This window comes from Eretmochelys imbricata, chromosome 2, assembly GCF_965152235.1.
Source record: "Eretmochelys imbricata isolate rEreImb1 chromosome 2, rEreImb1.hap1, whole genome shotgun sequence".
NCBI lineage: Eukaryota > Metazoa > Chordata > Testudines > Cheloniidae > Eretmochelys > Eretmochelys imbricata.
In genome coordinates this window covers 76,907,924-76,980,012 of record NC_135573.1, presented here as the reverse complement: position 1 = coordinate 76,980,012, position 72,089 = coordinate 76,907,924, and positions in this window count along the sequence as shown.

Sequence of the window (72,089 nt, the reverse complement as noted above, 5' to 3'; positions counted from 1 at the left end):
TCTGAAATGAAGTAAAAGTAGTTTGAAAGGGAGCAACTGAAGGTGTTTTGAATGGCATGAAAATGGGAGAGATCTGTGTGCAGTAGGATGTGGGGAGTGAAGGAGATATTGCCAAGTGGTGTCTCTTGCGGGTTAAGAAGCACAGTTGAAGTCAACAGAAGGTAGAGGATGAGACAGGTCCAACAATTTTGAAATCAAAATTCTGAAATTTTGCTTCTGAAACAGAGTCATGCTATTTGTTACTCCGGGTGGTACATAATCCTAATTGTAAATGATATGATATAACCTAAAAAAAAAAAAAGTGCGACATGCCATTCATTTCACTGACCTTTGTGCATGTGCCACAAAATACTGAAATTATTTATTTCTACTTTTTTCTTTTGGAGTCTATGGTCTATCTAGACTTATTTTTATAAAATGTACCATTGTTACCATCATTGGTTCAGCTTCATTGGTAAAAGTCTAGTGTAGACAAGTGGCATTCAGCATATTAATCATGTTGTCTAGACCAGGTGAAGCAACACCGTGTTAAAAATACAAATGACTGCGTGGTGTCCTGTCTATAATGGTATCTTCACCGTTACTTCTTTATGTGGAGTTGGAATGATGGTAGCAAAGGTGGGAAATGATTTGCAAAAATAAATGTAGATATTACTTCAAGGTCAGATCCTACTCTTAAATTATAGCCGTGTAAGTGTGGAATAGCTCCATTGATTTCAGTGGAGTGGCTGAAAGCAGAATCTGTCTATTTGTTTCTGTTGAAAAACATGTTGATGGTGGGTCCATGGCATGGGGAATATTCCCCATCCTGACTCTCATATAGCCTGAGAGGCCAATTAACTGAACTGGCTGCACCTGATGCAGAAGCCCATCTTTCTAAGTTTTGGGGGAAGGGGTTAAGAGATTAACATTTTAAAATCTACTATTTTAGAGCAGATTTAATTTGACGAAATGCAGTAATCTCGGTCAAAATACTGTGTTTTGTTCTGAAAGAAATATTTTAAAAGTGATCTCGTTCTCTCTGATTTATCAAGAATTAATGTTTTCTGCATGGGAGTGATAAAGAAATGTACAAGTGCTACTTCCAAATTAAGTCCTTTTAGGCTCTCTTTAGAATATTATTTATATTTGGATTCATCTCAATTCACTGTGGTCAGTGAAGAGAAAAAAGGATTAAAATGTTAGAGGGCTTGTTTCATTTTAAACAAAAGGAACTGCTCATCTTGGTTGGTTTAGGAAAAACACACAGTTGATGTATCTTCTTTTAAGCACCTAATCCTGGCTCAAAGCAGCTCTCTACTACTGAGATCTCGTGACCACTCAGCTCCGGAGCCAGGAGTTAACATGAAATTTTAAGGTCCTTTCAGTGTATATCTATCTAGCTACATACATGGCTCCCAACACTGTAGTATCTGGGGTTTTCCTCCCACGCAACAGTGGTTGCATTGTGCTTACACTGATGACCAATGCTTATTCCTCATAGGGATGGAGTCTGTGAATCTAAACCTCTCCAGTCCAAATGCCAAATACAACAGCTGGAGTACCAGTCCAATCACACCGCAGTGCTCACCAGGCCAGCTGTGATCTGGATCAGTACCAGGTAAGTTTACACATACTTTACATTCGAAGCCAGAGTATGTCCTCACTGACACCTGTGCAATCGTATCCTTTCAATAAGATTGAATGAGGACTGAATTTGAGGTCTGAATTTGACCTTAGTTGCTATGTAAGCTGTCTCTATCTGTTACCCATATTGGTTACATAGTGGAACAGAAATTTTGGCTTTAATAGTCCAACACACTGTTTTAAAAAAAAGTGGTTTCATGTCTAGGGTTAAGAATGTCCATTGTGAGCTGTTTCTGTTATGATTCGTATGGGAGATTGCCATCCCCTAATACAGGGGTGGGCAAAATACGGCCCGTGGGCCAGATCCGGCCCATCTAACATTTCTGTCCAGCCCACCAGGCTCTTTGGCTGCCGCCTCATGATCTCTGGGCCGCTAAAAGTCCCGCAGTGCAGCAGGGCGCTTGCGCAGGCTGCCTGCATGCCATGGCCCCATGCCACTCCCGGAAGTGGCCAGCTGCTGCTGGCATGTCTCTGCACACACTTGGTGTGGGTGGGAGGTGGCTCCGTGTGGTGCCCCCACCCCCAACACTGTCCTTACAGCTCCCATTGGCTGGAAACTGCCCAATGGGAGCTGCAGGGGTGGTGCTTATGGGCGCGGGCAGCGCACGGAGACCCGCTGCTCCCCTCCCCCCAAGGGGCACAAAGAGACATACCAGCAGCAGCCGGCCGCTTCCAGGAGTGGTGTGGGGCCACGGCAGACAGCCTGCCTGAGCGCCTTGCTGTGCCGCTGGCCGGGAGGCTCCTGGCCAGAGCCTGCACCTCACACCCCCCTGTGGTAAGCGCCTTCTGGCCAAAGCCTGCCCCTCACACCTGCTCCCTTACTCCAACCCCCTGCCCCAGGTCAGAACCCCCTCCTGCACCCAAACTCCCTCCCAGAGCCCACACCTCTCAATTAATGTAATAGAAATGTGCAACCCATGACGATTTACCAAAATGGGTAGAGTGGCCCCCCTGCGAAAATTATTGAGCACCGCTGCCCCAATAGCTAGGCAGATGCCTACTAAAGACTTTTGATTATCTTTTCTTAACTAATACCTGATGATTGATTGATATGATTTTTTTGAAAAATAAATTTATATGAATCATCTAGCTGTGCACATAGTTGGCCACTGAGAATTCATATTCTTAATATTATTTCCCTTTTCTGCCCTCCTCCATTCCTTCCAACTGTTACTTACACTCTTATGTTGCATCTTGTCTTAAATTCCAGAAGACTGGAAGAGTGCTAATGTTATGCCAATATTCAAAATGGGCAAGTGGCATGACCAAGATAACTGTAGGCTAGTTAGCCTGACATCAATCCCAAACAAATAGTGGAAAAGGTGATACAGTAATTAATTGATAAAGAATATGAAAATAATGCCAGTCAATTTGGTTTTATGGACTACAGATTTTGTCAAATGAACCTGATTTAATTCTTTGAGTTTGGTTGATAAAGGTAACTGTAGATGTACTATTCTAAGACTTTTGTGAGTTGTGTGACAATTAGGGCAAAATATTCAAACTCAGCTGCCTAAAATTGGGAATCTAAATCCATATTTAGGCACCTATATAAGGGGTCTGATTTTTCTCAGGTGTTAAGGACCCACAGTTCCTATTGATGTCATCTTCAATCTCAATTGAAGCTCATGAGAATTTGTTTAATAAAAAACAAGTCATTATCACAGAAATATAGACTTGGTTGTGTTGCTTATTCCATCACACAAGCATAGAATCCTGGGCTCTCAAAATTTAACTGGTTCTGCAACACTGCAAAAGTCTTTATTTACAGGTGTTATTCGGAGCCAGGACATCTGCAACAGCCAGGAGAAATTTAAAGACTCCATGAGTGACCAACAGAAATTAACAAATGAAGAAATATTTGTATGTTTAATCACTTCATTGGTCTGATTCTAATTTTTTAAGAAAAGGTGGTCCTCCCATCCTTTTATTAATGTCATCGTAAACAGTTTATAGTCATAGATATCCTATTTCCTGTTCTAGTGGATTTCTTTCTTGTCATTTACCTTTACAAGCCTTTCAGAGATAGGTGTGGTTGTGAATTCATTTTATAACTAACTCCCTTGCCATGTTCATTAAGTTTATTCAGTTCATAAGCAAAGACATGTTTATGCATGCACATTAGTTTCAGCACATTTTTAACTTTTATTATTTAGATGTTTTCTGAGATTGTCATGGAAGATGTTTGTATTGCTGAAATACTTTTTAATCTAGTGAATCTATACCCTTTTTCATAAACAGTTCTTCTTCATGTATCTCTCTTTTCACTAACATTATTTTAAAATTGTAAAAAACAGGGTGTGGATTTCCTACTGTATTGTAGTGTTTTAAAGTGGATGATATTAAAAAATATTTATCATTTCTACATTATTATGGTGTTGCACAATGTTGAAGAAAAGTTACCAAAATGACCGCCTCATTAAAATCGTGCTTAAACTTCAGCAAATTATATACAGACATAACACATTTGAATGTTCATTACATAAAGCATAAGAATATTACCTTCTGATTGTAATATAAGATGCATCATTGGCCATATCATAGCTCCTTTACAGTTAAAGTGCAGCTTGCAGAGCCCCCAATACTCCTGCGCTCCGCAATCTCCGCCTACCAGACTGGGCAGGGGAGCTCGGGGTTTCTGCCCTGTAGCGGGGGGTGGGGCTAAGGGCTTCTGCCCAGTGGGGATAGGTGTCTTGGGGCTTCAGCCCCACAGAAGGTGCATGCCAAGGCTCGGGGCTTTAGCCCCGTGGTAGGCACCTGCCAGGGCTTGGCACTTCAGCCCCATGGGGCGCACCTGCCAGGAAACCCCCTTCCCTTTAGGGCAGAAGCCCCGAGCCCTGGCAGGTGCCTACCACGGGGCTGCAGCCCCCCAAAAATCCCTCCCCGCAGGACAGAACCCCCATGACCCATCACGCTGCCACAAGGCTGAAGCCCTGAGCCCCGGCAGGTGCACCCAGCTCTTTAACTTTGGAAGATTATCGTATGTGGCTCAGAGGGTTGGTACATTTGGCCATCTCTCAGGTGGAAGTTGTTATCCAAATGGCTTTGAAAGCAACAGAGGGTGGATTACTAAATGGAGCAGCATCAGGAATGGAACTTAGAGGAGGGCACATTTATCCTGGCTTTCAGTTGAGCATGAGGGACCACTGTGACAATGTGCTAATGACAGGGCAATCAGAGATACAAAGAAAGTTAGCTTTGACTACATAGCCAATCTATTGTATAGACTGCAGTTGGCTACCTGAAACCATTTCTTTATCATAACAGGAAAACAAAGAGAAACTTAAAGAACACATTAGGAAAACATTTTACAATATTGGCACAGTTTGTGACTTACAACTCTGTAATTAGAGGTTCCTGAAGTACAAAGGTGAAGCAGCAGGGCTAGTACTAGTGTATGGTACAGCTCAGGTATGTTACATCATCTTCCCTCCCACAATGTGTTCTAACTCTCTGGAGTGGGGAGTTTCTAAATTATGCAGTTAAATGGAAGATCTTCCCTTTTCAATTAAGCTTGTTTGAACTGACAGGGCAAAATTACTGCAGCATTGATTGTACTGTATGTAGCCTAACTGGCTAGTTTACTTTATTGTTGTACGCTTTTATTTGAAAGTAGCGTTCAAGTCAGTTCTGTGGAGACAGATGTATAGAATAGAAATGGAAACATAGTTGCTAATACCCATAAAAGGAGAAGTAATTCTTGCTAGCATCTCAGTCAAATTAATTCATAAATATTTGAAAATGTTATTAGGTATTTTTAAACTTGCATTCTTAGTAGAATTTATAATGTTAATTTAGTGAAATGCTATGAAAATGAAACAATGGGGTTAGACCAATTTATACCAGCTGAGGATCTGGCCAAATACTTTAATATTGATTTTAGTAAGGCTTTTAACACAGTTTCACATGAGAGTCTCATAAGCAAACTAGGGAAAGGTGGTCTAGATGAAATTACCATAAGATAGGTGTGCAACTGGTTGAAAGACCACACACAGATGGTTTGCTGTCAAACTGGGAGGATGTATCCCGTGAGGTCATAAGAACATAGAATGGCCATACTGGGTCAGACCAAAGGTCCATCTAGCCCAGTATCCTGTCTTCTGACAGTGGCCAATTGCCAGGTGCCCCAAAGGAAATGAACAGAACAGGTAATCATCAAGTGATCCATTCCCTGTCACTCATGCCCAGCTTCTGGCAAACTGAGGCTAGGGACACCATCTCTGCTCATCCTGGCTAATAGCCACTGATGGACCTATCCTCCATGAATTTATCTAGTTTCTGCAGGGCTCAGTCTTATATCCGGTACTATTTAATATTTTCATTAATGGTTTGGGAAATGGACTAAGAGCATGCATATAAAATTTGTGGATGACTCCAAGCTGGGAGGAATTGCAAGTACTTTGGAGGATAGGATCAGAAATCAAAATAACCTTGACAGATTGGAGAACTGATCTAAAATCAACAAGATTAAATTCAATAGAGATGAGAAACTAGACTTCGGAAGAAAGGAATCAAATGCCCAAATACAAAATGGGGAATAACTGGCTAGGTGTTAGTACTGCTGAAAAGGATCTGGGGGTGGATCACAGATTGACGATAAATCAACAATGTGATCCAACTGGAAAAAAGGCTAATATCATTCTAGGGTGTATTAATAGGAGTGTCATATGTAAGACACAGGAGGTAATTGTCCTGCTCTACTCGGCACTGGTGAGGCCTCATCTGAAGTACTGTGTCCAATTCTGAGCACCACACTTTAGGAAAGATGTGAACAAATTGCAGTGAGTCCATGGGAGAGCAACAATAATGATCAAAAGTTTAGAAAACCTAACTTATAAGGAAAAGTTTAAAAAATGACCATGACCATCTTGAGAAAAGAAGATTGAGGGAAGACCTAATAGCAGTTTTCACATATTTTAAGGGCTCTTAAAGAAGACTGTGATCAGTTGTTCTCCATGTCCTCTGAAATAATGAGCTTAATGTGCAGCAAAGGAGATTTAGGTTAGATATTAGGCAAAACTTTGTAACTAATAAAAAAGAAAAGGAGGCCATGTGGCACCTTAGAGACTAACAAATTTATTTGAGCATAAGCTTTCGTGAGCTACAGCTCACTTCATCGGATGCACTGGATGTAACTAATATTAGGGTAGTTAAGCTCTGGGATAGGTTTCTAAGGGAGGATGTGGAATTCCCATAATCAGAGGCTTTTAAGAACAGGTTGGACAAACAACAGTTAGGGATGGTCTAGGTTTAAACATTATCAACTTTATTTGATTGTTGATGTCAATTCATGCTCCTCACATTGCTTATCCACATCTAGCAATATCTTTACATGTATGGTCCTCACATTTTCCTGTCCTCCCATGTGCTTCATCCAATGGCTTTAGGAAGATCTTCTGCCATGTTTACAGCATTTAGAGACGCACCATTCCATCAAGCCTCTCATCATAGAGATAGATGGTATACTGTGGGAAAAAAACATAAAACCATCAGTAATAAAGTTTGCAGATGACACAAGAATTGGTGGAGTGCTAACTAATGAGGAGGGCAGGTCACTGATACAGAGCAATCTGGATCGTTTGGTGAACTGAGCATAAATCAAACAATATATGTCTGAGCAGGGATAAATGTAAATGTGTACGCCTAGGAACAAAGAATGTATGTCATACTTACACAATGGGGAACTTTGTTCTGGAAAGCAGTGACTCTGAATAATCATGCATAATCAGTGGAACATGACCTGCCAGTGCAGCAGGGTGGCCGAAAGGGCTAATGAAATCCTGGAATACATAAACAGGAGGCTCTTGAGTAGAAATATAGAGGAATGTATTTTACCTCTGTATTTGGCACTGGTGTGATTACTGCTAGAATGCTGTGTCCAGTTCTAGTGTCCACAATTCAAGAAGGATGCTGATAAATTGCTGAGGGTTTGGCAAAAGCCACAAGAATGATTAAAAGATTAGAAAACATGCCTTATAGTGATAGACTGGAACTCAATTTATTTAGCTTAACAAAGAGAAGATTAAGGTTTGACTTGATTATTTAATAATGGGCTATTCAATCTAGCAGAGAAAGCTATAACTCGTTCCAATAGCTAGAATCTGAAGTTAGACAAATTCAAACTGAAAATAAGGCATACATTTTTAACAGTGAAAGTAGTAATTAGCCATTGGAACAACTTACCAACAATCATGGTGGATTCTCCATTACTGATTTTTTTAAAATCAAGATTGCATGTTTTTCCTAAAATAAATGCTCTAGGAATACTTTTGACTAAATGGTCACACTGGTCCCTTCTGTCCTTCAAATCTGTGAATCTATGAACATAGTGAGTCAAAATATGCTTGTGGGCCTTGCAAGGATAGCATTTCCCATAGGAAAACTGGAAAAGAGATTTAAAGTGAAGATGAAAGGTAAAATGGAGAGTAGAAGAGCAGGCTGGGCCTGCTCTGTGTTTGTGCTGTTCTGTGCCTACTCAGGATCTATTGTTCCCTTAGCTGGGAGTGTTTGGATGACTGAGTGCTCAGCCCCTGGGGAGAAGGGAGTGCCGGCACTTAATCCAATAGCTAACATCTCCTGCCAGTTAAGGAGTGGTATTAACAGTCGCTAAAGAGAAGCCATCCAGTCCATCTTCTTTGGAAGGGTTCTGACATCAAAATGGCATCCTGAGGGTGGAGGGTGGGTGCTTATAAAGCTATGAGGAAGGCATCTTTATGGTAAGAATGGAAAGGGTGTTTCTTACCTATACCAGATAGAAGAGAAAAAAGGAAATCAGAGTTATTTCTGGTTTCAGAGTAACAGCCGTGTTAGTCTGTATTCGCAAAAAGAAAAGGAGTACTTGTGGCACCTTCGAGACTAACCAATTTATTTGAGCATAAGCTTTTGTGAGCCACAGCTCACTTCATCAGATGCATACTGTGGAAGTCTACTTGTGGCACCTTAGAGACTAACCAATTTATTTGAGCATAAGCTTCTAAGGTGCCACAAGTACTCCTTTTCTTTTTTTCAGAGTTATTTCTGACATTGCTGAAAAGACTTATTTTAATATCTTCCTCAGGGCCTGCCTAACAAATCTCAGATGGAGTCACAAGGCTTGATTCTCTTCTCACTTACACTGGTTTTACACAGGTGCCAATCTATTGAGTTCAGTGGAGCAGCTCCTGTTTTACACCAATACAAGTGACAGGAGGATCTAGCCTGTGGATTCCACATTTGGGTAGCAGGCAGGGTTAAAGTACCACATAAGCATTATTCAGCAACCCCATAGGGCAGATTCAGCAATCCACTCCTAATTCAGTTGGGCCTCAGCAGCTGCAGAGCTGGGAGCTGCTCAGGGAGGTTTGCTGGCTTTTGCCACAGAAGACAAATCAAAGTGTATGTGCCCTAGATCTGGTGTGAGCAGAACTTTTTGTAGAGCCAGACTGGAAAAACAAACTTGGAAACTATGTTATAAAACTGAAGATTTTCTGATAACTTTGATTGGGGTTCACATAAAGATTTTCAGGTGCATGAGCGACCCAAACTCCAAATGAACCTAAGGGATATGGACCCTGGTGAATAATCTGATAGATTGTGCAAAGCTATAATGGTGGGTCACACAACCCTACTATTGTTAAAACTAAGCGTATGTTTATACTGCACATGCCTTACAGTGGCACATAGAGTACATACACTGCACACACACCCAGCACAGGTATAAATAGCAGTGTAAACAGTGAGAGACTGCTTAAATGAGGAGAGTAAAGACGTGTCTGAACCCTTAAGTTATGGACCCTACATGGCTCTCTACACACTGAAGCAGTGCCTCCCCTGTCTACACTGCTATTTTTAGCAATGTAGTGTCCCACTGCCTCCTCACTTCTGGAACCATATAGCTACACACCACATTGTGAATGCAATCTGCTTTTCACTGTGGCGTGTCGCTACACATACCCTACATGCCACCACCAGTAGCTTCCAATGTAGATGTGGCCTACAAGTGCTAAAACTAAATGTTTCTTTTTTAAATATCTAATTCCTTGAAACATTTAGATATGCTTATGTTACCTTGTAAACTTCTGTATTTTCTGGATGCAAATATATCCCACTGGTGTAAAGATGTAGTGTACCAGCTGTAAGAATGTTGCACTCAGGGGTATAGTTTATGATGAGTTCAGCACAGCAAGCTAGGTCATGCCACTTTGGTGAGAAAGCTGAACCTCATCCAGTGGTGAGCTTTCTCACTGAAAACTTAAAGTATCCAAAACAATTATGTTTGAACGTAGGCAACAATTTTAACTAAAACAGCAAAATATTTTGGTTAGCTGAAAAAAAGCCTAAGTGAAGTTATTTTTAAAGAGAGTGATTACATTGTTAATTTTTTAAATAGGGAAATTGTGACCAGTCCCTAAATGGGTGTGCATGGGGGAACAAAGGCTGCACATGCACGGAAGGATCATATTTATACTGGCATTCTGTAAGTAAGTAAATCCATGTATTCATGTCTGAATATTGATGACATCATAGAAGAATTTTCAGAAACCTTCCCAATGCATCACTAACTTGAAGCACTCTGCAGCTGACCTTCCATCCATCCAGCTCCTTGTTGGTCATCCTGTACAAGGATGACCATTCACCATTCCTTCCATAACAACTTTCTCAAGATTATTTCCATCTCTACACCTAATATGACCGAAGTACAGAAGTTTGCATCTGTTGATTTCCAACATCAGAGTCTGCTTCTCTCTAATAATATTTCTAACATAGGCATTTGTCTTTTTTTCCATCCAGGAGATACACAAAAGTCTTCACCAGCACCATATTTCAAAAGCTTCAATTTCTTTCTTATCAGTGGCATTAATTTCCCACAATTCACATCCATAAATTGACATAGGAAAAATTAGGCTTTTCACCAGTTGCACATTAATATATTTCAAGATGCCATGGTTTTTCCACCATGGAAAGTCAGGTCAGGTTTGGAAACTGCTAACACAGTGGCTGTAGACGGTAGCACCTGGCCAACTCCAGGTGCTGAGCAGTAGTTAAGTACAGTAGAACCTCAGAGTTACGAACCCCAGAGTTACGAACTCACCTCACACCTCATTTGGAACCGGAAATATGCAATCAGACAGAAGCAGAGACCAAAAAAAGCAAATACAGTACAGTACTGTGTTAAATAAAAACTACTATAAATATAAAGGGAAAGTTTAAAAAAGAGATTTGACAAGGTAAGGAAACTGTTTCTGTGCTTGTTTCATTTAAATTACGATGGTCAAAAGCAGCATTTTTCTTCAGCATAGTAAAGTTTTAAAGCTGTACTGAGTCAATGTTCAGTTGTATACTTCTGAAATAATTGGTTCAGAGTTATAAACATCTCAGAATTACGAACAACCTCCATTTCCAAGGTGTTCTTAACTCTAAGGTTCTACTGTAACTGGCAAACTTCAAGAAGTGCCACTGTTTTTGGATAGATGAGGAGGGTAGTAGGACCCTTGATGGAGAAAACGCCATTGAAAGACGGAAGAGTTAAATCATGACTTAACCAACAACAACCGCAAACCAGAGGGAAGGCAACAGGAAACCACCCTTTGTACTTTCACTCATGAGAACTATTATGGCAGAACAAAGGGAGGGTGCAAGTGCACATCACAATGAACAGACATGCGCTGAACATACAAATGGGAAGAACCTGGCTATGTCAACCAGGCTCGCTGTAGAGGCAGTAGATGAATTTAATTATCTGACATCATATATATCCAGCCAAGGAACCTGTTCCAAAGACATTGGAAGAGGTCTGGGGATAACTTGCTTAGCTATGGCCACCCTTTAGAAAGTGCAGGGAAACCATGGAAAAACTGGCAATAGCCTCTTTAGAAAGGGCAAAGAGGTCCAGCTGATCAAAGATTATATCTCCTCCTCAGATGTAGTGCAGCAACCACACTCCCGGCCTCGAAGATATCCCGCTGGAACATAAAATTGATTAAGAACTTAAAAGTGACTCTGCCACACTTCTAGGTATGCAGCGTAAGGAACATGGAGGCAGTGTAAAACTCATGATTCCTCAGATGAGTGCAGAAATGGGCTGTGGTATTAAGAATAAGCTGTAAACAATGAAGAAGCCCTGTTCTAAACACTAGGAAGAAGGAATATTAGTAATCCAGCCTCATGTGTTCATGAGAGTTTGTGGTACCACTGTGAAGTAATTACAGGATAAATAGGGACATTGTATTTTTCCCAGCTGTGCAATGTGCACAGGCTTTCATAGTGTCCAACACATGGCTGTTCATATGTAGGGTCTGGTCAGAAGTGTTGACAGGATTCTCAGACTGACTCACTGTCTACAGATGAATCCCTTAGCTTGTAGGGAAATGAGAGGAAGGCAAGCCCTTTCCATTAGTGGGCTGATCCAAAGTTCTTTGCAGTCAATGGCACTTTGCAATCCAAAGCACTTTGCAACTTTCCATTGCCTTCAACGTGCTTTGGATCAGGAACTTAGATGGCCTATACACAGAAGCAAGACTTCTGTTTTCCCAAGGCTGAAGAAAAGGCAGTTCTGATTAAGTCAGCTGGTAATGCATTGAAGCGATCCTCCAGGAGAGAGACCAAACATCTAGGGTCGCCCAGGCAAGAAATACACAATATATCTCCATATCATCCACATCAGAAGTGCCAATTAGAAGGGCCTGGTCATTGCACTTGCTAAGCTGCGCATATGCATGGCTGTGCAGGGTACCTACCATGCATCTCATGTGTCTGGGAGCATGGCTAGCACCTGGGTCCTCAACCTGCCAGGAACCCACGGCAGTTCCTCTTGCTGCTGGGGACTGCCTGGAAGTTGCCAGTTAGCCAGTAGGGTGAAGCAGTAAAGAGCAGGGCAAGGGGAGGCAGGGGCTCCTTGTAGGGATTGCGGCTGGCATGCGAGTCCCACTTTCCTGCCAGGAACCCCCAACAGCTGCTCTTGGTGTTGTGGGAAGCCTAGACCCAGCAAGGAGGGGTAAGGAGTCGGGTGGGGGAGAAAGGGAGCTGTGGCTCAGGGGACTGGGGTGCAGGGAACCTGTGCTGCCCAGTCTATGTACTCCTGCCCATTCCAGGCTATGATGGCAACTACTTCCTGGGATGGATGTTGCGGGGAGCAGGGCTGGCCTAAAATCCGTTCCCCAAAGAAGCCTTGAGCTAGAAGGGAGGGGTAAAGAGCAGGGTGTGGAGAGGCATGGCCTCCTGGGAGGGGACAGTAATGGGGATCCCTCAAAGGCTGAGACTCCTGGGGAGGGGTGGGTATAGGGACTCGTGGAGGTGGGGGGAAAGGCAGGGACTCCTCCTTCCCTGGATTTCTAGCTTTGTGTGATTTTTAGCTCCAAAATTCTTAAAAGTTAATAGGTACTCAAACCACCGCGATGTATGCTTGTGTGTCCCATCTATATGTGAATTACTGAAATCTCAGTTGAAAGATATCTTACACTCTTCAATGCAATATAGTGTAAGAAAAGAAAAGAAGAGAAAAGTGTAAGCTTGCCCAAGGACAGAAATATAGTTCTCAGTGACATTTGTAGCCCACTTGTTTGATAGAATTATTTTATGTAAGCTAGCTAGTTTGAACTACTGTGTAGAAATAAATAAAAAAATATCCATCATGTTGTTTTTTATTGTGTATTTAAACTCTGATCTGAAAAATATGCCACCCTCAAGAAATATCTGACTTGGCACCACTGATCAGCATATTGATGATACTCTGCACAGTACTTACAAATGACCTCCCTAAAAGACTTCATGTAAACACTGAACAACATGGTGTGGACAGATTCCATTTGATGGCTGCTACATTTCAAATCCTTTAGTGAAATTATACAATTACCTACCTCTATCAATTAACTCCTATCTTCTAGCTGCAATTTGAATCACCCATAGGAAGTTCCAGACACTAGCAATGTACTCGTCATTGCTGAAGCAACAATCCATAGTCTAGCATATGAAAAAGAAATCATTTATGACTTTGACTGGCATGGTTTCAACTTCAAAGGGAGGAAAGAACTGGAACATGTCCACAATGGACTTGATCCAAATCCCTTATAATTTAATGAAAAGACATCTTGACTTATATGGGTTTTAGATTAGTCCACTGTCCTTCATGTCAAGAGTCCAAGATCCAAGTACATCCTGATACTTCTATCTGAAAATTTTAGCAATGCCCTTCAAAAGAACAAATAAACTCATCATGTTTGTGATAAGAAATAAGCAGAGATATTCAACAAAACTCTAAGAAGATAATGGCCTGGCTAAGACTATGTATTTGCTGTATGCAATGTTATTGAAGCCATGTTGGTCAGAGGATATTATAGACACAAGGTGGGTGAGGCAATATCTTTTATTGGACCAACTTCTGTTAGTGAGAGAGGCAAGCTTTCAAGCTTATACAAAACCTGTCACTGATAGAAGTTGGTTTAATAAAAAATATAATCTCACCCACCTTGTCTCTCCATGGATTTGCCAAACACTCAAGCTACATTTCAAAGTTGCTATATGATTCTGTTGAACAGTGCACTACACTAGTGTCATCAACTCTGATGACTGTATCACAATTCTCATGATATTTGGTGTTTTTCTTAAAACCCCAACTTCTGGAGTCAAGTGATTATGTGAGAATCACAGCTTTCATTTAAAAACATAGATATTCCTATCTCTCGTGGCTGCAGAGAAAAGCATGAAAATGTGAACCCTAAAGCTCAAAAACCAGAAGACAAATAGAAAACCTCAAAATTTATTATTTTGAAAAAATGATTTTAAAATAATTTCATAATTTTAGAATGCTGGGGGTTAACAATACCATGACACACTGGTAAGTATTGGTATCAAATTAAGACATGGTGTACCTGTGGGTAGATTCTTTATTTTTCCATAGATACTAAGGGTATCTACTCCACTGAGAAGGAATCCAGTTTTCTCTTCCACATATATATTCTTAAGATCAATCCATAGTTAAAGTTAAGTATAGAAAGAGAAATACTTAAAATCAATGACAGTATTGGGAAATAAAGTAAGACCATTTGTTTATGTTCGCAGCAGATGTCAGATACCACTAGCACCCGTTACTCTTCAAACACTTTTTAACCTTCCTCTTAACTTTCCAACTCTTGTTCCTCATAATATTCCAAAAAAAGTACAGCTGCACATACAAATACAAAGAAACTGATTATTTAAAACAAGCTCGCTGTTAAAAGATCATATCAATATTGTATATGTGGCAAAAAAGTAATTTTGCAGGAAATATGTTTAATTCACTGCAATAGCTGCTTAACCTTTACTTCAAAAACAAAGGCCGGAGAGGAAGCTCAGTCTATTATTATTATCATTATTATTTATTATTTGAATATAAAATTTATAAAATATTTTATTAAATATTTGTATTTTGATAGATCCTATTGTGTTAAATTCTTTACAAAATACAGAAGTCCCTGTGCTGAGGAGCTTAAAATATAAGCAAAAGAGCAATATTAGAAAGATGAGGGAGAAGAAGATTAGGAAATGTATAGTTTTAAAGATGTGTAGAGATGTGTAATGATGGAAATAAATATTTACTTTCTCCAACTACCCCACATGTGCCTGCCACAGCTACCCCTCAGACTCCCCACTGATTGTAGATGTCATAGCAGAGTTGTGTCCTGAAAGGAATTTGTAGGAATAAAGGGCTGTAGCTTTATGGATCCCCCTTGTTAAGGCATTCTGTGTATAATGTGGTGAATTTGGGGGAACAGTATGACCATACAGAAGGACAATATGAGTTCTTTATATCTCACCTTCTTTCAAAACAAAATGCTAAATTTGTAAAATTCATAGATACTAAGGTCAGAAGGGACCATTATGATCATGTAGTCTGACCTCGTGCACAACGCAGGCCACAGAATCTCACCCACCCACTCCTGCGAAAAACCTCCCCTATGTCTGAGCTATTGAAGTCCTCAGATCATGGTTTAAAGACTTCAAGGAGCAGAGAATCCTCCAGCAAGTGGCCCATGCCCCATGCTACAGAGGAAGGTGAAAAACCTCCAGAGCCTCTTCCAATCTGCCCTAGAGGAAGATTCCTTCCCGACCCCAAATATGGCGATCAGCTAAACCCTGAGCATATGGGCAAGATTCACCAGCCAGATACTACAGAAAATTCTTTCCTGGGTAACTCAGATCCCACCCCATCTAACATCCCATCACAGGCCATTAGGCCTATTTACCATGAATATTTAAAAATCAATTAATTACAAAAATCATGTTATCCCATCATACCATCTCCTCCATAAACTTATCAAGTTTAATCTTAAAGCCAGATAGATCTTTTGCCCCCACTGCTTCCCTTGGAAGGCTATTCCAAAACTTCTCTCCTCTGATGGTTAGAAACTGTCGTCTAATTTCAAGACTAAACTTCCTGGTGGCCAGTTTATATTCATTTGTTCTTGTGTCCACATTGGTACTGAGTTTAAATAATTCCTCTCCCTCTCCAGTATTTACCCCTCTGATATATTTATAGAGAGCAATCATATCTCCCCTCAACCTTCTTTTAGTTAGGCTAAACAAGCCAAACTCTTGAGTCTCCTTTCATAAGACAGGTTTTCCATTCCTCTGATCATCCTAGTAGCCCTTCTCTGTACCTGTTCCAGTTTGAATTCATCCTTCTTAAACATGGGAGACCAGAACTGCACACTGTATTCCAGGTGAGGTCTCACCAGTGCCTTGTACAATGGTACTAAAACCTCCTTATCTCTACTGGAAATACCTCTCCTGATGCATCCCAAGACCGCAATAGCTTTTTTCACAGCCATATCACATTGGCGGCTCATAGTCATCCTATGATCAACCAATATTCCAAGGTCCTTCTACTCCTCTGTTACTTCTAATTGATGCGTCCCCAGCTTATAACTAAAATTCTTGTTATTAATCCCTAAATGCATAACCTTACACTTCTCACTGTTAAATTTCATCCTATTACTATTACTCCAGTTTACAAGGTCATCCAGATCCTCCTGTATGATATCCCGGTCCTTCTCTAAATTGGCAATACCTCCCAGCTTTGTATCATCCGCAAACTTTATTAGCACACTCCCACTTTTTGTGCCGAGGTCAGTAATAAAAAGATTAAATAAGATTGGTCCCAAAACTGATCCTTGAGGAACTCCACTGGTAACTTCCCTCCACCTGACAGTTCACCTTTCAGTAGGACCCATTGTAGTCTCCCCTTTAACCAATTTCTTATCCACCTTTCAATGTTCATATTGATCCCCATCTTTTCCAATTTAACTAATAATTCCCCATGTGGCATGGTGTCAAACGCCTTACTGAAATCTAGTTAAATTAGATCCACTGCGTTTCCTTTGTCTAAAAAATCTTTTACTTTCTCAAAGAAGGAGATCAGGTTGGTTTGGCACAATCTACCTTTTGTAAAACCATGTTGTATTTTGTCCCATTTACCATTGACTTCGATGTCCTTAACTACTTTCTCCTTCAAAATTTTTTCCAAGACCTTGCATACTACAGATGTCAAACTAACAGGCCTGTAGTTACCCGGATCACTTTTTTTCCCTTTCTTAAAAATAGGAACTATGTTAGCAATACTCCAATCATACGGTAAAACTCCTGAGTTTACAGATTCATTAAAAATTCTTGCTAATGGGCTTGCAATTTCGGGTGCCAATTCCTTTAATATTCTTGGATGAAGATTATCTGGGCCCCCCCGATTTAGTCCCATTAAGCTGTTTGAGTTTCGCTTCTACCTCAGATATGGTAATATCTACCTCCATATCCTCATTCCCATTTGTCATGCTACCATTATCCCTAAGATCCTCTTTAGCCTTATTAAAGACTGAGGCAAAGTATTTGTTTAGATATTGGGCCATGCCTAGATTATCCTTAACCTCCACTCCATCCTCAGTGTTTAGCAGTCCCACTTCTTCCTTCTTTCTTTTCTTCTTATTTATATGGCTATAGAACCTTTTTACTACTGGTTTTAATTCCCTTTGCAAGGTCCAACTCTACTTGACTTTTAGCCTGTCTCACTTTATCCCTACATGTTCTGACCTCAATAAGGTAGCTTTCCTTGCTGATCCCTCCCATCTTCCACTCCCTGTATGCTTTCTGCTTTTTCTTAATCACCTCTCTGAGACGCTTGCTCATCCAGCTTGGTCTACAACTCCTGCCTATGAATTTTTTCCCCTTTCTTGGGATGCAGGCTTCCGATAGCTTCTGCAGCTTTGATTTAAAGTAATCCCAGGCCTCCTCTGCCTTTCGATCCATAAGTTCTTCAGTCCAATCCACTTCCCTAACTAATTTCCTTAATTTTTGAAAATCAGCCCTTTTGAAATCAAAAACCCTAGTTGCAGATTTATTTCTGTTAATCCTTCGGTTCAGTTTGAACTGAATTAGCTCATGATCACTTGAACCAAGATTATTCTCTACAACCATTTCTTCTATGCGGTCCTCACTACTCACCAAAACCAAATCTAAAATGGCATCCCCTCTAGTTGGTTCAGCAACTACTTGATGAAGGAATCCATCAGCTGTCGCATCTAGGAAAATCTGAGCCCTATTATTATTACTAGCACTCGTCCTCCAGTCTATATCTGGGAAGTTAAAGTCTCCCATGATCACGCAGTTTCCATTAGTATTTACTTTATTAAAAACATTAAAAAGGGTTCTATCCATATCCAAATTAGATGCCAGCGGTCTATAGCACACCCCAAGCACTATCCCAGTGGAGGCTCTAATAGTTTTCTTCCCCAATGTAATTTTTGCTGAGACGGACTCTGTCTTATCCATTCCATCGCTTCTTATTTCTTTACATTCTACCTCATCATTGATATACAATGCTACTCCACCTCCTTTACCTTTATTTCAGTCTTTCCTAAACAGCACATACCCTTCAATACCTGGAGTCCAGTCATGACTACTATTCCACCATGTTTCTGTTATCCCTATAATATCTGGTTTCACTTCCTGCACCAGTAGCTCTAGTTCCTCCATTTTGTTACCTAGGCTCCTCGCATTGGTGTACAAACATCTTAATTTTTGCTGTTTGGCCTCGCTCACATTCTGTACCCTATTAGGCACGGTCATTCTACAGCCAGTATAACCTATTAGACTGGTATCCACACTGCCCTTCCTCCTTATATACATTCTCCTACCCACGGCTGTATCCTTTCTTACTTTGTTTTCTTCCTTCTCAATGCTAAAATCTGGCATGGAGATTACCTGGACATCTCCCAACTATCTCCCCCAAATTCCTAGTTTAAAGGTCTCTTAATCAGTTGTGCCAGCCTCCATCCTAGAAGTCTATTTCCTTCCCTACTCAGATGAAGTCCATCCCGAGAGAACTGACCTCTGTCCATGAATGCCTCCCAGTGGCCATACATCCCAAAGCCCTCCTTATAGCACCACTGCCTAAGCCATCTGTTGATAGTCATAATCTTGTCACACCTTTGTTGCACTTCTCTAGGAACAATTAGACATTAGGGCAGTGGTTCTCAACCTATTTCCCATTGTGGGCCACATATGCCGCTCTCTCTGTGTTATGTGGGCTGCAGCCACACAATATATATACAATACCGGTATGGCCCTGAGGATGTCACATGGGCCACAGCTGAGTGCTCATTGGGCCGCAAGTGGGCCACAGGCTGAGAACCATTGCATTAGGGCATCTATTCAAAACTCTCATGATAAGACACAGCTCATGTTGTTGACTATGGCTAAAATTTTCCAAAGCCCCATTTTTCAAATTGCCTTAGTACTTTAACTATTACAGTTAAATGTCTCTGAATTTGCAGAACTGGATAACTTGCACCCACTAGTGCACCCAAAATTAAAAAGGGTTTGGTGAGGAGCTCTCTGAACCATTTATGTAGGTTTTTTTAACAAGACTTAGAACACTGGGGAAGTTCTAAAGAACTGGGGAAAAGCTAATGTAAGGCCAATATTTAAAAACGTTTAAATGAATGATCCAGGTAACTATGAGCTGGTAAGCCTGATGTTGATCCTGGGCAAAATCACAGAAATACTGATATGGGAGGCAATCAGTAAAAAATTAAAGGGTAGTAGCATAATTAATGCCAATGAATATGTTTTTATGGACAATAGGTCATGCCAAACAATCTTTAAATGAGATCATAAGTTTGGTAAATAAAGGTAACTATGCTAATATAATAGATTTCTATAACATATTTTACTTAGTCCTGTGTGACATTCTGGTTTTTAAAAATGCACTAAATAAAATCAATGTAGTCCATGTTACATGGATCAAAAACCAGTTAACTGATAGATCTCAAAAAGTCAAGAACTATCAACCAGTGGGAGTGTTTCTATTGGGGTTCTGCAGGAATTTGTTCTTGTTCCAGTGCTCAAAATTTGTATAAATGAAAAATATAAAATCATTGCTGGTAAAATTTACAGATAACGCACAAATTAATGGAGTCATAAATAATGATTGAGACAAGTCATCTACACAGATTGCCTGGATGAGCTCACTTGAACAAGATGTGTTTTAATACAACCAAATACAAAGTCATACATTTAGAAACAGAGAATGTCCTGGAATGCAGTGACACTGAAAAGGACCTAGGAATGCAGTAGAGCAAAAAGGCCACATGCTGAAATATGTGCTATCACAATGTCCTGTCTCAGTATGTCCTGATCCCCAAAAGAGAACTACCATTGAAATTAGAGCCCAGTTCTGTAGCTCTATCTTTCTTTGGATTGGTTTATTTATTATTATGACTGATATCTACTGAGAGTGTATGTGAGGAAGAATATGGGTCTTTGCCTTCTAGAGCCACTTATAAATTAGTCAGCACATGAAAAAAGTGGCTAGCCTTAACAGAGTTTTAATTTAAAAAAATTGAAGACAGAGGTTACACTTGCAGTGTTATAATGATAATAAGAGGGGTACATAATTAATAATCTACTCTCTTGATGGATAAATAAGAAGTTTCTCACAGTCCCCCCGATTTAGTGTCCTCTCTTGCAAGGTGTTGTGAACAGTGCAGATGTTTTTCCTGTGAATGAAAACAGATGCTTGGAGGTTTCACATACAGAGCTATACATAGAACCTTTATTGAATAATAAGGCAGTGTGGATATGGCCCAGATAAATGAAGCATGGTGAAACATTTATCCACCAGAAGTAGAGCAACTAGACATGTAACATGTGCTTCTATTTTCTTTTTGTGGTAAAGGGGGGAAATAATCAGTTTCTACAATTAATAATCCAAATCCTTGGCATTGTACTTGGTTACAGTGTTGATGATTCTGGGTCAAAGGCAACATTGTTGCTTTGTTCCTTTCTTACTAATTTCACGTTACCCACCTTGGCTCCTTTTACATGACTGTTGTGCGCTGCAAGGCACTAATCAATTATTTTACTACTACATTGAAAATGAACTGTGGCCCTTTTGTAAAAGGGTGTGATAAATGCAAAAGTAAAGTGTATATATATGGTAGACCATAAAGCTCTTGGGAAATACATTTAAGTACCATGGTCAAATTTTCCACACTTAGATGCATCAAATTAGAAACCTAACTTCAGGCACCTGTAACTGCCCTTGATGTTAATGAAAGCTGCTGGTACTCATTTTAAGATTAAAGATCAATGGCGATTTTCACAGGATTAGGGGTGTTAACCCCATCCTCCCCGCCAGCCAGATCCTCCATTGGCTGCATACCAGCATAATTTGGCCATAAAGCCATCCAGACTGGCCCAAAGACGACGAGCTTAGTGTAAAGGTGATTCTCCAGTGGCACAGAGTCGATACAGGGGCTCTTATGTCACATATGTACCCAACTCTTAACATAACTGGAGAAAAAACAACATGGCAGGAGAAAAAGAGCACAGTCACAATGCCCCAAAAACACCCAAATCCGGGGCTACCTTTTTGGCCCTCGTTGGCTGTCACAGCATGACCTAAGTGAGAAATGCATAGGATTAGCACCAAGATCAAGGACGTATAAAAGAGTATAAAAGAGGGCTTTGAGCTTCCTTTGCTTGAACGCTGTGCATTCTGATCACACCGGAAGAGCTGCCCTCAGTATCCAGGCCTAGTCCAATGCAGATAATTACATTCTACCTGCAGTTTTATGTTGAATAAGGTATTCCTCATTTCCTGTCCTAAACTGTTTGATAGTGTAATGCAGGGGCAGGCAAACTTTTGAGGGCCTCATCGGGTTTCTGAAATTGTATGGAGGGTCAGTTAGGGGAGGCTGTGCCCCCTGACGGCCCTCCTGGGACCCCTGCCCCATCCACCCCCCCGCTCTCAGTCCCCTGACCCCCCCCCCGACCCCTCGCCCCTAACTGCCCCCTACCACCCCATCCAACCCCCTCCCTCCTTGCTGACTGCCCCCCCGGGACCCTGCCCCCGTTCAACCCCCCTGTTCCCTGCCCTCTGACCACCGTGACCCCATCCATGCCTCTGACCACCCCCTGAACTCCCCTACCCTCTATCCAACCCACCCACCCCCGCTCACTGCCCCGTTACTGCTCTGCCTGGAGCACTGGTGGCTGGCAGTGCGGCTGCACCAGGAGAGGCAGCCGCGCAGCACAGAGCACCGGGTCAGGCCAGGCTCTGCAGCTGCGCTGCCCCAGGAGCTCGCCCTCCCCGCCGCCCAGAGTGTTGCACCGGCAGTGCGGTGAGGTGAGGCTGCGGGGCGGGGGGGCGGGAGCCTCCCGGGTCAGGAGCTCAGGGGCTGGGCAGGACGGTCCCACAGGCCAGATGTGGCCCGCGGGCCGTAGTTTGCCCACCTCTGGTGTAACCTGTTAAACAAATCTATATTTCACTGCATAGATTGCTCCCTTTCAGAGGTGAATGAAGTCATCTCCTTGTATAGTTTGTATAGCAGTTGGATATGATTGTAAAGTGTACTGTGATCTTTCAAGAGGAAAAATGCTATATAAAACCTACCTCCCCATTACATTTCACCATAATAAAGGTAAACTGCAACTCACTTGAATACATCTGTATGTAGTGCCTAAGTGATAATACCCTCAGATTGTTTTAGAAAGTAATCTCAATGTTTTTTTTTTCTTTCTTTCTTGTTCTGAGGGCCCAATCTTGCAGTTCTTCTGTGAGTATTTTGCCTATAAGGGCTGACTTAAAACTTCAGGGTTTGACCCTTATTCGCACTGCTGCTTTTTTAATGTGTAGGTCCCACCTGTGCTAACCAGTTAGCTATTTGACTATGCTCTCCCTCTCCCCTTTGAATCTGGGATCATCCCAGGAGTAAATGTGATTATGTCATAAATTCAGGGAGAGAACAGCAGGCATTTCATCTCTGCCTGTGCCTTCATAATGACTTGTTTTGTTTTGCAACTGAAGTCCATTTATAAGATTTAATAATAAATAATAAAACATTGATAAGAATAAATACCCCCCAAACTTTTTATACAGTTTTCACTTATGCTAACTGAAAATACGGAAAGTTTGTGAGATGAATAAAATGGATGAAAGATTTTTTTAAACCCGTAACTTATTTAGTCTATTTGAAACGCCACAATTCCTCCACCGTTTTCTCCCCAAGACTCACCTTCTATTCTGGGTAAAAAGTATGATGGTATATAAGGACTTTATTAAAAAAAATCATACTTCAATTCCAGATAAGTATCTTCCTCACATTTCCTATTAAATAATATTTAAATAACACTAAATAGGCCTTAGCTAGTCCAGGGATAATTTTTGAAAATGTTCCCAATATTGCTAAAAGTTCAGCTGAACCAATGTTAGCAGCATCAGGAGACCTGACAGGGCTATGTCTATGGACACCATCTTCACCTATCTGAAATTAAACCTATACCTTTGTGTCAATGGTGTCAGCAGCTAGCAGGCTGTGTATGAGTGTTGCCAACCCTGCTTCAGTGTTAGGAACAGTGGTAAATTTTTTGAAAGAGGAGTTAGACTTTGAAGTTAACACCTCAGTAGGATGAATGGCATAGGTGAAGGATGACATCATGCATCATGCATAAGGTTAGGTGGAGAGAATGTTTGACTATGCTGGGGAACAGTGGTTCACTTATTTACATTGTGAAGGATCTCTTCGTAACTTAGGGCCAAATTCTGTCTGGTTCTGACACATTTGCACAGAGAAAGGGTGCAAAGAGCCTACTCCTTCTGTTCCCCACCCCACATACAGGGGCCAGGACCCTTGATTTCTCCAATCAAGGAGCTCAGGGAATACTCCTTTCTAAGGTGTCCAGGGTGCAAGTCACTCCAAAGCAGATGGAGAGAAGCAGAGGGGAGGCAAGATCAAGTGTGCATAATGGCTCTTTGTGGGTTTCCTATAACACTCATGAATGTGGGGGCAGAGAGCAGGGATTAGTCTTTTAAAACACAGATCCTTCCCAGAGCTCCTGAGGTGGGACAGCCCCTTTACTTCCTTGTGTGGGTTTTTTACTTGGTCTGTATCTCCAAGAATCCTATCCTGGGTGGTGCTGAATGTTTCCAGTATTTTCATTTAATTAAAGCTGACATTTATGGGAAACTGATATAAAAATAAGATGATTTTTAAGGTTAAAATATTTTGGCAAAGAGTTTATCCCTATAAGAATTCTCCATTGGATAACCCTCCTCCCCTGTGTAGAGGCCTTGTACCTATATGCCTGAGTTCTTAATTCAGGAGTGCTGAACTATGCTCCCTTAGAGTAGTTCTGCACTGCAGCTGGGAGCAAGCCTACCGGACTGGGTAGATAGACTCATGTTAGCAGGTTCAAGCTAGCACTCTGGACATTGCAGCTTGGTCTCTCGAGCCCACCTGGCCCCCCAAGGCTTGAGAGCCCGAGCGGGAATGGCCACACTGCAGTGTGCTAGCTGGAGTCCAGTAGTGTGAGTCTGATTACCCAAGCTGTGAGACTCACTCCCATCTGCAGTGTAGAGATACCATTATGAGTTGGCAGGGGGCCAGTCCTCTCACTGAAGTTAATTAGTATTCTCTTTGAAGTCAATGGGAATTTTGCCCTCCTCTTCAATGGGAGAAGGACCCATGTGTTTCTTTTGAGTGACATAAGATTTGATGCCTCCCTTCACTGGGAACTAAGAATGCCATCTCTGCAGCCCTCCCATCGCCTACCAAGAGAATGAGAGAATAATCTTCCTGTGTAATATGTTTTGGCTATATTAATTATTGCTCCAGTGAGCTGTTATTAATGCTATTGTGATTCAAAGATGAAAGTTAAACTTGTTCCATGCGTATACTGTAGTTATAACTACACTCATTAATTAATTAGATTAAACCACATTAAATGTTTTACTTGGCAAAAAAATAAACAGGTGCTGAACCACTCCCTTTCCTTTGCAACAGTGCGTCTCTTACAGTCCCCTCCCATATCCCAGACAGCATGCATCCAAGCGAAATCCTAATGTGACTCACGTGTTCTTGCAACTGAAAATTATTCATGATAGGGAGTAGTCTCCCTACGAAAGCTTATATGGTTTCTCTCTTCTGCAAGACCAGAATTTGAAATGGTAGTATTTATGTATAAATGCAAAAAACATGGCCAGAAATACCTGATGAAAACATGGAAATTTCATTTGTGGTACTCAGTTTTTAAAATTATCTCTTTAATACTCTCTCTCTCTCGTGATGTTATGTTATTTAAGTTAATTTCAGCAGTTATATATTTTTGCCCTATTAAGTTTCAATATAAGTAGTTTGCCAGCAGCTCAGAACATTCCTGTATCATTTTGAATATTCTGTGAGACATGTATGTACTAAAGACAAAAAAAAGCTACAAAAGGATTGGAGGGTTAGGTAGGTTTAGGTAAATATTCATAATGTTATCCAAATCTGAAAAATACATATGTAAATATCATAAGATTATGCTTCCCCTCCCCCCAAGATCTTCATCATTTCCTGATACCAGGAAGTGCAGCATTTTCAGGTTCCAAATCCTTGTCTTGTTCTAAAAAATCACATCCATCCTTCTAGCCTGGGTAAGTCAGTTGATGTTCTATGCAGCACATGATTTCATTGGCCTAATCATGACTTCAGTCTCCAGTTCCACAACATTCAGTTCAGGTCTCCTGTAAATGAGGACAGTATGGGTCAAAAGTGAATCAAAATACTGTCTAGTGCCTTGCAGATCATCTTCTCTCTTATTAATATGGTCCAGTTTTTGGTCATCAATTTAAGACATACATTTCCAGTGGTAACAATAACCAGCAGAGTCAAACAATACCAATCCTTGACATGTGACCACTATTGACCTTTATCATCTGACCCAGATCACATGACTCGGGCCAGGAAATAAAGTCTAGTTCTTCTTCGAGGTTCACAGGAATTCCACTTCTGTTATGCATGCACCCCAGGCTCTTGAGATCAGATTCTTTTTGGCTAGCAATGACTGTTGGAGCTGTGCCTGTGTCCTGGATACCCTCACTGCCCCCTTACCTGAGGACATAAAGCCGAACCATCCCTCAGTTCCTTCTTACTGCCTGTGGCAATGAGACAGAACTCCTCCAGTGTCTGGCCTCTTCTCTGCTCACTGTGTGATCTCTTGTTAGGCTAGTTAGAAACAGTTAGTATACTTAGTATAGTTACTAGCTTTTTTAAACATCCACTGGCAACAAAACAAAACAGAGCAACCCTTTTATTACAGATCAGGGGACCCTATAAGTCCTGGTACTGGGATTGTAGCTGCTATTGCTAAAACAATATCCCTGGAATTTAAAACTTGTCTCTCTTGAGAGTCTGCTATCCCACCCAAAGATGGGCTCCCTCTTGCCTCTTTTGCCTGAGTGAAGGAAACACCCCAGACAAATGCTCTATCTATTGCTCTTTCAAGAGGACACAGAAAGTAAGGGAGGTCTGCCTCAAGCTTTTTCTACTGGAATGCTCAATGAGGGCCTCTTCAGAGCTTGATGGGAAAGATTCTGTTGAGCCAGAACAACCACAATCAGCTAGTGCTCCTGTGAGTCACAAGTCTACCTTGGGATCCAGGGCTTGTTATTCATCAAAGAGATTAAACTCCTTGACTATGGAGTCCAGCAGAGCAGTCAAGCTCTTCTTCACTTACTCACTCCTATCCCTTTTGTAGACTATCATTCTAAGGTGAGTGTAGACATGGGTCACCTTCTCCGATGCCTAGTAGAATGAGACAAAAGACCCACCATGTCTCTGTGTCAACTCATGCCCTTCAGCCGCAAGGAAGCTCATGACCCAGATCAGCTCTTTTTTACACCTCAGTATAGCACTCATAAGGGTATGTCAGGACTAGATTTCCCTGTGTCCTGTTCCTTTAAGGGTAGAAAGTCTGCTAAGGGGGACAAATGGGAAAGTTCTGATTTCAACAGCAGAATTATGTGTGCTCTAAAAGGGCTGAATGGCCATGAAGCTTGTGCCAGCTGTATTGTTTTAACACTAAGTTTAATAAAACTCCAGTTTTAAAATTGTCCAAGGTCTGGGAGAATAATATTAGCATTGGCTTGTCACTGAGTATTCAAGGTACCTCCTGTCATTTGCCAGACTGCACTTCCCTCAGTACTAACTCCTTGTTCCAATGTACTCAGTACAATAACCTCAGTGTCCATGACTATGACAACGACCTCCACGGTGCAGATACTTGCCCTCCTGACGGTGGGGATTCAAGAGTACCCTAGGACAACAGACAAGGTAGCTCTTCCCTTGAAGGAAATATATTAATTATATTCTTCCCTTTTTGAACATAGCAGTGAGGTATCTCTACACCTCACTCTTCCTCTTACGAGCTCCGTTGGTCTGATAAAGAATCCAGGATTGCTCTTACACAGACCTCAGGGATCTCATAGAGAACATTCATCCTGGTTTCCATGCCCCTGGTCCCAGTCTCTTACTCTTACAGCAGCATACTGTCTTGGCCATATTGGGCTCCCTGGGGTTTGCAACCAAATAGAAAACATTCCTTCCCTGCCTCCCACCCCCAGAGTTAGGTCTCCCTCCCAGTATTACATTGTAGGTATAATCAAGAGCATCAGCAGGTACAGTCTCACATTCTTCCCCCACAGAAGCAAGACAAAGAGGAAGAACATCAGCAAAAGACAGAAAAAATCAATTGGTTCCAACAGCAATATCTGCCTTCTCCCCAGTGAGGCATTCATCCCTTCTACTTATAGCCAGCAGGATTATTGTAGAGTCTTCCAAGACCTCTTGCAACACATGGCAGGCACTTTGGAGATTCTGATGGAGGTGGTTCAAGAAAAATCCCACAAATTACTGGATATTCTGCACTCCTTCATGCCTGGTAGGCTCACCATGTCTCCAACAAAGGGTTGTTGGAACTGGATAGGGATCTGTGGCAGACCCCACCATCTGAGGCACCCATGTCCAAAAAAGCCAGTGGACGTTATCAAGTTCCCCCTAAGGGAACTGAGTATTTTGATACCCATCTAATCCTGGGCTCCCGGGTGGTGTCTGGAGTTTATGAAAGATCAAAACAGCTGACACCAAGGGAGAAGGACATTAAAAAACTTGGCTTGTTTGTCAGATTAAAAAACTTGGCTTGTTTGCTCCCCTGCTAGTCTTCAGATGTGCATTTCTAATTTTCAGGCATGTCTGTCAAAATATGACTATTTGAAGTTAGATAAGGTGTCTCAATTCATACAGATGCTTCCACAAGAACACAGGGAGGAGCTAAAATTCCTTGTGTGTGAAGAGTAATTAATAGCCCGAACACCTCTGCTGGCTGTTCTAGACACCGCTAATACAGCAGCATGTTCAGTGGTCACTTGCACTGTGATGTGCAGGGCTGCATGGCTCCAATCTTCTGAAATACCCAAGGAGGTTCAAATGACCATCAGGGACCTCCCATTCAAAGATTATGAACTATTTTAGGCATGAACCAATTAAACCCTTCATTCTTTAAAGTATTCAACAGTCACTTTCTGCTCATATAGCAGGCCAGTTCCCAAAGCTTTACCAGACAGAAGCACTCTACTTCTTATTGCAATAACCAAAGAAAACATGAGACCCACTGAGAGAGTAGAGAGTCCATCATAGGACAGTCCATCTGCTTCTTCCTTCTCTGCAGCACAGTCTGCACCTACCTCACAGCAGCAGGTTTGATACCATCATCAAAAACTAATCAGAGTCATCTCAGGATGTATACCCTTTTTCTCATGCCCCTATGTGGTGTTCTCTTTTTTAATTTTCAGGTGGCCTGGACATGAATCAGTTCTGACCAGGGGTACTGGAAATTATAAACAGGAGGTGTCCTATCCAGTTTGAGTGCCTTACACCCTATTTCCCATCCTTTTTCAGGGTCCCTCTCTCTTCTGATATACTTTTAAAACTGGAGATAGAGTACCTTCTGCAATTCGGAACAGTGGAAGAGGTGCCCCTGCAATTCAGAGGCAAGGAGTTCTACTACCATTATTTGTTAATCCCAAAGGATTTGAGACATTGCAATAGATTAATCTGTTTCAAGTTCAGGGTGGTAACCCTGGCCTCAATTATTACCTCATTAGATTCTTAAGATTGGTTCATGGTTCTTGACCTCCATGACCCTTATTTCCCTCTGTCCATAAATACCACACACAAGAAAATAGCTTGGATTCAGAATTGGGCGGCGGGGGGCTCACTACCAACACAGGATTCTATCCTTTTGTCTTTCCGTGGCATTGAAAGTATTAAGCAAGTGCCTAGTGGTCATTGCAGCTCACTTAAGAAGACAGGGCATTCAGGAATACCCACACCTTGACAACTGGCTGATCCTAGGTAAATCATGGGAGCGGTGTTAGATTCAGGGTCAGCAAGAGCTTATCTACCACAGAAGAGGTTCCATACCATAGTGGACCTCATTAACCATCTGCAGGCTCACCCAGAAATTTCTGCAAGGGCATACCTCAGACTCCTGCATCACATGGCTTCATGCACCTGTCACACAGCATACCAGACTTTATGTACAATGTAGCCTATAGGTATTTGCTAGGTAAGGCATAGGCATAAGTTAAAACAGTAAAGCAATGAGCCTACAGGTCTGTATCCTGTAAGACATTGGCTTAAGCCAGTGGTTCCCAAACTTGTTCCACCGCTTGTGCAGGAAAAGCCCCTGGTGGGCCGGGCTAATTTGTTTACCTGCTGCGTCCGCAGGTTCGGCCGATCGCGGCTCCCAGTGGCCGCGGTTCGCTGCTCCAGGCCAATAGGAACTGCTGGAAGCAGCAGCTAGTACGTCCCATACTGTACCTGTACCTGGCCTGTACCGCTTCCAGCAGCTCCCACTGGCTTGGAGCAGCAAACCGCGGCCACTGGGAGCCCCGATCGGCCGAACCTGCAGACATGGCAGGTAAACAAACCGGGAACAAGCAGCAAAACAAGTTTGGGAACCATTGGCTTCAGCAGTTAGCATAAGGCTTTGAGGCTGGTGAACTTTGGCACAGATAAATGGCCCCGACAGTCACCCTGAGTGTTGGGGAACTGTTTAAGGGTGAAGTTTATACCAGAAAACCGCAAGAACATTGAACTGATACCACGTTTGGATATTTAAGGACAGGCATATCCACAAACATCTAGTCTTCCTTCCCTGTCTTCCTCCCTGGTTCCTGGCTACTGCCCTTGTCAACCTTGCATCCTAGATGCTTCTGTGCTCCATCATCCATGGTGCCCCCACACCTATGTCCTGTTCCCACCAGCTCGTCTGAAATGTTCTCCACATTGCCAGTAGGATTCCCATTTTGACTGGAACCAGGCTCCGCACTTGTGAGCCACAGGAGATTTGCCAGAAAGAGAAGCTGCTTCCACAACAGAGCTTCTAGCTCTGTTCCTCAGGCCACTTTTAGAGCAATTTTCTCTCTCTCTTCCTCCACACTGTCCCCTGTTCTTAGGGGCTAGGGAATGGTGGAGAAAAGCAAGGAGAATGGGAGAGGTGTAACAAAAGGTACCCCATGAGCAGATCTAGCAGCTTCACCACAGAGGCAGTTTCTCACTCTGGTGAACCTTCTCCAAAGGGGAGTCCAGACTGACAGATCATAGCAGTATGCAGTGTAGTTGCAGCCATCTCAGTCCCAGAATATTAGAGAGACAAGGTGCGTGAGGTAATATCTTTTCTTGGACCAACTTTTTTTGGTGAGAGAGACAAGCTTTCAAGCCACACACAAAGGTCTGCAGGTCTGAAGAATGAATCAGATCATAAGAAGAGCTCTATGTGGCTCAATAGCTTGCCTCGCTCACCAACAGAAATTGGTCCAAGAAAAGATATTACTTCACCCACCTTGTCTCGCTAAGATCTTAGTAGGTCTGTTAGAACGGACTCCTACTCTGGAGACTTAAGATGTCCCAATTCTTCAGTCACACTAACCCATAACCTTAATTCCAACCTTAGCAAGATTAAGATATTATAGACTCCACTACATGTTTTTCTAGAACATATTTGTACATAAGAAAGTTTCAGGCTAGAGATCACACTGAGATAGTAAAGAATTGAATGCGTGCACTGGAATATTATAATGTTTGGGGAGGAAAGGCAAGTGCACTGAGGTTAATGTCTAGGTTAACGCTTCTTTCACTGGTGACCTTTTTGCATTAATAGAAAATTAATAGAGCAACTGAAGCTTTAATCTAATAAAGTTTTGTGTGGTAGATATAAATATAGGAGATACTCGAGCTGCTGCTTTTACTGGTCCTTTACCAATGTCAGAGTGATTTATTAGTTTTAGCTGCTGCCCTTCTATTACAGACTTATAGGAAGCTACTCTGGTGTCGAAGGGACAGACCCAGGCCTGGTCGGGATATACTAATGGTATTTGAAGTTCCTTTGTCATAACTGGGCATATACTGCAGCTGAGCCAGCTCCTCCTAGTATTGTGTTTGACGCACCATCTCTGCCAGGTACACAGCTTTCAGAATTATGCTTGGTAGCTGACTTCGCTTGTACTGACTCTTGCTGCAATGCACTTGGAGGAGGAGACTGTACTTGTAGTTTGGCAGCATGGGTATTACTTGCTTTCTTCTTCATTTCCATTAAATGGATCATAATCTTTCTGGCCTTTCTTCTTTTTGTTTTTTATCTTTTTTTTTAAATCTCACTTGAGGATATGAAAACAGTTCCTTAAAAAAATCTGCAAATAATGCTAACAACTTCTACCACCCAAACACTTCTTTCTAAAATGTGGGAAATGCAGCAATTTAGCATATTATATTTTTTCCTTCCACTGATCATTGTGCAATGTCTTCACAACACAATTAATACGTGTCTCTATGCTCTATGAAGCATATGTACTGTGTGATGCAGCATTTGTCATTCTAAGTAGTTTTCCCCCTAAATGCCAAGCTATAAAGAACAATAATCCTCTGTAATTACTAGATGGCATATCCATTATTGCAGCTTTTCAGCTATGATACCAATGGCATAAAGGTAGCATAGCTTATAAATCCTCCCTTTACAGTTTTATATTTGTTTCTTTTGTATTTCTCACAAGGTTTAAAACATCCTCTTCAAATCATTTTGTATTTTTTTTTTTTTTTGTTGTTGGTAGTGAGCTCTTTTGGAGATAGCAGTGCCAAGATGCATAATGAAACAAATTTTTACTTGCCTGATAACAATGAACTTTCAAGATACTGAGAACAACCTAATCACCACTGCTCTTCACATGGATTATTCATGTTCAGATATGATTTCAGATTAAGTTATTTCATAGTTCATCTCATTTACAGAGTCTAAGAAGATGAGTAAAACTTTGAAATTCAGAACAAAACATTTGCAAGTATACTTTATGAACCAATATATTATAACATACTATCTACCCACCGTTGAAGGTGCAAATGTGACTCCCATTATCTTTAATGAGTTATTCATGCATAATATAGATTGTGTCTATTCCTAAATGCCTTCATTTCTGTTATGCACCCAGACAAGGAGGCTTATAGGAGATTGAATGTAACATATTTATTTGTACTGAAATACACACTATGTGTGTCTTAACTGCAGCTTTCCTTCCTTTTGTGTCTTCTACTTTCAAAACACTGGGGAAAAAGTTGGATAATTAGATTCACCTGTTAAATTAATATCATGTGCTTCCAGATACAAGATTTTAAAATGTGGCCATGTGTTGTAAATTCTATCAATCTACCGGTATATATTTTATTTCATATATCCCTCAATTCTTTTGCTGTGTACAGGTGTGTACGTTTTAGGGAGAAAGGGGAGAGAGAAGTGGGCTTTCCCTGCACTTGCCAGAATTTGATCCACAGTTTGAAACACAAATGGTTAGATTTAGAACAAATTAAGACCCTAGTCATCCATACTGTTGTGAGTAAAAGCTGCAGGATCAGGAATTAATTTTCTAAAAATTATTGCAAAGTAAACAGAAAGCATAGGAAATTAATGGTTACATGGAAATTTCACTTTTCCAGCACATCCCACTACTCCCACCACCTTCTTCCTGCTTTTGTAAAGGTCATTTTCCGATCATTACAAAACTTCCAAATAAATGCTCAGGATCAATAATTCTTTTGGGGAAGGGTTTAAAGAAATTTTATAAATGAAACTGCTTGGAACAACTTATTTTTTTCCTGCATCCCATGACCTTCCTCGCCGCCTTCAAATCTCTCCTTGAATCCCATTTCTTTCAGTTAACCTTTTATCACTGACCTCTTCTACCTCTCTGTACCCACTCTTATGTCTGACCCTTAAATTGTTAGTATTAACATAGTCCCAAAGAGACTGGAAATTCCTCAAGGCTGAGACCTTGTTTACCTTTGTGCTTGTGTGGCACTGGATGCGTAGTAAATAATAATTAAACTGCTAAAAGAATAATGAGACACTTAAAACAATTTTATTAATTTAACAAGTCTTTTGAGGGTTGCAGTTATTACTGAGAATAAAATGATTTTGAACATAAAGAATATTTAAACAATGTAGTAATTTATCCCTAGTACTTGGAAGTGGGTTTCACTATAATGAATGTTAGTCTTTCAGAAGCATTCACTATTATTCCCATTAAACACCTACCTACTTCAAATTATATAGCTCCCTGCAAAAAAATAAGAGAGTATTATGGTATAATTAAGCCACTAAGTTTTAGATCAGGATTCAAATGTTCCCCAGTGTTTGGAAGAGTTTTAGATCAAAGGTTTTGGTTTGGGCCTGTCTCTAGAAAAAAATGGGCCTAATTTTTCTTTTGCTTATAATGATTCTATAGCACTGCGGGGAAACTCCTTCCTGACAACACATATGATGATCAGTTTACATCATTTAAAGTCTGAGGAGTCTCAGGCCAAATACTTACAATTTAAGGCAATGCAATTTTTGTTTAATAATGACTCCTTTCACTTCTATAGTAATCAATTTTTGTCAGAGGGCAATTACAGTGACTAGAAGTCTGAAGACCCTATTTCAGTTTTATCTGTCCTTTCTAGAGCAAAATGCCCATTGGGTTCGATTATGTGCTTACTTATACTGGTGGAAATCAGTGATTCCATTGAAAATAATGGTGTGTCACCAGTATAAATTCATAGTGTTAGATGAGAATTAGGCCAGTTTCACTATTTTAGACCAGTGTAACTCCACTGACTTCAATGATATTGTCTGTTATTTACACAAATGTGAGAAAAGGGAGAATCAAGCCCATTAACTTCAATGAAATTTTACCTGGAAATTACTTCAGAATTTAGCTCATTAGTTGTATCCTGTATTTAGATTTGAATAGGAGAGAGCTAGTAATGTGCACATTTTGATGGGGAAAGACAAATTTTGCTTTAGCATATGCATACAGATGGCTGACAGGCCAAATTCTCTGCTGGAATGGGATTTTATCCATTTGCACCAGCAGAGTTTGGGCCTGAATCTTTAGTTTTCAGGAACCTCTACTGTGGGCATTAACTGAAGGACACTCTGAATTCCAGAGTGTAGTTTTCTGGTAGTCCTAAGGGTGTCAGAAAATTATATATATATTTTTTATGCTCATATATGCCACACCCACAACTCTGCTGCTTTAAAAGGCTGGTACTTATGAATAGCATTTGGTCAGCATTTTCACACGATTAACTTGCCAATTAAAAATGGGCTTGGTACTAACTCTAGAAGTTAACTTAGAAACTCCTAGCTTGGGTAGAGAATTGCTTCCAGGCAGGGTGGAGCAAACTCTTATTTTGTATCAGATATCACACCTGCTTTAGGTAAGACGCTATGACTCACTGGTTAGCTGGCATGCTCTCAGCTGAAGCATACATTTGATTCCCTGTCATTTTCTCATAATCATATGTTGAGATAAAAGAATCAGTGTATGGATAGAAACTTGACTTTTGTTCAGGGAAAGGAAGGATGTGTCTTAATTTGTGTTTCTGTCTATATGTTGTCCGAGACACAAGATGGGTGACGTAATAGCTTTTACTGGACCAAAATCTGTTGGTGAAAGAGACAAACTTCAAGCTTACACAGAACTTCTTTAGCTCTCTCTTTATTACTACCTTATTCTGACAAGCTTTGTCAGGTATAATAGTTTCAGAAATATTATTTTCATTTATTCAGTTTAAATTATTTTAAATAATAGAAAAACATTTTCTTGAGCTTTGGGTGTGATTTATTTGTTGTTTCTATTCTAATGGGAAAACTGTAAGTTTATTGAAATTAATAACTCCAGAACTTAAGGAAGTAGACATAGTGTTTTAGACACATTTACCCAAAGGGTCCATTCCAGTCCTCTGTCCCTAAGAACTTCAAGTGTGAAAGTCAACTTGTAGTTCCATATGTAAATGCATCTAATTATATGTTTTCATGTGCCATTACTCAGTTTATACATGCAATTGTGATAATTGTGAGTGCAAATTAGGTGTTTGCAATTGTGTACTTCATTTCATTTCCTCATTATGTACACCTTCTCAGTCTGGTTTGTGTGTGTATGTGTATAAAAAGATAGTGTATCAACATATGAGACATTATGGCATATTGATTTACCTCTTCCCCACAGAATAATAAACACCAGCCCTTCTTTTGGATAATCAGAAAACAGCAGCTTTGTTATTTCAAACAATTACCACAATTACTTTTGTTCATTAGTAATAATCTGATTTAGTTTGATTAGTAATTTGAGAAATTATCGGTTCCACCCTGTGTTCAAACCAGGCAGGGCGACTACTTCTAGTGACATCAGTGCAGCTCTTGCTTGTCAACACCTCCCATTTCTGTGTGATAACTCTTAGGACTTTATGCTCTGTACAAGATGAGACCTGCCTCATTTACATCTTCCTTCTTGAAGCATCATCTAATAAAAGGCAGCAAATCCTCTGGGACCAGAAATTTGGTGTAAATATTTTTTATATACATTTCTTCTGTCAACATCTCTCTAATTGCATCAAAAACATAAAAAATACTTACAAAATGGAAGTAATGCACAGCAGATTCCAAAGCAGGTGCCTTCACTAAGTTTCAGTTACCATATCCTTCTGTTTAACTCTGTCTAACTCTCATTGAATTTTATGTTTATATGATAAGCAAAACTTGCTTGGGATGTAAGCTTTTCAGAACAGGGACTATGTTTCTGCCTGTTGTACAGCACCTATCACTTTGATGGCTCTCCTGGAATACAAATAAATAATAGTAATAATGATATTTGGATTCCTTGAAGATTATGGGCTAAATTTTTAAAGATGCACATAGGCACCTAGTGAGATTTTCAAAAATACCTAGGTACCTAACTCCTTTGGAAGTAGGCACCTAGAGACTTTTGAAAATCTCAGTGGGCACCATTCCAGTCAATGTTCTTGTCCTCACTCTTTGTATTTCTAGACTTATCCTTCCCCATGTGGGTCTACCTGATCGTTATGAATCAAGCTGCTCACGAGGCAAAGCCATCATATTATGTACCCTTAAATTACACTCCTTCAGCTGTCTGCTGGAAATAGTTTGTCTCTTTAAAAACATATCTATCTTGCATGTCCTGCACAGATTTGCTGCATATGTCCTTTTTGAAGAAATTGATCTCATCATCTCAATAGAAAGAGATAGAGAGCATAGAGGAGCAAATAAAGTGCAACACTGAACAACAGAAAATTAGTGGATTAGAATCTGTTAAAACAAAAATGAAAAAGTATATGATTCATGTGATATGCCTCCAATTATACTAAATAACATTTCAGATCAAGTATGTTTGCAGGTTAAGACAAAACACTTCCTTGTAAATTTAAATTACAGGCTGCATTTCATCAGTAATACGATGATTGAGAATACCAGCTACCAAAGTGCCAGATCTTGAATTGGTGCATATAGGGGTAACTTCAGTGAAGTTAATGGAGCTGTGCTGATTTACACCAGCTAAAGACTTGGCCCTTTATATCCTGCAATATCTAGGTTTCACAAACATATTGCCACTCAACTAGGATTTTTTTAAAGGATTCATTAACCAGCCTTGCACACAATACAGAACTTCTCCTTGTCCATATTTGTCCAGGCTTCTTTTCTGTATTAGTTTCAGTCCAGAGTGAGAGACCAACCTGTTGACTGAAGTCAGTCAGGAGGTCTGGAATGTAATGAATGGTACCTCCTGGGGCTGCGGTGTCTTACATATTTTATTTTTTTTGTAAGATCACATAATAAGTGCTTTCTTAGTGATTTGTAATCATGCCTCAATCTGGGCTATGGACACTTCCCCACTGGATCAGGTTTTACAACTTAAACTAGAAAAGCTTAAAAATGATGATCTCTTACCAACCATTCTACATTAGCTGCAACACCATAGCCTCACTAACAAGGCTCTTCTCAGTACCTAATGTGGCACTCTTGACTGGATCTTAGGTAGGATTTAAGTTAGTGTGAACTTGGTATCTAACTTTTGTCCTGAAAAATTGCTTAGTGAGCCTGGAAATGAAACTTAGTAGGAAAAGGGCATATCAAAATGGAATTAATAGATGCATAACGTTTAAGGCCAGAAGGAACCATTAGATCCTTTAGTCTGACCTGTATATGACAGGCCATTAAATTTTACCCAGTTATCCCTAAATTGAGCCTATTATTAACTAAAACATATCTTCCAGAAAGACACTGTCTTAATTTGTAGACATCAAGAGAGGAGAAGTTACCACTTCCCTTGGTAGTTTGTTCCAGTGGTTAGTCGCCCTCACTGTTAAAAATGTGTGCCTTATTTCTAATGTGAATTTGTCTGGCTTCACTTCTAGCCATTGGTTCTTGTTTCACCTTCCATTTTTTCCATTTTTATGTGTATAGTCTAATTGCTGTCTTCATTTCACCAGAGAGGTTAGCCATCTAATAAACTGTTTTTAAAGAACTCCCAATTTTCATTCACATTTGTCTCTCTAAATGTTTTCTCTTGGTTAATTTCACTTATATTTTTTCTCAGTTTTGGGAAATTAGCTCTCATATTGCTGGTTGGAACTTTCCTCGGTTTGCCCCCAAGTCATGATCACTGGTCCCGAGGCAACAATCCAGTTCCAGTCCAGTGATTAATTTATCTTTAAGCAACATAGTGAGGCCCAAAATAGTTACCTCATATTGGGCGCAATATCTTTCGTGTTAGAAAACTATCTATAATTTTTAGAAAATCTAATGATGTTTTACTACTGACTGCATGGGTCCTTCACCATGTGTCTCCTAAATTGAAGTCCCGCATAACAACACAATTTGTCTTTCTACACATTACAGACAGGTGCTAATGGAGTAAGTCATCCTGTTCTCAAGTACCCATCTTGGCTTTGTTAAGTAGCACATTGATCCGTATGCATTCAAGATCTTGCAGTTGTAATAATTCTAAAACAAGTATTGGAGTCTTTAATGTAGAGTGTCACCTCCACCCACCTTTTTACCCTCTGTCTCCTTCCTCAGTAGGTTATAACCAGAGATTTTAACATTTCAATCATGCAAATCATCCTACCAGATTTCAGTAATTCCAATTATATCAATTTTCTTTTCATCAATGAGAATTTCATATTCCTGTTCCTTTTTACCCAGACTCCTAATACTTCTGGTATAGAAGCAACTGAAAACATTCTCCTCTTCATATTCTTTACTATATTGGTTTGATGTGTTTGTAACAGGGTAAGTTTGAACCACAGTTGCTTTCTTAGAACCTAGTCTTGTATTACTAGTTGTGGTGCATAGTTAGGATCTATGATTTTTTTTTAGTCAGAATACAGGGAAGCCTGTGAGATTCCAGATTTTTAAAAAAGGCAGTCCCTCACTGAAGAAACTAGGTGGCAGTGAGTTCTTCTTTAGCTGATATAAATAAATTGATAAATAGTTGTAAGGTAAAGACCATTGATTGAGTGTCTCTTGTACAACAACTCATCTTAAAGATCTTCATTTTCTAAACACTTGGGATCTTTGACTCTCTACCTGTAATGTTAGTAAAAGAAAAGTATCACACGTGGTTCAGTGGTGTGTTCAAAGGTCAGCAGAAAAAAATATCTCACGCACACATAGTGATAAAGTTAAGGGCAAAATTCAATTTTGATTACCTTCAAGTATAAACTGTATCTAAAAATTTCAGATATCATGAAATACTGTCATGCTGTTTCAGTCTGCATTTTAATACATAACACGCATTCAGACAATAGACAATGTTTTGTCTATTACAGATAATGTCAAATTTAGCATTTTTTTTAATTGTGGTAAAATAATCTGGTAAAGTTTTTGATTCTTCTTTTTAAGAGAACTAATGTATTAGGGACTTTACATACAGCCAACACCTGTTTTGTATTCTAAAGCTTTTCAAATGATACGCCCAAGTAAACCTTTTGTTCTTACTCCCTACCTCCTTCTTACAATATGTTAGTGGTATTTAAAAATCCTTATATTTAACTTCATATTAATTAACTCTGTGCTATGTACACCAGCTAAAGAGACATAAAAGTGTGAATCTTCTCTAAGAAGTTACTATAAAATGGCATTGTTGGATTCTGTGTTTGACTTTCACTATTATCTGTAATAAATATATGCAGTTTGTGAGTAAAAAGAGATGTTTTTTTTCTGGTTACACTCAATCTGGGCTGTGAAATTCAAGCTGCATTTTCTCCTTCCTGTAATTAAGGCTCTTCAGGGCAGTTTATGTCCTCAGTGACATCTGAGTAACCCATTGTCTTCAAATTATTACCTTAGTGCCACTTGTGGAAACTGCTTGCTTTAATTGGGTTTGTATGGATGCAAATCCTTGGAATGTAGTAAGTCTTTGTATTGGGTATGCGTAATAGGGTATAGAATCCAGTTCCCTTTCCTTTGTTATGCTTACCATAATAAAAGCAGTAAAAACTTAATGTGATAGACTTGGAGCTGCTCTGTAATAATTGATGAATACTGTGTTTTGACATTGGGGTGTCTTCTGTATGATACAAAGATATTGGTTTAGTGCACGAAGGAACTGTGAGGAAAAACACAGAAGGAAAAAGTCTGGTTCAAGATAAGCCACTTCTCTGTGAACACTTGAGGGTTGTTAAAAGATGATACCAGGACAGGAAAAGACCATGCAAACGTGAGATCAGAAGAACTGTATCATGTTGAAATAGGAACACTCTTGGGTGGGGGTGGGTGGAACTTATGGTTAAGCCACAGAAACAGTTGGCTGTCTGCAGAAGTTAGGCCTGCCTAGGTTATCAGTGGGATGGTAAACCTTTAGGCATTATACACGTGCAGGTAGACAGTGTATTGTTTTAAAATCCATTTTCTCTAAATGCTTTGTTCCTACTGTTACAATAAAAAATTGTGTTATAGGATCAAGGAGTCCCACTCATGGACCAGAACCCTGTTGTGCTAGGCATTGTACAAACACAATAAAAAGATGGTCCCTGCCCAAAGGACGTTACGGTCTAAACATAAAACAAGAGACAACAGATGGATACAGAGCAATAGGAAAGTACAAAGAAACAGTGAGATAATGTTTAGACAAAAAGACACTGGGCAAGGCTACGCTGCTGTGCTATATTGGCACAATTGCACTGACGCAGCTGTGCCACTGTAGCGCGTCAGGTGAAGACACACTAAGCTGATGGGAGAGCGCTCTCCCGTCAGCATAAGTACTCCACCTCTGCAGGAGGCGGAAGCTATGTTGGTGGGAAAGCATCTCCTGCCGACATAGCGCAGTGTGGTCACCACTTTAAGTCGATTAAATTTACGTCACTTAAGGAGCTGTAATTTTCAAACCCCTGAGTGATGTAAGTTACATCAACTTAAGAGGTAGTGCAGACTAGGCCATAGAGTGGGTCTTAAAAAGGCTGTCTGGTCACTGTGTACCACAGACTCCTGCAGGTACTTGAACTCAGTCAGACCTGCAGGGTAAGCATGGTTGCTACAGAGGGTACTGTAGCCCAGGGCCCAGTCTAGAAGTGGGAAAATTGCAGAATTCCACACTGGAAGAAGTAAAGGAGTGAGGCCTGATATCTGAGGGGATGCATTCAGAGACCACAAAGGGGACAGCTGATCCTGGAACTGTGACAACTTATTTTTGTCCCTGAAGACTTGAGGTAAAGCTCAGTGAAGTCACAGGGAGCCTTTTAGTGGACTTTAATGGGCTTTTGTTTAGTCCCTAACATATGCAGATATGACTGAATACACACTGGGCACGTATCTTAAGTAAGAAGGTTCTGCTTTTACATAATCAGATGTCAGAGCAGAACCCAGTGTAAAGTACAAAAGTTACTATATCTAGCTTCCAGCCTCCAACAAAAAGAGGCATTAAATCCTTGGTGCAGAAGATTTCTTAGAAAATATTTAAAGTTTTAATTCTTTTTTTAACTATTTATTTAGGAAGCTTTAACAAGTTTACAAATCCTTGCCATGTAATTATCAGAAACAAAACAATCATTGCAACAATTAGTTTTTGTTTAAAGAGACATTATACAGGGGTATAGTCATCAGATCTTTTTTAATTTCTACATGAAAGGGAATTAACCTTGAGATAAATTGATGTACAGTCCACATTAATTATTTTAATTAAAAATAAAAAAGCCAGATCTAATCTTTACAAGTGTCTACATAGAAGCCATACAAGACCAAGTTGTGGGAGAAAGAACAGTTTATATTAAAAGGTCTTAAGAAGGAGCTCAGATTGATTACAGCGGGAGTTGTGTGGTTGCAGTGGTGAATTAAATTTAACCTGCAGGATCACAATTTCAAGGGGGACAGTTACATCTAATTTGAGAGGGGAGCAACTGCATCTTTTTGCAACCAGAGCTATTTGTTGGTGAAAATTCTAGACTATACGGAGAACATTTTCAAAGGCACAAAGAACAGTTAGGCAATCAGCTCCCATTTAAAGTCAACTGGTTTTGAGTAGAGAACTCTCATTTGGGCTTTGAAAATCTCCCCCTAGGAGTGAGATTCTACGTTGCATCTTTGAGAGGCAGCTTCTTGATCCTGGATTGCTCTGTGGGCAGAATGGCCACTGATATAACTTAGATAACCCTACGGGCCTAAGTTATAGTATGCTGGAGCTGCTCTAGGGATGGCAGTAGTGCCTGCAATCCCAGAGTGCTGCATGCTGCAGGCCTGCCTTGGCATGCCCCTCCCATCCACAGTCTATTGAGTGCATCCTCAGGAGGCAGCCTTCTAGTTTGTTGTCCGTAATGTCTGCGCTGGGGAAATTCTCCCCCAGCTGGATACAGGGCTTTCAGGGCTCCTGCTTATTGCTTTGGGCCTTTTACATAACATTAAGAGTCATCTTAGCATATGTGCAGCATGCCTCAGGCAGCACGTGACCAAGATGCACCACTGGTTGGATCATTAGCTTCCCCGGCTCAACCCAGGTACTGATGGGGAGTGTGACGTGAATGCTGATCCATGCCTCCAGGGACCAGAGTGAGAATAAGGATCTCACCCTAGATGTGAAAGTACCAAATTTATCTAAGTGCCAGGATTTATGCCCACGGTTAATTGTGTATGGGTACAATTTTTATGGGCAAAGAAGTCACGTATTATAAATATGTCAGAACAAAGGTTATATTCTGCTACTGCACACCATACGGAGTCCTGGAAACTGATCACTCATAATAACAACATGGTGTTGTCTCCAGATAACTCAGTAAATAACTCAGTCGATGTCACCACTACAGCACTAATTGTTTCTTCCTTCCACCACTCCCTGTCTACTTGCTTTTCAGTTACTATATTAGGCCTATAAGAAACTGTTTTCAGAGCATCCTCCTTTTTCTCAGTGATTCATTGCTGTGGTTTTGTATTTTTATGCTAACTTAGTAGGTATTTGGGCACTAGTCTATGTACAAGTTGAAGCAAGCCAAAGCCTAGCATTCAACCCAAAATGTTGCTCTCTTCAAAATGGAGAGACTCAGAAGCTTGTTTGCCACTTCTTTCTTCTATTTTTAATTGTTCCCTTGAGTTCTATATTAAGTGAGCCATATCATAGCCTGTGCTTCCTCTGCAGCCACAGAGAATTGATGGATTACAGGGGTATAAAGGGACTCTGAGGGAGGAACTCCATACTAAACACTGGATATATTGCCTCCTAGAGATGAAGGCTGTTTGTTGGCTAACTCTGTAACTCTTCCCCCTTATTGTCAGATATGGCATGGGGATCACTGGTTAGTAAAGTCCGACTCCCCTGACATGCCATTTTGGGGAGGTGAAAGCTTGTGATGAGTGACAATTAGGGAAACTTCACTGGTCGTATAGAACAAGCAAACTCAGCTGACATCTTTGAAATATTTTTCCTATAACCTAATTGTTCCATTAGCATTGTATAAATCTGCATCCACTTTTTCATTGAATTTTAGTCATTTATTATGGGGACAAATATTTCTCTCTTTTGCAGAGGAGTAAAACATGAATATGCCCCTTGCATCCACTTATGTGACATCATCACTAGCCTGACTGATGTCTAGGTTTGGAATGGGTCCGTGAAGATACTTTGTATTTGCTTCACAATCAGCACCCACAGAGGTGCGGAGCTCACACATTGAGCAGTCTTCTATATATTCTGTCCCCTATGTCACCCTGCAAGCCCCACAGAGATGACGGCAGCCACAGGTTGGAGACATGGGACTGAGAAAAAAAAATTAAAAATCATTTTGATGGGGCTTGAATATTGTTATGAGGTGTTTTGTCCTCACACAGCCTCTACCCCAACTGCCTGTCTAGGCTGGGTGAAATATTTTGGCTTGTCAGATAGGAGAGCAGGCCCCTCAGAACTAAATGATCCCCTCCCCATACAATCTCACTTAATTGAAATATCATAAGAATCTCTTGAATGATGATGTCTTCTAGCGTGTTACTCAAGACCTTTTCTGTTTAGATATTTTTTGCATCTTGTATTTCTAAGTTGCCAAGTAAAATAAATGGAAAGTCTCTGTATTTGTTCACTGGCAGGATGTGGCTATACTGTTATAACCCCTATTCCATTATGATAGGTCTGATTTATCCTTGCACAATACCTTTCCTATTGTGATGTCTGTAACCAAGGCAAATCACTAGAACTTAATGAAGGAAGATATCCTAGTTTGTCAAATTGGATAAAATATCTATCTAGCTGGCAATCAATTCTTCATAAACACATGATGGTATTTAACCATTGTGTTTCACACTTCTTATCTTCAGGATATATTTCACCACATTTTCTAATGAAATGAATGCCGTAAAATAGCTTATGTAAAAATTAACAGTATTTTACTTAGAACGCTAGTGAGACTAATCAGCTCATAATTACCTGCTCTCCCATTCTCAGTTTTATTCCTTATGCTTTTTTCTTCTGGCTTAAATAATGAAGTAGCTACACTTACTGCTATAGCATTGACAATCACATTAAAATATATTTTTAATTTCAGTTTAATTGATTTAGTTTCGATGATAGGAGTAAATCATTAGTTAAATTGATTATATTATGTCATAACAGCAGTCTTACTGTAAACTTCATAGGCATCCATGGCAAAAGTTGACCTATGCTGTTCTTGATTTTTTTTGTTCAGTGACCAAACTGAAAAAAATTCTGTTAATTTCAAATCAAAACTGAAGTTTTTTTTCTACACTTCTTGTAAAAAAAAAACCCAAAAAACTGAAAAAAAATTTACTTTGGTCAAACAAAACTTTTCAAATGTCAAACAACATTTTGTTTAGAAAATGTTTCCAAATGAGATGTTGAAACAGTTAATTTCAAAAATGTCAAATCATTTTGACTTTCTTGAATTTTTCCCTCTTTATATTCCTTCAGAACTATTTGAGTTTGACTCAAATTCATCAATAGGTTTGACTGCCCCGAAACCGCATTTTTCAGCATTTACTGTCTGCAACAAGACTTTGCCCAGCTTTAATTTTGATCAAAATATTGAGCATTTTTCATTAGATGCAGACCTCACCATGAACATCCGTTCTCTTCTTGGTACTTGTCTAAACTACTGTAATATGTTCTTTGGGAACTAACCTTGAAGGCACAAATACTATGATGATGGGTGGGTTATATATACTTGTGGTTAATTAGCAGTTCAGGACAAGGCAGGATCAAATTCTTATGTTCAGATATCTCTGAGTTGAGAAATGAGTTTAGAAATAATGTTTAGTTCTCTTTCTCTGTATAATGATGGGCACTAACCCATCTGTGTAAAGCCTGACATGTCACCCCCTGGCAGCCCTGTGCAGAATCACAGGTATATCTCGGCTTCATTTTCCCCAATTGGCTTCCAGTGACTTCAATGAGGCTTTTATATAGTAAACAATGCCCCTTCAGGGGTCTAATTTCTTTAACCAAAGGCCAAACATGGTACACAAGTAAGCCTTCACCCCAGCAACCTAGCTGGGGGCTGAGTTAATCTTAGTCTGTTTTCTCCCACCTGAATGCATCTATTTCTTCCACCCAGACTCCTTACTGCTCAGGCCTTCTCAACCCAGGGCCTCCCTCTGGATTCAGGCCTCTTGCCATCACCTGGGGAAAGATTTCTTCTCTGATGCAGGGGCTCCACAGAGGTCAAACCACTGCAACTCTTCTGTGGAACAGCACACAGCTCCTCTGCGATCTGGACTGCCTGCCACTGCATAGGCAGGCAGGCACTAGGCAAGCACTAGGACCAGTTCTCCCTAGGGCTTGGAATTTGTAGCACTTCTTTCAGAAACACTTCTTACCTTCCCTACATTCTCTTTCCTGGTAAGCACCCTAACCAATTCCTCTGAGAAGTCCCATTCTTCAGGATCTTCCTCAGTTTTGCTACTGGCTCCTCATAGCCCTTTATTAGCCCAGATGTTCCTTAGGTAATGAACTACCACTCAGCCATTTAGGCAATGAACTACTTATAGGTGGATTTGGGTTTGCTTGTTCTCCTTAGTGGAGCCTGTCACAGGTAGGCTAGTTAACAACCTGTGACACTACACATTTCCATGTGGGATGTGGCATTTGAAACTCAAGCTTTGCCTGTTGAATACAACTTTTGATGTAGCAAATGCAGGTTTGTTTTTAAGTGATCCTGCTTCAGGCAATGTCATACTTGTTACCTGAATTTGGCTATCCTGAAACCAGACATTGTAAAGATTAATTTGTTTAGATCATAGTGAGTCAGAAGTATAAACTGCCTTGAACAGCTCAACTCTTTAACAAATGATGTAAAATAATATGGACTTGATTCACCAGGGGACTTAGGTGGTGGAATGCCTAACTTTTAGGTGCCTTATACAATGCCTGGGGAGAGTGACAGGTTTCATTGGTAGCCATGTTAGTCTGTATCAGCAAAAAAAATGAGGAGTCCTTGTGGCACCTTAGAGACTAACAAATTTATTTGGACATAAGCATTTGTGGGCTAGAACCCACTTGGGATTCACAGAAGCCAGCACATTGAGTGGGGAACACCTAAGCCAGTAATGGGTAACCAGCTGCCCATGGGCCACATGTGGCCCATCAGGGTAATCTGTTGACAGTCTGCCAGTTTGTTTACATTTGTACGGCCGCCCGCAGCTCCCAGTGGACACCGTTCGCCGTTCCTGGCCAATGGGAGCTGTGGGAAGCGGCACGGGCCGCAGGGTGCCCACTACTGATCTAAGCTAACCAACAGGAAAAGCCATGGAGAATGGTGTGTCCTAAGCCCCGCCCCAAAAAGGAACTAAGGCATCTAAATCTGGGTTGGATTCTCAGCTGTGAATCCTCTCCTTGAGTGAAACGCCTAAGCCAGGTCAGATCCTTCTCATGAAAACCAGCGGTGGCAGTGGTACCATGACCACCCTTACATCTAATATGGGAGACCCAGGTTCAAATTCCTTGCCTGATTTGGAGCAGGGAGTTGAACCCAGGTCTCCCACCTCTGATGGGAGTATACTAATCACTGAGCTCTTGGGTAGTGTCGGGGGAGAGGGAGTGTTAAGTCTCGTTATCTCTCTTGTTGAATCTGTTCTATTTTTATGAAATTATTAAATATTCAGTGGGACAGAGAGAAAGTGACAGTGATTCTGTAGCCCAGTGCTTAGGCTACCTGAAAACCTGGGTTCATGTTGTTGCTCCAAATACTGGGTGAGGGCAGGGCAAATCCTCGGATATAAGGGCAGTGGCAGCATCAGAGCTGTCTCTTGTGGAGTGGTCGTGGTCTGAGCAGATCTACCGGATTAGGCCCCATAGGCAAGGTAGGCCGGGGGATGCCTAGTTTGTGAATTCTGCTGGAGTTAGGCACCGAACAGCTCATTGGCGAAAAGATTTAGAAAGCTTTGTATAGCTGAAACTTTACTGTAGGTACCTAAATTTCCTAGGGACCCAATGTTAGGCATCAGCTAGGTGGTAGTTTTGTGAATGCCACTGGCCCCTAATGTTGGATTTAGGCACCTAAATTCTCCTTGTAAATATAGCCCTAAGTGTTATCTTTTACTTGCTGCCATTCTGGGGCATGGATTGGCTCATTATGCAAATTAGAGCAACCTTAGAAGTCGATTCAGGCAGGTGGAGAATGCTGGAACACAGCAGAACTCTGGCCATGGCTCTTTCTCCTGGTCACAATGCCAGGAGTGCCCCCTAAAGTGGGAGCCATGACAAAGGTGTGAAATCTAGCCAGATGAACAGGAAGGGCTGTAGCAGATGCCAGCATCTGGTCCAGCATATGCTGTTTTGATTTTTCTTTGCTGACAAAATTGAGGATCTAATTTTGTACTGCAATGGAATTATTCCATAGGTCTCTTTAAAAACAAGAATATGGGACTAAATTCTCATTCCAGATACATGTGGGAAACCCAACTGACAAAAGTGTGCTTGTATGGATGTAACTGAAGGCAGAATTTGGCTAGAGTTTCTATTAATTCGTAGAGTTATAACTCAGAGGCTTAGGGTATTGTCCTATTTTGCATTATTTCATCATTGTAGGTGGGTTTTTTTCAATCCTAGGAGGAATGGTTTCTCCTATAAATTCCAAAATCCTCTGCATTTTAATAGTATTTCATAAATATGTTTTCCCTAACATGGAATATTATTCTCTCTTTCAGCATCATTTTAGCTCATAGGGTCATGTGACCGTAAAAATGTTATAGTAAAGATAACAGCCTCTGTCTTGGCTAGAACTAAGCAAAAATCTTACTTTTTTTAGTCTTGTACCTCACACTCACTGTAAAATTTGATTTGTACTTTGACCATCATTGGTTTTACTTAGGTCATCACTGCACGTAATTTTATTTACTTTTATATCCAGGCCATTGTTGGGTTGCTGTTTTCCTCGTTTCCATTGTCTGTACTGTTTAGTGTACTAAAAAAAATTAATTCACAAATTACACACTGAAAAATATATTTCAGTGTGTGATCATTTTATTTTTTCCTTTTTCTTTCTTTTATAAGAACTCCCACAGAAAATTGATGTAGAAAACTGTCAATGCAACATTATCATTGACAATTTAAATGTAACAAAGTAAATAAGTTTAAATTTTTATTTACTACAGTACAAATGTAGAATTGTGAGATATGTGCTTTTTTTGGTCACACATATATTCTTGTAGAACATATATTTTAATTTAATTTCACAAATATTTGTTAGGCACACTTTTGATAACCTTTACAGTATAGTAAGATTGCAAAAGTGTAAAGTTGAAAAGAAGTGAGTTAAAGTTTCAGTATGAAACATTACTTTGGATTTCTTAACTTTCATTCAGTTTGTCAGATATGTTTTACAGTGAATATATTCCTATTTTACAAGCATCAAAAGATTTCATGAATATACCATTTTCCAGATTGCTAAGAAAACTGATACTTGCTTATCTATTACTGAGGATTATAACATGTAACAAAAAACAAGCTGAATATTTTTAGAAAAACTATACATAATAATGTATAGTTCTAAGAACACAGTAATACAGACTCCTATACCATCTACTATCCACTAGCTTCCATGCTGTTAAACAGGGGTTGTTGTTTTTTTGCCATGAGAGTATAGAGAGTATGACTGTTGCCTCAGTAGTAAAGGAAAGTTTAGCAATAAATAGAATAATTGGAAATACAGGAAAGGGAAAATGATCAGTAATTAAATTAGAAAAATCCACATGTGCAAATGTGCACTTGTACCATGTATATGCTTAGCAAATTCTTGTTTGCTGTTTCAATGTTAAAAACAGGCAGAATTAGAAAGTTGTTTTCTCTCGTGATAATAAATTTCACCATTTTTTATTATAAACAATAAGATCCAAATTGCTGCATAACAGATTGCTATTTGATTATAAATAGAAAAGTACAGTAATTTAAGATCATTGTTCTTTCATCCAGATTACCTCCTCCCTCATGAAAATGCCTGTTTAGCTGACAGCAAATTTCCTTTCATTAACTATGTACATTAACAGCTCTTAAGCTAAAAATAAGACCTTTCCTGTCTTCTGGTTGATATACCAAGCAAACAATCTCTGTAGAAGACTTTTGTCAAATAAGACTGGAATATTCTTCTCTCTACAAAGGATTGCTCAATGCAGTTTTGATTGATTTAGTTTTACAACATGTTGGTCAAACTTCCTAGACTCTCTTGATGAGCAGTAGGCTGTAATCAGGTACTTACATAGCTTCCATGACCATTCTATCTGAGCACCTCTTGAATATTAATGCATTTATCCTCACAACGTATTTTACAGATGGGGAACCAAGGTACATAGAGATTGGAAACTTGATCCTGCAGCTGAAATCAATGGAGTTTTGCCATTGACTTCAAGAGGCCTAAGGCCCAGATCTTCCAAGGTATTTAGGCACCTAACTTCTGTTGCTATCAATGGGAATTAAACACTTAAATACCATTGAGGAACTGGGCCTAAATGACTTACCATTGCATTGGAAATGCTACTTGGTTTTTGCCTATCATATCAGTACTTCCATAAATTGATATAGGATTTGACCAATATATTTCCTCTAGAATTAAACCCAATCACTCCAAAAAAACATAACAATAACATAACATTCATCAGTATTACAAGTTGCCAATAAATAACTGAACAACAGACTCCGGTAGAAGAGAATAGAAAATCAGTTCAGTTTAAAACTCCATCTTTACCAAAGACTCTGGAGCTTGGAAAAAATATTCTCAGATGTCATCCACATTTTCATCCATACTTCCAAGTGTTAATCCATTCAACTTTAATGGAAGTAGATGAAGAATCCAATTATATTAGATTTGTCGTCTTTCTAATAAATGGTGTAGATTCATAGATTCTAAGGCCAAAAGAGAAGATTATAATCATCTAGTCTGACCTCCTGTGTAGCACAGACCATAGAACTTCCCCAAAATAATTCCTAGAGCAGATCTTTTAGAAAAACATCAACCATTGGTTTAAAAATGGTCATTGATGAAGCATCCACCAAGACCCTGGAACTACTGGTTCAAGTAGTTAATTAGTTACCATTAAAAATTTACACGAGTTCCAGTCTGAATTTGTCTAGCTTCGACTTCCAGGCATTCTGAACTGACCTGTCTCAGAAAATTGTGGGTATGCCCAGGCAATTTTAACTGATATTTACAGGGAACAATAAAGAAAACAGAGTTATTAGCTCTAATATTTCTTGTATTTCTTGTTTATAAAGCAGAAATTTCTTGTGTTTGGCCAGCATTGGCCCAAATACATGAGGAAACATAATATAAGAATTCTCACTACAGAAAGTTCATTTGTGCTTGAGCCAATGATTTGTGAACTCAGGGACAGATCCTCAGCTGGTACGAATTGGGGTTCTTCCACTGAAGTCAGTGAAGCTATGCAGATTTTCACTCATTAAGGATGGGCCCCTGCATCCATAAAGATGTGATAGAAGAGAAAACAAAAGAATTAGGTGATTTGTAGGATAACCGTATTAATAAATTAAGTTACAGAAACTTTCAAATGACTTGAAACTATCAGGAACAATCAAGTTGTGTAATAGCTTCCTTATATGACAGTGTGATCTTATTTTTGTTACCCTACTCTTCCCCTCTCTTCTTTTGTTTGTGACACTCACTTTTTGTATCCTATTTCAAATTACATAGTAAGCTCCTTGAGCAGGTCTGTGTTTCCCTGTGAGTTTGTGCAGTACTTAGTACAACAGAGCCCTAATGCTGACATCCGAGAGCACCAGATAAACAGCAATCTCTTCCACCATGCTGTCAGTAGCTGACATCCTATCAACTGGCTCCCTGATTTCCCTCCAAAGAATAATCATAGAATCATAGGACTGGAAGGGACCTCGAGGGACCTCATCTAGTCCAGTCCCCTGCACTCATGGCAGGACTAAGTATTATCTAAACCATCTCTGACAGCTGTTTGTCTAACCTGCTCTTAAAAATCTCCAATGACAGAGATTCCACAACCTCCCTAGGCAATTTATTCCAGTGCTTAACCATCCTTACAGTTAGGAAGTTTTTCCTAATGTCCAACCTAAACCTCCTTGCTACAATCTAAGCCCATTGCTTCTTGTCCTATCCTCAGAGGTTAAGAAGAGCAATTTTTCTCCCTCCTCCTTGTAACATCCTTGTATGTACCTGAAAACTGGTATCATGTCCCCCCTCAATCTTCTCGTTTCCAGACTAAACAAACCCAATTTTTTCAATCTTCCCTCATAGGTCATGTTTTCTAGACATTTAATCATTTTTGTTGTTCTTCTCTGGACTTTCTCCAATTTGTCCACATCTTTCCTAAAATGTAGCACCCAGAACTGGACACAGTACTCCAGCTGAGGCCTAATCAGCGCGAAGTAGAGCGGAATAATTACTTCTTGTGTCTTGCTTATAACACTCCTGCTAATACATTCCAGAATGATGTTCATTTTTTTTGCAACAGTGTTACACTGTTGACTCATATTTAGCTTGTGGTCCACAATGACCCCCGATCCCTTTCCGCAGTACTCCTTGGTAGGCAGTAATTTCTCATTTTGTATGTATGTAACTGATAGTTCCTTCCTAAATGGGGTACTTTGCATTTGTCCTTATTGAATTTCATCCTATTTACTTCAGACTATTTCTCCATTTCGTCCAGATCATTTTGAATTTCAATCCTATCCTCTGAAGCACTTGCAACCCTTCCAAGCTTGGTATCATCTGCAAACTTTATAAGTGTACTCTCTATGCTATTATCTGAATCATTGATGAAGATATTGAACAGAACCGTACCCAGAACTGATCCCCTGCGGAACCCCACTCAATATGCCTTTTCAGCATGACTGTGAACCACTAATAACTACTCTCCAGGAACGATTTTCCAACCAGTTTTGCACCCACCTTATAGTAGCTCCATGTAGGTTGCATTTCCCTAGTTTGTTTATAAGAAGGTCATGTGAGACAGTATGAAAAGCTGTAAAAATCAGTATTATTACAGGATCACTTTTTGTTTTGTTTTGTTTTACACGAGTCTATAAAACAAAGAGAGTAACTGTTATGAGCCAAAAAGTTCATTTTTTGTTAAAAATGCCAGATTAATTTCTTGTTAATAAAAGTAGAGTAGAAGCACTTAACTAACTAGAGCTAGGCATTATTGAATCTTCTTCACCCAGTTACATTAATATTTCTGACTCTTGATCGTGGGAACTTATTTCTGTTCTGAGCAGAGGCTACTCTTTGTATACCCATAACATGTATATAGCACATTTCTTCTCAGATCTTGAAGCATTTTACAAAGGATGGTAAATATCTATATCCTCATTTTACAGATAGAGGCAAAGAGAAGTAAAGTGACTTTTTCAAGGACACAGAGGAGATCAGGGGCTCTCTGGAACCGAATCTGGTCACCTCATTCCTAGTCTAGCCTTCTGCACACGACCAGACTGTCTCTCTTAAAGTTAGAGATTAGATAGAAACAGTAAACTTATTTTCACTTATATCCCAAATAGCATTTGAATTTATTTCTAAAATGGGAGGTGGGGGGCTAGGCTACATGACAGCTAGCGAGAGAAGCCCCCTGTAGGCTTTTCTGGGGATTTGCTTAGTGGCAGCATTGCATTACTATGTTCTTAGGTATGTAACCTGATTTCTTGGTTTGAATCATGGAGTCAGGCCTTCGAGGTCAGAAGATGAACTCAATAACATTTTGAGCCAAAGAAGGATAGTAATATGGACTTCCTGAAATGCTTGTATGCACAAAACATTTAGACTTTCCTGTTGCACGGCTAACAATCGTCACTGCAAGTTTGCTGATGGAAATCATGAATAATTTTGAATAGTAAAATTTGTAGGCAATTTATGAACAGACCAGAATGCTTCTGTTGTGAAGCGGGGAGTGCAGGATACAGCAAGCAATGGCTTCTACTTCTCCCTGGCCCCTCTGGGATGTCTTGACCCCTGGGGACCTTAATGAGGAACAATCATTGCCTTTGGTGGTGTGCACTGATTGTAAGTGTATCTAACCACCGCACAGGGGCATAGGGGGAAGGACTTGCAGCTTTTATGAGTAGTTCGTTTTTATGAGTAGTTAATGGTTAGCTGCATTGACGAAAACATTTGGACCGTCTCAATAAATGTTAATTGTTTATCGTATATATTGGTCACTGATTAATTTCTTACCATCTGTAGTCCAAACCAGAACTGGTCTCAAAATGTTCAAGAAATGTGAAATATGCATTTCTCTCTTCACTAAAAAAAATCTGTACACTTTTTTTAATGAATAAAGGAGTATTTCTGGAATAAAGATGCACCTGAACCAATTGTTTGTTATATTGGACTAGTACACTACTTAGGATATTTGTCCTGTCTTGTTTCTAGAGTTTTGATGTCCTGTTTTCTCATATTCATAATAATAACAGCTATTTAAAATAGCAGTAATATCTGTTACTAGTAGATCAAATTAAAATAAATAATTATTTTACAAACTATTTGATGGAAAATTAATTTTCCTTACTCTTTTGTGTTTCATTCTGGGCATATTTTTAGTGAGCTATAGGATAATGGAGTCAGTAAGGCCATCTCTTGTGGTCATAGTGAAATATAGGTTGGAATATAGTACAATTTATGGACCCAGTCCTTCATCACAATATAGCCTTGATCCTTCATGGGCAGGCCCTTGTTTTCTTATGGATCAAGTTGCAGCCTTGTGGCCTATATATTTATTTCATAAATATTCCAAATTCTTCAGGCAGAGCCATATTATAAAGCAGAACTGGACTGGGGCTCAAAAGACCAGAGTTCTACTCCCAACTCTGCCACTGGCTGCTAGCGGACTGCTAGGGCAAGCCATGTCACCTCTCTGTGCCTCAGTTTCCCCATCACACTGATGCTTACCTCCTTTGAACAATTCTTTGAGAGCTGATGATGAAAAGCACTTTGTAGGGGGAGGTATTATTATTTTAAATATATATACATTACGGGTACAATTTTCAAAAGTGCCGATGTGATTCAGCTGCATAATTACTTCGGCCCTTTTTTGAAAATTGTACCCTTAATATATACAGCGTTACTCTACTGAATTTACTGAATGTGAAATTATGGTATACAAAATCAAGCAGTAAGTAGTCACTGCAATTAAGTATTAAAAATTATACTGTACCTGAGAGATAATTGTATATGCTAGGAGTAGCTTAGATTTGAAAACTAATGTGTACATACTGTATTATTCAGCAATAATTTGCGGTATCTCAAGTTGGGCACCCTGAAATGGAGGCAACCAAAATTAACAGATGCTTTAAAAAAAACCAGACTGGAGTGTCTTGTCCAAAGTCATGCTGTGAGTCAGTGCCCGAGCTAGGAGTAAACCCCAGGATTTCCTACCTCACGCTCCTTTGCTTTAACCACAAGACCATTCCTCATCTATCACTGGTTGTGGATGATGGGCCTGGAGCTCCTCCTAACTCAGTCACTTGAGGAGAAGATAAGCAGCAGAGGGTGACTGCTACTGGGAAGAGAAAGCAAAGAATTATTTGGTTCCTTATGGAAAGGATAGTACTACAGGAGATAGTTTGACACTTTTGGCCTTGACCTTGATGTGCCCTAATTCCTATATCTGTAAAACAGGAATAAGAACTTTACCACTCTCAGATTATGCTGTGAGGCTTATTCACTTAAAAACATATCTATAAAGTGCTTGGAGATCTTTGGATAAAAGGTGCTAGAGACTTGCAAAGTATTTTTCTTTTACACTAGACAAGGTATGTGTTTATTTTGAAACAAAAAACTAATCCTTGCCCTTCCGCTTCATTCTTCTCTCTTCTCCTTGCCTTCCCCACTCACACTTGAGCCACAGAAGATCTGCAGTGATTTCCCTTCCTTGTCTGGCCCTAAAATGAATGATGAGAACGGGATTGGAACAGGGAATAGTGAGTTTCAGGGGCAGTTCCAAAATCGTTTACCTAAATCCTCTGCCCCATGACTTTCTTCAGGACGGGTAGAGGGCTGCCCTTTGTAGACTGGGATGATCAAATCTTTGAAAATGCCAGGCTGGTGGATAATCTTTCTATGGTTTCCTGCCTTTGGGAATCAGCAACATAATTTAGGGTTGTTTAAAAATATTTTTATGCTAATCAAGTGTAATTGCAGCAGCTAGATAGTATTTTGAAACCTAAAAACACTAAACTAGAAGCACTGAAAGACAGTACTTATTAACATTTGGAGAGAGGATATTATAAACATATGTTACTACCCTCCCACCTGCACCTCGAATCTCTGTCCCTAAAACTATTGCTGCCATTAAGAAGATATGACTTGAATTGAAGCAGAATGAAGAGGAGCACATTTCCCTGTTAAAATGAAGTAACTGCTAGCAGAGGATACAGTTAAAGGACAGAAAGGAGAGGTATTTCGCTAGGTTAAATATTTACTATTTGGGACTTGGGCATATTCTCTTCCCTGGCTGTTTCTTGAGCAGCACTTAGTTTAAAATTGTTTGGGTTGTTTTTTTAAATGAAGGTGAAGTTGACACAGCTTTGATCCAACATTATCTTATTGAGCACCAAGGCTGAAAAGCCCTTCAAGTCAAGTGGCAGTGCTCATGAGACAGTGTAATTTAGATAGATAGATAGATTAGATTTTTCTAGAATATTCCCCAAAATAGTAACACCAATTAAAGCCTGTATTCAGTATTTTTTATAATAATAGGCCAATGATGGTAGGATACTTTGGGCTAGATTCACAGGAGGACCTAGGTGCACACTGCATGGGAAGAGTTAGGTGCCTAAAAAAGGAACTCACTGAAGCCAACATGATGGGCAGGAAGCCATCTAAAGCTAGCCAGCAGGACTTTCTCATGGGTGGGGGGGCGGGGGGGCAGGGGGGAAGGGAGGATGAGTAAGCCCTGCCTCTCAAAGGGAGTTAGGTGCTTATGTGTGCTCAGGATTCACAATTGTGAGCCACAATTGGGCACCTAACCCAGTCAGCTGTCTTCACCAAAAACACACAAGAGGTACTACCACCATCTCCCTTTCTCCCCAATAGTTAGAGCACTCTCCTGAGATGTAGGAGACCAGCGTTCGAATCTCCACCCTGCCTGATTCACAGCAGAAACCTGAAACCAGGTTTCCCTAACCACTGGGTTAGAGTCATTTCCACTCTGGCCTAATGACTATTCAGTATTTCATGCAAAGTGGAATAGTTTCAAGAGGAGAGTTTGGGAAAGATACCCCACCCCCAGAATGCCCTCTGATAGCTCACGAGTTAGGGCACTCATCTGGGAGGTAAATGACCTGCATACCATGGGGGCACCACCTCCTGACTGCCACGCCTCTCTTTTGTTGGGGTTAGGCCTACCAGATCGGAACCCACAGGTGAGATATGTAGAGGAACGCCTAATTTTTGAATCCCATTGGGGCTCAGACATGAGTTAGGCACCCAATTGCTGGTGGTGTCAGGACTTAGATGGCTTTGCACATGCCCAGCAGCAGAAATTTAGGCACATAGGGAATTTAGATGCCTACAGAGTTAGGCAACAAAGTGGTGCCTAAACACTGGATTTAGACGCTGAAAGAGGAAGTTAGGTAGCTAAATCCTGCTTGTGAATCTAGCCCTTAATAATCATTTTCTCCAGGTTTTATGAGCTTCATCGTCTACACACCGTGTCAACTTTTGGGTGGGGAGGGTGGGACCAGGCCTGTGAAATCCCCTTGTGTGACCCACAAACATCATGTGTAGAGTAGAGTATCAGTGATATTAATCTTTCAGCTAAATGTGAATAATGACGCTGTGATTGCACACACCATTCTTTCCTTTTGACAGCTGACTAAATCTTGGCTAACAACTACACCCAATAATGAAGCTGCCAGAATGACGCAGCTGAGGGTAACCAGCTTTTGTTTCATTCTACTTTGGTGTTTATAAACCCTCTTGCTGCATGCACAGATATTTGGTGTGTGTTTTGCATCTCGGTATTTTGTGCATGCATGCATTTTTGCACATTATCTTTGAGAATGTGGCTGTTTGTGTCTAAATTAATAATGCTACAGTAATGACATTCAGGGCGGGACTGTGGCCCATCCTATGCACCAGCACAAGGGAGTAAAGAGACATGAAGCACCTTGTTACCCCCTCACAGTACTCCTACTGCTGCTCTCAGCAAGGGTGGGGAAGCAGGCTCCATACAGCTGCAGGGTGGGAAAGGGCCAGGCAGTATATGCTAGCGTGGACATAGACCCAGGGAAGTATACTCCTTCTCTGGATAGCAATGCAGAAACTGGGAGGGAGATTGGAATTCGTGACTCTAGTCTCAGAGTCATAATCTCCTTCCTAGGCTGCTCCTGGGGCAGTACAACCATGTTTCTTTCTTTGGGCTCAAAGCAAAGCCACAATTGAGCCCTCAGTTACCAAATCAATGTATTCTGTAAATAAGAGTCCACCATCTTTTAGACAGCATTTTAACAGGGATTTTTACATGTTTTATTTTGCTCAGTCTAGTGAGAACAAAGCAATATGGGTACTCTAGTATGAAACCACAAGCTCAAAACTTTCCTTACCGAGTGCATACTTCTTTGACCTCGCCTTTACAAATTAAAGCACACAGCACATCGAAAGCAAAAACAATCTCACATGCAGTTTGCCTACTGGGGAGAATAACAGAGAAGGAACCATACATGAGCTAACGTAGTCACCCTGCTTAGTGCAGTTTTGGAAAGCTGTCAGCTATCACAGCAATGGGAGCAATATAAGATTCTGAACTTAACAGAATCAGGTTAGAGAAATTGTCAAACATCTGGGATGTCAAAGGCACATCAACCCTAAATTAATTTTATTTTCTTGAGAATATATGTTAGAAGTGCAGATTATTTCAAGTGCAGTGAAAAGGGGGTGTAAAGTCAGGTTTTGTACTAAGGAAGCCACTCCCTGATTTATCGTACCATGTCCAAAATAAACTTGAGAACTACTAATCAGAAAGTGTTAGCCTTAGCTTGCACAGTGCCTTAGGGGTTCAGCAGTACATATAATGGAAATAAGAATTCCTTTGTCATTTAGCCAAGGAAGGAATTATCTTTGTAGTTCATGATTACTTTAATAGCCAGTTAAAATAGGGAGTATCAACTGCAGTAAGTCTTGAAAAGTTAACATGCTTGGTTCTTATTTACCATCTTCCACTTTTTAACTATTTGCTAGATTCCTGAAAAATTCCAGTTGCTAAAAATACTTATTCTTTAGGAGTATTTATAGCACACAACTTCTCCATTTACAGTATCTCCTCCCCCACTCAAAGTATGTAGCTTTAGAAGAAAGCTAAAACTATCTAGCCACTGAGAAAGCAAAAAATCAAATTGTAATCTATAGTATCACAACATTTTAAAAATGCCTCTTGTTCTGAGCCTCTCTGTCTCTCCTTTTTATTTTATTTTTTTTTTTTTTGGTACTCCACATATAGGGGGTGACCATAAACACATGTTTGTATAAATATATCAGTCCCATGTGGTACTTTATAAGTATTTCCGTACTAGCTGCGTCTTGGCACATATTTTGGGCCACACCCCTAAGTAAGACTGAATAAAGTATACCTTACCAAGAGTAGCCTGGGAAGGCATTGGGCCCTCGATGTATCCCTCTGAATTACAATTCCATCCCTGCTTTTCCCTTTCTTCTAGCGAGTAGTAATTTTTTGCCAGCAGAAAATTATGACAACCTCTATAATGACTTAGCTGTTCTGTCTGGAGCATTGACAGAACAGAGCCAACACGCTACTTGCTCTCTGCCCATTAGTTCCAGTGAGGAGGGCATGCACTTTCTAATATCCCCTATGTGCTCACATCCAAGATTGGATAGCTCACAGTGGAATGCCAAGATACTTATTTTTAAGGCCTTTCCTCTATCCAAGTATGAGGAAGACTTGTCTGTACCTGCTGGGAGTCAGCTCCCCAATTCCACCGACCACAGGCAACATAAGCACTCCCCACTGGACCTCTCTACAGGTGAGCCAAAGACACATTGTAACGCCTGAGGGGGCCCCCTGAGCTTCTCTTTGGAGTGTCCAGCCCCTGTTCTACTAGACACTTGCAGTATTCACAGATTCGCTGCTTCCAAAGAAGGAGTACACCCCAGCTTATCAGCTACACCTCAGATCACTTCTCTGCTTAGTGTACAGCACTTACATATGTTTACAGTGAAATCACGAATAGGTTTATTTAACAAAGCATAGGGCTTCAAAGTAATAGCAAGAAGAAATATGGAAACAAATGGTTACGTATAGGGTGATCAGATGTCCTGTTTTTAAAGGGACAGTCCCATTTTTGGAGACTTTTTCTTATATAGGCGCCTATTATCCCCCACCCCCAGTCCCGTTTTTTCATAGTTGCTATCTGGTCACCCTAGTTACGTATCAAATAAAAATCATAAGAGGCATTCTAGAACCTGGACTTACTAACTAGATACTTTCATGTCATACAGAGCAATGCTCACCCAAAGTCCTTCCAGCGTTTTACAGCCAGGCTTGTCTGGGACCTTCCATTTATGACATAAGTCACACTCTCAGCTTGTCTCCTCAGTGAAAAGATCGAGGGTGTCTGTTTTCACCTCCATATATAACAACAGAACAATCCATTGCCCTTACCCATAAACACCACACAGCTGGTGGATTTTTCCTGTATACTACTGTCTTGTAATTTTTCCAGTCTCTTAATTAGCATCTGTCTCAGTATGCAAATAGGCATACATTTTGAGGCACACACTCCACAATGACCAGCTAGGCATCTGTTACCCACTTCTGGTTACCTGCCTTAAGAACATAATTTTCTGTACAGATACATAACTCCTTACATATTATCTGTACATACATTTCACAATGATTATGTAATCATTGGGCTACTGGGTTAGATTGATACCTCACATGCCACATGCATATATCTGACCCAAGGGATCCCTGTAAAATCCTATGCACACCTTATGCCTTCTGCCAGTTGGCATCAAGAAGTCCCTGGGTCACATAAAAACAAGTTAAATGACATAATAACTGTTGTTTTCAGTGTTAGCCATGTTGGTACCAGGATATGAAAGAGACAAGGTGTTCAATAAAAGGTATTACCTCACCCATCTCATCTTGTTCATAATAAATCCTAGACTTCCCATCTATTAAGAATTATTGTTAATAATTACAAGAAATTAATATTCTACCACAACACCATAACCTTAATTCTGATCAACAGATTTTTTTAAATAGACTTTTTTTGATATCTCAATTGTTTAAGAGATATTGTAGTGTGGGAAATATTGGTTAATATCTTTATCAATCATTAGTTTTTTTCTAGTGTGCTTATAATTGCTTTTCTTGGAATAATACTACATATGTAGTCATGAGCAGGACACTGGACTAGATGAACCCTCTGATCTGATATGATTTGACAGCTCCCAAGTTCCTATTTTTATGATCCTAGGTAACCACACAGTTGTCACTTTCCAACATTTTCTTTTAAAGAAATGTTTTGGTTTTAGTCTTTCCCAAGGCAGTTTTGATGGTATTGATGTTGCTATGATTTACATCTTTCTGTAGGTAAATGAATATACAGTTCTTACATTTTACATAAAATACATGGGATGAACTGTTTATCAGATTATTACACTGAAGGCGTGAATGGAGTTGGCCAAACTAATTATGGCTGGAAATAAATATCCATATCCCTACATGTTGCATGAGACAGTGTCAAAATCTAAGTAATCTGTTGGTATGTTAAAGCACTATCAGCATTGTGCATTGATTCAAAATACAGCCCTAAGGTGATGAACTATTAAAAGTGACTCCTTTTGCTTTGAATTTTGTGATGTAATGTGATTTCACTGAGCTGAAAGAGGGGGACAAAGACACATTAGACATTTCATAAAATATTTGTAAAAGGAGGGCACTCACAATCTAGTAATACAATTTTTCATAATATACAGAACATTAATCTCTGACTCTAGAAGTCTAGGAAAACATTGATGTATGGACAGAAGGGGGCCATTATGTTCTATTTATCTGACCTGTGTAACACAGGCTGCTAAAAATCACGCTGGAATTGAGCCAAAGGAAAAGCAAGAGTGTAATCAGAATGACCTGAGTCGGTATCATTTTATTTTTTAAATAGTTTTTTCATGATATTCCCTAACAAATATTAATGAAGTAGATGTAGCTTTCTCAGTAGTTTCACAAATCTTAAAGAAATTGATATTTAAAGATCAACTGGAACTTGCTCTCCCAGAAAAAGTCAGAGAGTCCTATGCAGCTGCTTACATCAGCTACTTTTTTCATATTCATAGGAGCTGCAACTGGCCAAAGAAATTAAGTGGGTGAAATATTAGGACAAGGATAATTGTCTGTCTGACCTAGAGAGCAAGTATGTCTGGAGCAGCCTGTGTTTGTAGCATAGCATCCTTCCCTGTGACACAGACAACCTGATTCTGTGGGATAGTATTTTTTTATGACTGGATACAATATTTCATGAGAGACTTGTAATCTAGTGGCCTGAGCACAGGATTAAATTCCATGAGCCCTAATCATGTCTCTGACAATGACTCCCTCATGGTTTTGGGCATACCATTTGTCTTCTCTAACTGAGCAGGTACACCTGCAAATTGGGACAATAATGCCTACCTCACAGGGATGTTGCATTAATTGGTTAATGTAGTTGGTTAATGTTTGCTTTGAAGATGAAAAGTTGTACATATTTATTATCGAGGCAAATCATGAAGCCCTTACTCATTTCTCAGTCAGACTTCAAGGAGAATGTTGTCTGAGTAAGAACTACAGGATTTCATCTCTTATTGTTAAATTCATAGGGGGACTTCAAACAGTCACAAAAATTGGGAGACTGTGGTTCATCTGCCTCTTGAAGACTGCAGACCTGACAAAATCTAGAATTTTTCTACACCATGAAGACTTTTCAATGGGCAAATGTAGGAAGATCAGTGGAGAAAAAATGAAAATAAGTGAACAGAGGCAGGAGGAAACAGTAACCAGAGTTTTTCTTCAGGAAAACCAGGAAAAATAATCGCCAGGAAAAATAATCAATCTTCTGAAATTATTAGACACTTGAATGATCATTGTGACCTTAGTTCTAAGAAATAAGATTATCACTCCCAATCACTTGCTCACACAAAAGAGAAAATGAAATTCAAAAATGTCCAAATGTCTACCACTAAAATATTGAAATTGAGAAAAAACAAAGCCAGAAATTACCAGCTGACCTTCATGAGGAATAAAGGTGGGCTTTTGAGGGGTAGTGAATAAATCCAGGGTACCCGCAGCATAAACAGGAGGAGTTGAGATCTAATGTGCTGCTCAGGACACAGGGTTTTGTCTCTATGAGACTATCAATATGATTATTTCATTTGTTAATCTTTTGTGTGGTAGCTGTGGCAACGATGGATGTTTTCCTTCTATGTGTTTAAAAAGAAATGAGATAAGCTGAAGCATTCATGAATGTAGCTAATGAGTTATTGCAAAGCATAAAGGCATCATTTTTCTTTAATAAACGGCTCTGTAGGAATTTTCTATTCAAAAGTGTTGTGGATGGTTAATGTATTTTTAAAGTAATGATATTTTTCTTGCAGTAGGGAATATAGTTGTTCATATATTTTGGCTTGATGCCCAGAAAATATGTTGCTGAATAGGCTTGTTCTTTAAGAAGGTGACTGTATCAATGTACTGTGTTGCATTGACCCAGCCATGCAGGAAGAAAGACAAGGGATGTAGCTGAATTAGGTCACAACCTTGTTAACTCACCTGGGAACTATTTGACATTGCAGGTCATTCATCTCCCTTAATCATTCCCACATATTTGAGGGCTGCCATCAGTGCTCTCCCCTGCCCCAAATCTGGTCCCAGCCCATTATGAGGACCTAGTATGAGGGTTAAGGGACTGGGGAAATAGAGTTGTCTCCTTGCTGTACCAGACAGTAGGAGCCCTAATTCCATTCCCCAACTTTCTAGGTGCATTTCCACTTCCAACTCCAGTTTATCAGGGAATCAGACTCCCCATGGAACAACTAGTACCTGAACTGGACACCTGCCGTCAGGAAGCACCAGCAATTAATTTGGCTGCCCAGCCTCCTCTATACTCTCAATCCAATCCAGGACCCCAGATAGTTAACAATTCCCTCCCTAACACCAGCCAAAAATATGTTTGTCCCCCAGATGGAGACATGTACCCCTTATCCTTGTATGATTCAGGTACCCATTATGATATTTTTTGATGGGTAATTATTTGACCCTTCCCACTGATGTACAGATTTAGCCACTTCTTGATTCATGTACCATCTGGCCTTGTCAACCCATGGAGGACAGCAGCTCCAATGTCCGGTGGCCCCTTGGCTGCCAAAGAATGTTGGAGGGCCCTCGGCTCTCCTTCCATACCAACTCAGAATCTCCTCTCCATTGAGGCCCAGCTGTGAATCTCCAGGGGACATAACCGCTTGCCTGTGTGTCCAGCGCACAATACTGTGTCCACAGAGCCACATGCCTGACCTGTGCACTTGTTCCTGAAACTGGATATATAGTAAAATTAGCCCTTCAAATTATTGGACTCTGATTCTCAGCCAGAGGCCTCATGGACATCCTGTATGCATTTGAATGCTAACACCCGATTGCGTGTACCACCAATACCTTCCCCAGTTGGGCAGCAGCTGTTGCTGTCCCAATCTTGAATGAGTGGGACCTGAATTACCTGACACTGTAAGACCCTTTTTTAAAAAACTCCCACAAACTGGTATTTTGTGGGGTGCTTTCTGTCACCACGAAGAAAGAAAGGTTCATCCCCCACCAGTCTCCATGTTATATAAGTTCTTAAAGTCCCGACTAGATCATCATTTTCTTGTAGCACTATGGACTCAGCTTGCCCTCCTGGATCTGTTTTTGACATCCTCAGGGTCATGTTGACCAATCATTCACCCCATTGAAAGTCCCAAACCTTGCCAATTCAGGCACCAGTTCACTGACTCTAATGCTCAAAAAAATGCTACAGGACTGTCGCCTGGAACAACTGCATTGCCACATCTGGTGAAGAACTTGCATCAGATCCCTAAGAATCTGCATAGTGACAGGTTGGCCGGGATCTTGCCTATGGCCCTTGGCTCAACAATACTCCACTAACAATCCCCTGACTAAAACCCACCACAAAGATCTGGATAATCTTTAATTCTACTACAGACTGTGATGTCTGTTAAGTGACAAGAGATGGTTGATGACACCAGGCCATGGTGTACAGTAACACCATGTACTGAAGTACTTGGTCTTCAGGACTAGACCAGATCATAGGCAGGCCCACCCTCCTCTGCCTTCAGCAATTAATCTGCCTTCTGACCCCAGTCTTGTGCTGTTGTCACCACAGAGGAGTTCCCAGGGGCTTACCCTCTTGTGTCAGCAGCAGCTGCTTTGTGGCTGTGTATCTGGGGTGAAATCCTGGCCCCACTGAAGTCAATGGCAAAGGTTTCATTAAGGTCAATGGCCAGGATTTCACCCATCTACAGTGAGCAATGTCGGGAGCACCTAATACATGCATCGTGGGGGGGAGAACAGAGGGCATGCGGAGGGGGGAAGGGGAGGATATGGTGGCATTTGGTTTGTTTATTTTTTTTTAACTGGCCCAAATGTGGCCCAATGATTGGCTACCAAAAGAGATAGTAAAGTAACATTTCTAGAATTTTTTCCCATGTTGGTTGCAGTGACTTGTTGGAGGCAAGAGGTTGTGAACAAAAGAGTGTGATTCAGCTTGGAGGTGATACACATTATGAATAGCTAGTCCCCCAGATTGCCCAGGGTTAGGAGGTTGATGAGGGCATTACTCCCGTCATGTTTAATTTACAGCATCTGTTTCACTGCTAAACATGTGCCCAGGATTAATAATGACATAGATTTCAGAGTAACAGCCGTGTTAATCTGTATTCGCAAAAAGAAAAGGAGTACTTGTGGCACCTTAGAGACTAACCAATTTATTTGAGCATAAGCTTTCGTGAGCTACAGCTCACTTCATCAGATGCATGAAGTGAGCTGTAGCTCACGAAAGCTTATGGTCAAATAAATTGGTTAGTCTCTAAGGTGCCACAAGTACCCCTTTTCTTTTTGCGAATGACATAGATGACGCTTTGTCATTGCCTAGTGCCTTGTTCTTTAAGAAGGTGATCGTTTCAGTTGACTGTTTTGTGCCCTGTGCCTGCTTACTGAAGCAATTTTTAGCTGGAGTTCAACCAAACCTAAAATTCATGGGGTTCCCATGTGTTTCTGTGCTCGTTGCATGGTATGACCTGGGTTTGTTTTTCTCCATTTTCTAGCAGAAAACATCAAACCTACGTCCATGTATATAAAAGTCTTATTTGACTACCTCTTAAAAGATGCAGAATTGTTTTGAAGACTGTAGAGTGCTATATAAAATAGCTTAGCTTGGGTAGTGTCTCTTTAAAAGTGTCTACAAGCAAAAATAAAAACCTGCTAAACTACTTTCTTGGGTGGGGTATTTTGTGAATTTTGTGAATAATTAGCCTTGAGCAATGAAACTCCAGAGCCACACCTGACTTGACTCTTTGATCTGTCATCCTATAGCTGGAATCACATTATGATGTGTGCTTTATGCTTTATCCTGATCTTGTACATGATAAAATCTTTGCCATTGTTTACATACTAAAGCAAAATATTTATTTCTTTAATTTATCTGTGGATGTTGCAGTTCACAGTTGAATTATGTTGAAAACATACTGTTTGTTCATATTTCATTTTAACATGGTTTAGTCTTTTTAATGCTTTGCTATTTTTTCATGATTTTGTTTCTCTTCTTTTTTAAAAAAACTCCACCTTGAAAAGCTGGAATTCTATGACATCTACTTCCCGGATAACATCAGTTATGCTGACAATGTGTATAATAATCAGTTTGCTGACAATACAGAATCTTCATGTGCCCTATTTAACAGGTGTACTTATTTAAAGTTGTTTGGTGTAAAATAAAACAAAATCATTTTATGATTTATAAGATGTATATAATTATTTTATGTTAGTTTAACTTTTTAGGATAAAAAAACCCTTTGATTAAAGAAGAAAAAGGAAGAGATAGCCTCATGTACATATTATATTTGTGTATCTGACATTGTTACAAGTAAATGTTCATTGCTGAATACTTGGGAGGAAGTGTGAAATAGGTGGCAATCTGTTTTCTGATCCTGGCTGTGCTGCTGACTCTGTTTGTAGCCTTGGGCAAGTCACTTAACTTCTCTGTCTTCCAATTTCCCCATATGTACAATGAGAGTAATAATAATATAAGATTTATTGGTTAATGTTTGTATATTGCTTTGAAGATTATGGACCTGAATCTTCTCTCATTTACAGTGTAACACTTCATACAGCTAATTTATAATGGTGAAAATGAGAGAAGAATCAGAGCCAATACATGCTACTATTTTTCTGTGGATCCTAATATCACACATAGTATGATAGTTTATTTTATTGCAGAGGTTTCTGTAAGAAATCTTTGGGAATGTCCTTATGTTTTGTCTGGAAATTTGTGAATAGTGGGAGACTTTGCTATCTCCATCCTATGTAGCAAGATGGATTTTTAATGTATTTTTCTTATAACTTCTTGTTGCTGATACTAGAAAGGTACACAGAAGGTTGGTGGGAATTTGAGAAGTGATTCTACTGTGACTGATATCATTAAAAATGTTCCCACTTTTGTGTTTGATTAGCCAGTAGACAAGTATTTATTTGGGGACTATAATTCTTCCATTTCTTGTAGATATGACAGCAGATTAACCCAGCTACCTTCAGACTACAGCCTCCTCAGTCTCTCAAAGTAGAGCCAGTTTTTCCTGTTTCCCTTCTGAAGCTCACACTGAGAACCCCTTCCCTGACCAATATATACCATTGCCTTCACCAGTTGAAATCCAGGGTCATGAGGAATACAAAGTGCATGCAGTCCTTGCTTCCCAATGGACACTTGGCTGCCTGTACCATCCGGTGGATTGGGAAGACTGCTTCCCCAAAAGCACACTTGGGAGCTTGTATTCCATGTCCATGCCCCTGACCTGGTAGGGCAATTCCAGAAGGCTCATCGAGCCAACCTGCACCAGTACCACCCTGAGGGGCTAAAACCTTAGACCATAGGGTGTCTGGACCGCTGAGACCTCTGAATTGCTACAGGAGAATCCTGTGAAGTTATGCTTGGCAGAAAGTAACATCCAGCACGGCCTGAGTAGTGGTCCCTCACAGCCCACTGATTGGCTGATACCTAGTATTTAAACTAGGAAGCCAGTGTGAGGAGCTTTCTGAGCAACAACACAGCCTGACTGCCTGCCTGCTCCAAATCCAGTGTATGATAGAGCCTAGACTCCAGCTTCTGACCCTAGTTTGTCTTTCACCCCACTATTCAATTGTGTCTATAAGCTGGCGCCCAACTTCAACTTCCTGGTATCCTGACCTGGCTTGATTCTGACCCTGCTTCTTGTCTTCTGATCACAACTTAGCAGCTGACCAGGGCACACTGGCTGCCCACATCCTGGCCCTGACACCCTGAAGAAGCAAACTGTTAACCATAAAGTTCACACCTTTTGTTGGATTCCGAGGAACATGAAAAAGTTATTGTGGAGGCTTGAGGGAGGTGGCACTAGTTTCAGGGTTTAGGCAATTGGCTCATGGAGTCCCCACTGCCAAGATGGATATCAGACATGAGGTGTACACCTGGAGTGTGTGACTAGAGGCCCAAAGCCAAGAACAGGGCCTAAACTCTGCCTAGCCACAGCAAGCTAGGAATTCAGCATTTGGATTTCCTCACGGTGGTCTGGTGAGTGTTCAACAGCAGGCGCTTAACTATACCTGTGATGTACATTCAGGCATTTTGAAGGTGCAGAAGAATTTAGAGGCATGATTCTTAACATTAATAGAGAACTATGGTTAAGGTTGCATACAGTACTGCGGTATGCATGAAAAGTGGCTCCAGACCACAAAGGGTGTGGTATTTTGGTATCATGTAATGTTTATTTGCTTTTGTGGGTATAAACTTTAGTCAGCAGCTACAGTGAGTGTTATTAAATAGAGCTAGTCAACAAATGGGAGAGCTCTTTGTTTACATAATGGTGAAAAAATTGTCCTTTTATATGCTGAGAAATTTCAGAATTTGAAATGTTTTTACCAGCTCTAATATTCAGGCATAACAGACTTTACTAGTGATGTGCTTAGTATCTAAATAGAAGCATATCACAGCTAACAATGAGCATTTCTCCAAGAACTTACTCCTATATTTTCAGATAAACAGAAATAGGGAGATCATTGCCATTAGTAACACCCAATAACATTACTAGGAGCATTCCCTACACATATTTGTGTACCCTCACAACAGTACACCTGTATGGGCATAATCCCAGTCTTTGCAATAAGGAAGTACAAGCACTTCAAGTCTAGCCACGGGCAATGTTAGTCTTGGCCTTACACATTCTGTGAACAACGTATCCTGCTGAAGTTGTGCACTTTTGCTTCATAGTTTTTAAACTAACCTTAGGCATGATAAAAGCAGCTCAAAATTAGATGGACCCCCAACAGATAATAAATTGTTACTATAGCTTCTGTCCCTTGCTAGTGGCCAGGAAGAAGTAATGTTGTAAGTTATCTGCATATAGTCAGGTGACCAGTAAAGAAATAACAGAGTGAACCAAATTCATCTGTCCATCAGTGAAGATACATGAATGATGTAACTTGGCCCAGTGAATTAGCTTTTGATTCAGTTGTTCTTAAAGAGAGTACAGATGGCTGATTAATATATATGGAGTTTTTCATCTCAAATTCAGTGGTTTGAATCCAGTCCTGATCAGTAATGGCATGCAGTCATTACTATCTATTGGCTCTTCAGGGGCCTGCATTGGACTGGTAGCCTTAGTCCAATTCCCGGTGGACAACTCTCCATATCATAATCTGGCACTAACTGGTACCCTTGTGGTAGTGTCAGCAGAAAGGTTAAAGTTGAATGACTTAAGACAAGGGGAATTTTTGGTGCATCTCGCGTGTGTGTGTGTGTGTGTGTGTGTGTGTAATATGGAAAATTGGTAGGCTTCTGTCTTCAATGCCATAACTTTGGCAACAATTAAAACTCACATTTTAAAAAAAAAGGAAAGGAAGAGATCCATTGTTTCTGCAGCCATGATGCAAATTAATCCTAAAATAGGCAGAAAAAACAATAAAATGCATTGTCTTTATGCTGGTCCTTGTACCCATCGTGATATATTAACTTTTATTCTTGGCTGCTTAATCACCTGATATTTAAACAATTGTTTTTAGAACAGCTATAATGGTACAGTGTATAACAACATGGATCTGTTCCTTCGACCAGTGTATGAAAACTTAACCTTTCTACAAATATCAAGAATAGTACCATGAAGGTTTATAGCTATTTGACTATGCATGGAAATGTACTTTTCTCTTAACTGAGCAACCAGCGTTCTACCTAGGAAACACCATCAAACTGTCAGTAATAAAAATGTCATACACAAAATATAATCTTACTGATTCTCGTACTAAAGAGACAGTGAGTTACTGATACTGAGTTACACCAGATTAATTTGAGGTCTGTTGTACAGCTGTTTTGCTGTTTCCTATGTATCTGGTGTGGTAATTTTTTCTCTTTTTATGGTTTGGAATATCTATTCCTTCTTTTTCACCTGCAGTAGCTTTTTCAAATAGATGGTTCTGTTGTATCAGTGATTCATTGGTCAATCTTGTTACCCAAGAAATCTAATAACTTTAACATTCTTCAGTGGATGAGTCTGACTCTGCTGTAAGAAATCTCTTTTTTGCTGAACTAATTACTTTAGTAGCTTGCCTTAAAGTAAGGACAAGAGTTAGGCTGTTTGAGTGTATGCTGAGAAATTATGCAACAAAGAACACTGTCATCCACACCCTGTTTACGAGCTTGGTCATAATGTAAGTCATTGCTGTTAATCTTTCAGTGAGGAAATGCTTTGAAAATGAAAAAATGAAGACGTCCAGAGCAATTTAGCTCAGTTTGAAATCTTCACAAATGTTTTGACTACAGACCAAATGCTATCGTCCTTATTCAGTGAAAACAATTAAAGTCAATAGGAGCTATGGCCAAGTAAGAGCTTTGGCCTTGATTCTCCACTGCCTTGGATTTGTATATTTATTTACACCTGTCAAAAGTGTGTTCCAAGCAGTTATATTTATAATATATAATAGTTTTACACATTTTGCATTGGTGTAAATGATTATGCAAAGTATAATGTAGTGAAGAATCAGTCCTCTTTGTGCCTTAATACACCATGTATTCATCTATGCATTGAGCAGCTGTAAGCACATTGGGCTTGGTTCCCCAATCACTTGCAACATGTCTATACCTATGTATCTCTTTCAGGCAATGTACTCCTGATTTATACCAATGTAAGTCAGATGAGAAAGAGGCCTGATGTCTGCACCTCAAAAGTAAACATTAATATATACGTGAAAACATTTTGGATTGGATTCCAGTTCTATAATGTCATGACTGTCTTCAGATATTATTTTCTTGGACTGGAGTATTTAATCAAGACTTACGTCAAACAGGCAGAATCTTGTTCCACATTGTTAGTTCTAAGCCTGAGCATCTTATGCGTCCCTTTATTTGTCAGGACTTGCTGGTACCCTGATTAATCATTTACCACATCTACATCTCCTAAAAAATATATCAGAACTGGTGAGGATACCTACTCTTTGTTAGTGTTATGTTTACATGCAGGCATAATTGAAAGGACTTCAAGATTTGACTAGGATCCCCTGTGTTAGGAATTAGGCATCTTTATTAGAGATTAGCCAAAACCAGAATGACTTTCCTAACACTCAGCCCCTGAAAGTTCACATAACCCAAATCTGAATCACCTGTTTCTCTTTTGTACAGCATAATCAAAATCCAATGGGAAAAGTTTAGCAAACCAAAACCACCTCCAAACCAAAACCACCATCTTTACATTTTACGGTAATTCTTCTCTCCTTTTTATGAGCAGATATCTGAAAACAAAATGTTAAACAAGGGAATGGCAGGTGACATCTACTAAGACAATACTGCAGAGACCCAGGGTCTCCTTGATAGTTTTGTTTTTGTAGATATATAGGTGTGTTCCACTAATTAAGGCACCATCAAGTACTGAAAAGACTAAAGGATGTTTATGACCTTAAGGCCGAAATGCTAAGAAATCCTTAGTGTAGCATGCACAGTGATATCCTATACAAATTCTAGTAGTGACTTACTAGTATGGCTATCATGTACTCTTATACTACTTTCTGTCTACCCCACTACCACCACACATACAAGCCACAAAGTATACATTTCTTTTTTCATTCTAGAAAAGTTGTATCCATGGATATATATTACATTAAATTTGATGTGTGGGCAACAAGGTCAACTTTAAGATTATTTAAAAGTTTGTTGCCTTTAAAGGTCTAAAAATGATTTAACATGTGAGCATTAATATTGTGTCAAAAATACACTGTGTTTAAAAACATTTCAATAGGGAGTACAAATAAAGACTGCTAGTTCCTAAGACAGGTAATACTAGTCAAATCTTGGAGGCCTTTTAATTGTACCTGCATTAAATGTGGTGGTTTCAGCTCACAGGTAGTTCCAAGTATCTTTGATTATTGTTCTTCACAACCCCCCAGGGTTTGTGGGTTGGTTTTTTTTTTTTCTTTTTTGTGTGTGTTTGTTTTTAGTTTAAAAAAAAAAGAGGAAAAAATGAGACGTTGCTTAGCTTTGATGGTTCAGATCCTCTCCTAGTATAAATGGTTGTAGCTCCATTGAAGTCAACTGAGCTATAACTATTTACCTTTGCAAAGGATCAGTCCGATAATAT